Raw genomic sequence first — 72089 nt, forward strand, 5'->3', positions numbered from 1 at the left:
AATTAAAATTGCATGATTAAAGTGCTCATTAATACACTAAATACTATAGTATTAAAGAGATTGAGAAACATTTTTGAAAGGTATACTTAATTTAAAAAAATTGTATGAAGAAAGCTAGTAACTTCAGGCAATTCTCTAAAAATAGTTAAATAGCAACATTTTTAACCAACAAGTTTAAATAGCACAATTTTTTCCCCACAAAGAATAATTTACACACAACTTCTCATTTGGAGTTAATCTGAGAGAAAATATGGTAATATAGATAGAGCAGTGACCTTGAAGTCAGGGATTATAGAGTACAATTTTAAATATCAAAATCTAACTTTATGACCTTGGTCAAAGACTCCAATTTTTCATTGCCTCTTTATCTGCCCATATTGTAATATATTAGGAATAAGTTGCAAATAGTACATTGAAGCTTTAAAAGTGATATAAAAATCCATCTTAAATAAAAGCTTGGAGTTTTTTAATAGCAGTAACAAGAATTGTGATTTTACTTTTTACTGAAATTACTAGATGTATCAATCAAAACAACTACTAATATTTTGAAAAAACTGTGGTATATAAATAATAGATGGCATTTAAATATAAATTGTATTAGGATCCACCAGAGAAATAAAATTAATAGGATCTGGATATTAATGTAAGAAATTTATTTTAAGGCATTAGCTTACAGAATTATGAAGTCTGACAAGTCCAAAATCTACAGTTCAAGTCCCAAAGCCTTCAGGCTGGAGACGAGGAGACAATGCAGTCTGAAGTCTGAGGTGTGATAATTTAGAGAAGAGACAAGGTTGCAGTTGGAGTCCGAAAGCCATCTGCTGGCAGAATTCTTATCCACAGGAGGTCAGTCCTTTGGTCTATTCAGCCCTTCAACTGATCGGATAAAGCCTACTGGTATTAGGGAAAGTAATCCACTTTTCTCAAAGTCCCTTGATTTAAGTGTTAATCTCGTAAAAAAAAATACCCTCACAGGAACATACAGAATAATGTTTGACCATATATCTAGTCACTGTGGATCCGCAAAGTAGAGACATATAGTTAACCATTATATAAACTAAATATGATTATAAATTATGAATCCAATATATTAATTATTCTTTATTTAACTTTACAAAATGGTCTTGGAATTTATGTAAGGCAAGGTAGTTACCAAATAAACGTCAGAAGAATCCCAAAGTTTACACAGTCCTTTGTCCCCATCAGATGGATATTCTATGTACTTATTCTCTTACCCTTTAAAGTTCATATAAAGACTTGTACATAGATAAAACATTGTAGCTTCTCCTGAGTTTTCATTTGAAATACTCCCTTGCTTCTTTCTTGTATTTCCCCACATCTTTTGTTTTTCATGTATGCAGAACTTACATCCAAGTCTACTACTGTGGCCTTTATTATGTTGAGTTAAATTTCTTTACCAAGTTTATTGAATATTTTTATCATAAAAGAGTGTTGAATTTTATCAAATGCTTTTTCTGAATCTATTAAAATGATTATGCTCATCTGATTAGTATACTTTGTTTTCGTTAATGTGTAGTGTATCATATTTGCATATATTGAAATATCCTTGCCGCTCAAGGATAAATCTCACTTGAACATACTGTATGATGTTTTCAATGTTCTGTTGAATTCAACGGCTATTCAATTTGCTATTATTCTGATAATAATTTTAGAACTATGTTTTATCAAGTATATTTCTAGCTTGTAGTTTATTCTCCTTGCAGTACTTTTGCCTAGCTTTGGTATCCAGGTAATGCTGACATCATAAAATAAGTTTGCAAATGTTTCCTTCTCTTTACTTCTTGAGAAGAGAAGGATTGGTATAATTCATTTCAAATGTTTGGTAGAATTCACCTGTGGAGCAAATTGGCCCTGGGCTTTTCTTAATTGGGACATTATCGTTTACTGATTCAATCTCCTTACGTGTTGTAGGTCTGTTCAGTTTTTCTATTTCTTCATAATTCATTCAAAGCAGGTGTATGTTTCTAGAAATTTATCTATTCCACCTAGATTATCCATTGTGTTGGTGTACAGTTGTTCATACGTTCATAGTAGTTTTTATTTATGCAACATCTGTTATAATATCTCTTTTAATTTCTGATTTTGTTTGTTGAGTTTTCTGTCTTCTTTCTTATTCTAAGAAAGTTTTGTCGTCTTATAAAACCCCAATATCTAGTTTTGTTGAATTTTCTATTATCCATTTTGTTTATTTCTGCCTTAATCCTTCTTCTTCTAATTTTGGGCTTAGTTTGTTCTTTTCCTAGTTTCTCTAGGTATATACGTAAGTTGTTTATTGATGCTATTTCTTCCTTGTTAATGTAGGCCATTTATTGCTATAAAATTCCCTCTTAGTACTGCTTTTGCTGCATTCCTTAAGTTTTGGTATGTTTTGTTTTCATTATCATTTTTTACGAAGTATTTTAGAATTTCTTTTTTGACCCATTGGTTGTTCAGGTGTGCATTGTTAAATTTCTACATACACCCTGATGTTGAGTACATATGTTTTGGATTGTTGTAATTCCCTGATGACTTGGATCTTTTATTATTATAGATTAACTTCTTTGTCTTTTTAGATAATTTTTGATTTAAGTCTATTTTGTTTGATATAATTGTAGCCTTGACTCCTTTTTTTTTCCTACTGTTTGCATGGAATACCTTTTTTCAGCCTTTTATGTTCAACGTTTGCATGTTCTTAAATCTAAATTGAGTCCTGATATGGTTTGGCTCTGTTTCCTCTCCAAAATCTTATCTCAAATTGTAATCCCCAAGTGTCAAGGAAGGGACCTGTAATCCCCACATGTAGAGGGAGGGAGGTGATTGAATCATGATATTCTCATGATAGTGAGTGAGTTCTCATGAGATCTGAAGGTTTTATAAGTGTTTGTAAGTTCCTCCTTCACTTCTCTCTTTCCTACTGCCTTGTCAAAAAGGTACTTGCTGCTTCTTCACCTTTCACCATAATTGTAAATTTTCTTAGGCCTTCCCAGCCATGCAGAACTGTGAGTCAATTAAACCTCTGTCCTCTATAAATTACCCAGTCTTGGGCAGTATCTTTATAGCAGTGTGAAAACAGACTAATACAAGTCCCTTATAGATATTTTCTTTGTGGTTATCATAAAGATCTCGTATAAGTTCTTATTCTTATAATAGTCATTTTAAGTTGTAATAATTTGTCATAAATTGCATATATGAAAGCTACCTTTTACTTCTACGAATACACTTTATGCCACTGATGTCACAGTTTACATCTTGTATATTGTGTATCCATCAAAATTTTATGTAATCATAGTTATTCTTAATATTTTTGTCTTTTAACTTATGTACTAAAAATTATAACGTATTTACATGCCCCCATTACTGTATTCTGTATTTGCCCATATATTTGCTTTGCCAGTGAATTATACTTTCATATGCCCTCATGTTTCTATTTAATGCCCTTTTGTCTCAAACTGGAGGACCTCCTTTAGCATTTATTGTAAGAAAGGTTTAGTGGTGATAAACCGCCTCAGCTTTTGTTTATATGGGAAAGTTTTTATTTCTTCGTGTTTGAACAGCATTTTTACCAAATACATATTCTTAGTTGGCAGATTTTTTTTTTTCAGCACTTTGAATCTATCATCCCACTTCTGTCTGTCCTGAAATGTTTCTGTTTAGCAAAGTGCTGATATGGAAGCTCTCTTGCATATGATGAGTCTTGTTTCTCTTGCTGCTTTCAAATTCTGTTTGTCTTGATATTTTGATGATGTGATTGTGATGTGTCTCAGAATAGATTTCTTTGAGTTCCTCTACTTAGAGATCTTTTGGTCTTCATGATCTGAATATACATTTTTCTCCTTAGGTTTGGGGAGTTTTCTTTAAATAATATATCTGACCCTCTCTCTATCTCTTGTCCCTCTGTGACTTCCATAAGGCATTCATTGGTCACTTAATGATGTTTTGTATGTTTCTATTTTTTTTTTTTTGCCCAATTTTTCTTTCTTTTTTTGTTCCTCTGAGTTTACTGATTCTTTTCTCTGCTTGATCAAGTCTGCTTTTGGTACTCTGTATTGATTTCTTTTTGTTTCAGTTATTGTATCTCTAGCTCTATAATTTCTGTTTGGTTGTTTTTATGGCTTCTGTATTTTTACTGATATTCTCATTTGTTCATGCATTATTTTCCTGATTCCATTTAGTTGTGTAATGTGTTCTCTTATAATTTACCAAGCTTCTTTAAGACCTTTATTTTGAATTCCCTTTCAGACAATTCACAGATCTTCATTTCTTGAAGGTCAGTCAGTGGAGATTTGTTTTGTTCATTTGTCATGTTTCCATGATTCTTCATGTTTCTTGTTGTTTTATGTTAGTAGCTATGCATTGAAAGGAACAGCCAATTTTTCCAGTTCTTACAAATTAATATCAATAAAAAAGACCAATAGCAATAAACCTACTTAGATATTCTGGAAGCCTCTAAAATCTTTTCTGTGACATGTATGCTCTACTACTTTTCCTTCCTCCTTTTGGTGATGTCTCAGTATTCTGTGCCTTCTCTGGATCTCATGTAGCCATACTAGCTACAATAAGCCATGTTCTCTCTTTCCCTACAGAAGTGCTCTAAAAGCCTGGGGTGTTGAATACAAGCTTCACTCTTCTCCTTTCCTCCTGGACCAGAAGTCTCAGGGTTGTCCACCTTGTCCCAATCTCACATAGCTGATCTGACAACAGTAAGCCATCTGCCACTTGTCTTTATTCTTAGATCCCCCAAAGGCAACCAAACTACACTTGTTCCATCCATTATGTTCAAAGGAGAATAATATGCAGTACTTATAAACTTGAAGTTACAACTGACATGGCAATATTAGTACTTACCATTCATCACTGAAGTACATGTTCTATGTAAGTAACCCTGCTTTCTTTTTCTCAATATGAATAAAATTTACATATTTGATATGATCCAATAATACAGTTCAAAAATGTCTTTTAAAAAATTAACTATCTGTAAACATAAGCTGAAAAATATGTATTTGGAACATATAGGTGCAGAACAATGAATTCCTTAGCTATGCAGTCTATTTATACAATTCAAAGCAAAAAAATTACAGACCCTATAATGCAGAGTCGGAATAACTATACTTTTAGTCATAATGTGGAAATTAAAATACATTAACATCTTTTATTTTGCCTAATTATTTGATGTTAAATGTGTGTGTGTGTGTGCATGTGTGTGCGTACATGCATGTTTGTAAAAATAGCTAATGACATAACCTTAGTCAGACTCTTTCTACTGGTCCTCTTTGATTAACCTGCCATGTTATTTCTTTTTATTCAAACATTAGGAGTAAACCATAAAATGTGAGTGAAATAAACAGATTTTTCAAAAATGACAGCAGTTTTACCAAAAGATCCAATCCAATCAGAGTAGACTCTTCCTTAACACACACTCTTATGTATATTTTTAATTATTTAAAAATATTTCTACAATTTTTTCTTATTATAACTTTATACCCTTAAATATTTTGTACTTTAATGCCAATTTAGTCTTTGGCTATTTGAATATTCAGATGCAGTGACCTATATGCTATTTATAGTCTTGGCTCTATTCACTAGCTGGAACTAACTTTCGTGACGGAAGAATAGTGGTATCCTTTGAGAATATAAATCACTGCATCTAGCATATTTTCCAATAAACATGGCTATTGATAGAATAAATTTTAGAGCAGAAGTTTATAGATTTTGTTTAATGTAATTCTCTATGTAAATAACTAAATAGAAGCACAGTCAAGTGCCTTTTCCATGATAACAAAAGTTTATTTTGAAAAATCTAGTTAATTTCAAGCTTTCTGACTTTTAATTCAATTTTTTTTAAATGTATCATACTACATAAGACTAAATTTTCTGTCTCTCACTTAATTTTTTTCTCCATCATTTTAACTAGCTTATAGAAGTAAAGAAGCAAAAGTAGTAATTCAACACTTTATTATAAAATAGGCTAATGTAAATATTCTGTGCACATTTAAGTTTGGCTAGGGTAAAGGTATGATGCTCAGTAGGTTAGGTATAGTATTAAATGCATTATCTTTTGCTTTTATTTTTTGGCCAAATAAAGCTTTTTTTTTTCTGTTTTTATTTCTTTTTGGCTCCCAAAAGCTTCTTATTGGCCTCTCTTATGTTTCTTTTTTTTTTTTTTCCAACTTTCATTTCACTGTCATGTGGTACATGTGCAGGCTTGTTACATGGGTAAATTGCGTCACTTGTTTGGTGTACAAGTGATTTCATCACCCAGGTAGTAAGCATACTACTCAATAGGTAGTTTTTGAATCCTCATCCTCCTTTCACCCTCCACCCTTAGGTAAGTTGCAGTGCCTATTGTTCCCCTCTTTGTGTCTATGTGTACTCAGAATTTAGACCCACGTATAAAGGAGAATATGTGGTATTTGTTTTTCTGTTCCTGCATTACTTCACTTAGGATGACAACCTCCAGTTGCATCAATTTTACTGCAAAAGAAAGGGTTTCATTCTTTTTATGGCTGTGCAGTGTTCCACTGTATATATGTACTATATTTTATTTATACAGTCAAATATTGATGAGCATCTAGATTGATTTTATGTCCTTGCTATTGTGAAAAGTGGTACAATGCACATTTGCATTCATGTGTCTGTATGATAGAAATATATACATATACTCGTTTGGATATATACTCAGTAATGGGATTATTGGGTCAAAAGGTACTTCTGTTTTAAATATTTTTGAGAAATCTTCAAACTGCTATTCACAGTGACTGAACTAATTTACATTCCCTTCTGCAGTGTATAAGGGCTCCCTTTTGTCCACAACCTCACCAGCATTTGTTATCTTTTGACTTTTTAATAATAGCCATTCTGACTAGTGTGAGATGGTATCTCATTGTAGTTTTTATTTGCATTAAGTGTATTTTCAACTTGGCAGCATTTTCAATTTAAAGATGAGTTTGTTGGGACATAACCCCATCGTAAGCTGAGGAGCATTTTATGTTACAAAATGTAAACTTACTCTTTCAAATCAAAAGATCTTACAGTTTTCCTTCTTGTTAAAAAAATATAAAACCTTGTTATAGCAATATCTTTTTCACATCACACTTAGATTTTGAAAAAATATTATGAGTAGCTCTTTGTCTAACAAATCAAGTTAAAGGAATTATTTGGAACTCAGTATATTCAGTCACTGAATATCAAATTATTTTATATTTCTCAGTCATGTGAACTTCTCAAAGATTATAGAGACCTATAATAAACTTTCTTCTTTGCATTTTATCTCTCTCATAAATATTCATGTTTTAGAACTAAACTTTATGAAAGAGAAATTAAAGCAAAAATACCACTCAATTATTAACATTCTATAATATTGCGTATTTGTAAAGAAATGCCAGAGAAAACAATTATACTTGATTTTATAGTAATAAGTAAAAAGAAAATTTCTCCACTGTCACTGCATATTTTAACTATTTAAATTCTGTATACGACTTCAAAATATTTAAACTTCTCACACCTGCTTGCATATTCACATGCATATATTCATTTGATTTAGAAAACATTTGGAACAAATGGTAAGACTTTAATTTAATCATAGAGAAGCATGTCATCTAAGCACTTAGAGCCATGGCTTTAAGTCTAAGTTGATAAAACTCATCAGAAATCCTAGCTTATCATTTCTGTTACTATTTCCTAAGTTAAGTCTAATATAAGAATAGACACTTCAAAACATTTGTCAGCTAAGAAATAACAGTGACGGTAGAATTTTAAAAAGGCCTAAATTTGGCCAGGTGTGGTGGCTCATGCCTGTAATCCCAGCACTTTGGGAGGCCGAGGCAGGTGGATCATCTGAGGTCAGGAGTTTGAGACCAGCCTGAACAACGTGGTGAAACTCTGTCTCTGCCAAAAAATACAAAAATTAGCCAGGTGTGGTGGTGTGCGCATGTAGTTCCAGGTACTGGGGAGCCTGAAGTGGGAGGATTGCTTGAACCAGGGATGCGGAGGTTTCAGTGAGCTGAGATCACGCCACTGCACTCCAGTCTGGGTGACAGCGTGAGAACCTGTCTCGAAAACAAAAGTCCTAAATTTTTATAAACTTATCAAAACATCTTCAATAAATATTAATAAATGAATATATGGTCTTATGGTATGTTAAAAAACAGAACTCTTAGAAAAATGTGAAAGCATTTTTTCCTATGTGTAAGTATTTTCATGGTCATAGGAGACTTATTTGGCATAAATTATTGAGTTTGATCCTTCTACTGAACTTAATTCTTTCCTTTCATCTATTTATTCTAATTTTCAAATAAATAGTGATGTTAACATAATTTAACACTGAATGAGTATATAGTACCTACATAGATTCAACCATTACAGTTGTTTTATCACACATTATTCCTCATTTATTCCTCTATTTATCTTGGATTTTAAACTTTTTTAAGCAAACTTTTTATTTTAGAATTGTTTTAAAGTTGCAGATAAATTAAAAATATAGTACTGTGTTCCAATTATGCCACAGCCAGTTTTGTTTTGTGTAATTAACATCTTATTACATTATTATTATGGTATATTTGTCACTATTGATGAATGTAATGATACATTAATATTTACTGAAGTTCATACTTTATTCATATTTTCCTTGTTTTTACACAATGTTCATTATTCTGTTCCAGAATTTCATCCATGATACCACATTGTACTTACTTGTTATATCTTTTTAGGTTCCTAATAGACAGTGGATTTTTTCAATACTTTGTTTTGGATGATGCTAACAGTATTTTTAGAATACCTGTAATATGAATTTGTTTAACATTTTCCCCATGATTATAAGACTGAGGATTTAGGGTTTGGGGAGGAAGACCACAAGGATAAAGTGTCATTCTTTTCATAGCATATCAATATCAATACTAACATGACTTACCCCTGTTGTGAACCTCTATTGCCTGGCTGAGGAAGTCTGTGACAGGTTTTGTCACTGTCAGTTTACTAAAGGTGTCATTCTAGGCAGCCCACACTTAAGAGATAGGGAATTATGCTCCATTTCCCTGGGGGCAGAGTATCTACATAAATGACTTAAAATTATTTTGCGTAGGATATTAATTTTTCTCATTTATTTAGTAATATACTATTTGTAGGGGCTTGGTATATATTTTATACTGTGAGCTATAATACTAATTTATTTATTTTGTTGCTCAGATTGTTCCAGCCTTAGATGTAGATATTACAGTAGGTAGCTTGTCAGGCATGAACCGGGCAGGAGAGGGCTCTCCAACACAAACACACCAGGAATTGTCAGGTGTCCGTAAGGTGATGGGCAGGCAGTCGTTAACTGTGTCGCTAAAATAATAATTGGTCACAGCTGGTGCCAGGGAAAGGTTGTCTCTTAATAGATAGAAACACCTGATACTGGTGATCAGCAGCTTCAGGATAAGATCTCAGGAGGTGGGTGAGTGGGCTCAGGCATGCGCACTAAGAGGAAAACATGGAGGCCTTTAACTGGCATATGACCTTCCTCCAGGAATGCTAGACTAGTAAGGGAAGAACACTTCAAATGAGCAGACATACAACTCCAGTAAACACACTGCACATACTCACCTCCCAAGTGCTATCATGCCACTGCACATGCAGACAGCCTACCCCATGGGAAGAATCAGGGGAGAAGAATGGCAAGACCGCAGAAGTACGCCAACATATAAAGCCCCAAGTCAAAAGGTCAGACCACTCACTTGATCTTTCAAGTAGCTGCTTGGCCCTCTTCCATGCATACTGTACTTCCTTTCATTCCTGTCTTAAAGGTTTTTAATAAACTTTCACTTCTGCCTTGGTCTCTCCTTCTGTCTTATGCCCCTCAGTCCAATTCTTTCTTATGAGGAGGCAAGAATTGAGGTTGCTGCAGACCGTATGGATTCGCCGCTGGTAACAGGCAGATCTTTCAATTGGCTCTTATTTCCTTTTGAGATACCCCTATCAGTGTGTGTGTGCGTGTGTGTGTGTGTGTGTGTGTTTATGTACCTCCTTACTTTCTGCTACTAAAAGATTCTCCATGTTCTTCCTATGTATTTCTTGTCCCAGTGTAAAAACAGCCACAGTATTAGAAACCATAGCTTAGTGCTAGATATGCACATTGTTACTTAGTCCATAGCTTAACTTTTAAAAACAGTGATTCTAAAGGAAAAGCATGGTAAGTGATTTTGCATTATGGACAATTAAATCGACTTCAGTTTTTAAAACATATAAATGGTTTGTCATGAAACTTGCAAAGAAATCTCGCTGGAAAAATATGTAAAAAGCCTTAAACAGCCAGGCGCGGTGGCTCTCGCCTGTACCCAACTCTTTGGGAGGCTGAGGTGGGTGGATCACCTGACTTTGGTAGTTGGAGACCAGCCTGACCAACATGGAGAAACCCCGTCTCTACTAAAAATACAAAATTAAAAAGGCATGGTGGCAGATGCCTGTAATCTCAGCTACTCGGGAGGCTGAAGCAGGAGAATCGCTTGAACCAGTGAGATGGAGATTGCTGTGAGCCGAGATCACGCCATTGCACTCCAGCCTGGGCAACAAGAGCAAAACTTCGTCTCAAAAAAAAAAAAAAAAAGAAAGAAAAAGAAAGAAAAAAGCCTTAAACAACAGCACAATAGTTACTTTAAAACAATAGCTTGATTTAAATGCTTAAAAAATGTGTTTCTTTTAAATATTTTACTTATATTTATACTGAGCAGTTCGCAAACCTTAAGCATACAAGCTGATGTACTGTCACAAGCTAAACCCATCTACACAACTACCAGACAAGTGAGTGCCCAGAATCATGGACACCTTTCTTGCTGCCCCAAGTGTGATTACACATTTGTCCTAAATCTTGTTTCCTCAGCCATTCTTGTGCCTAGCACTGTGTTCCCATTTCCAGCAAAAGCAAGCTGTGGCACTGGTCAAGAACACAACTGCAGGTCACTCTGTATGTCAACATATAAAGCCCCAAGTCAAAAGGTCAAACCATGTACTTGATCTCTCAGGTCACCCACAAGATTAATTCACTTTCTGAGCAGCTGACCACACAAAATTTTATTGTTTTTATTGCCTGAAATTCGTATGCCCAATAGCAAGTTCCCCTTTCCTGACACCATTTAAGTAGTATAGTGGGTGGAATAGTGCCCCCCCCACACACCAAAATAAAGACTGAACCTACGAATATGACCTCATTTGGAAAAAAGATCATTGTAGCTATAATTAAAAATCTTGAGATCATCCTGGATTACTCTGGTGGACCCTAACTCCAATGACAATTATGCTTCTAAAAAAACAGAAAAGGATAAGGCACAAGAAGAGGACAAGGCTGTGCAATGAGAGGATCAGTGATTGGAATCCTAGCCACAAGTCAATGAGTGCCTGAAGCCACTAGAAGCTAGAGAGGCAAGGAAGAAATATTCCTGACAGAGTGACCCTGTTAATACACTGATTTCAGACTTCTGGTCTCCAGAGCTGTGAGAGAATGAATTGCTGCTATTATATGCCATCAGGTTTATGGTAAATTATTATGGCAGGCCTACGACACTAATACATGAGAAAAGGCCCGAGGATTTGCACAGATGTTACAATCAGGGCAATAAAGAAAAATGGCTAAAGTAATGTGCAAAAAAAAAAAAGGGGGAAAATTAATTTTATAATTCTTTCTAGGAAAATAAAGGAAATATAGGAAAACAGAAAAGTAAAGAGGAAGAAGAAGAAGTATAAGTGTACATAAATGAAGGGCCAATAATGTTTTCCCTGTGGTAAAGCAAAAGGTCTTTATTAGGCACGTGTTTAAAAAGAAGTCAGGTGTCTTCCTTAATCTTTATATCTCTTCTGAATTTTAATAAATGTTGGTACATTCAATATAAAGTACGTAAGGTCTTATGTGTGTGTGGATTTAGGATGGATTGTCTCAAAAGAGTTTAAAATGTGGATGAACAAGATGTGGGGCAGTGATAGACTAATGAAAACAGGCTTCCAGAGTTTTAGGGAAATTTGTGGATACAAAATAATAATTCACAGAAATATTAGGGCATTTTTTGGACTTTTATATGGTTCGTAATTACTTCAACTTAACAATCACAATATTACATTCTCCTCCTAGTGGTCTTTATATTACAGCTTTACGATTGGCTAACCACTCTCCCTAAATTAGATCTGGGGTTATCTGTTTCGGCACTTGTTTACCAACTTATTCTGCTAGAATGATGAAATTTAACAAGGAGAAGACATGGCAAATGGTTTATATCTGTCACCTGCAATAATATTCTACTCAACAGAAGGTAACCAAGAACAGGAAAAAAATTCTAGTAATCTTTACATCTGTTTAAATCCATAACTACCCTTGTGGCACTTCTTTTTCTAAGTGAGTAAAACAGTTATCTGTTATAGTAAGACTTCAGTAACCAGGTATCACAAGGAACCACTTAATATCATTCAAATTGATTACTACCGACAGCAACTCTTTTAATATTACCACACAAAACAAGTATAGCACTAATGAAAAAAATTAGTTAAGGGCACTTTCTGGAATGTTAAATATATATTTAGATTTAACAACTAAGTGGAAGAGTAACCACACTTTGAAAAATTGTTTTGGCTAATGTATTTTGAAATGATATTTGGAAAATGTTTGTGTGGAGGCTGCTATAACAAGATACCATAGACTGGATAAATTAAACAACAGAAATTTATTTCTCATAAATCTGAAGGTTGGGATGTTCAAGATCAAGGTGCCAGCAGGTTCTGAGTTTGGTGAGGGCCTGCTTTCTTGTTATGTTCTCCTATGATGGTGAGAGACAGCGGGAGAGAAAGCAAGGTCTATGGCATGTCTCTTAGAAGGGTACTAATCTAATTATGAGTTACATCCTTATGACCTAACTACCTCCCAAACCCCCATGTTACTATCCCACTGGGGGTTAGTGTTTTAACATATGAATTGTGGTACATTCAAGGAATTCATTATGGTCCTACTCAGTTTGGGATGCTATAACAAGGTACCATAAACTGGGTTGCTTATACATAACAGCAATTTATTTCTCAGAGTTCTGGTGGCTGGAAATCTAAGATCAGGGTGCTAGCCTACTTGATATTTGGTGACGACCCCCTTCCAGGTTGCAGACTGCCTCCTTCTTGTTGTATCTTCACATACCAGAAAACGGGTGAGAGAGCTCTGTAGGGTTTCTTTTAAAAGGATACTAATCCCACGCATGAGGGCTCCACTCTCATGACCTAATTTTTTCCCAAAAGCTCTACCTTCTAATACTATTATGTTAAGAGTTGGGATTTCAACGTATGAATTTGGGGGAGGGGGAGACAAAAATATTCACTCCATTGCAAGGACAAAGGTATAATATAAAATATTTGAAGTGTGAAAATTTTGTGATATACTTTACTCAAATTCAGCAAAGGTAACAAATCAGTGTCAGTGTTATATACTAGATATAAAACATGACCAAAATTCTACAGTAAACATAGTACAACTTAATTTATACCTGAAAGTGCACTTTAATTTTGGAGATAAGTGGGGAAAGTTTTAATTGTTAAATAATGATGTAAATTTTTCATTACTCAATGCAAAACCAGGTGTGATGATGAATAATTTATCTACTCAGCTGTTGTATTAAGTACTCTAAGTTTTGACAGGAAAATAAAATATAAAATGTAACAATATAAGCTTAACTTAGACTATTATTTAATAAAATTATCCCAAAATATGTTGTAAATTGAGATACCTTTTCCAATTATTTATATTAGAGGTTTTTCTTTTTACATTCTTTTAAGTATTAAATATCTCCTTTATTACTTTTAAACTGGGTCCTGCCACTCTGGCCAAGAATTAAGAGCTGAACAGTGTTACGTGTTAAATACAGAATTGCATCTGCACATATTAAGAATTAAATGTAAATATTCTGGAGACTTAAGAAGAAGTTTTATTGATATACTTCAGATAATCACTTTATGTGATCATTTAACTAAAATTACAAATTAAGATGCTCAGTATGGTTGCTTTTGAATGATTGGAAACAATTTTTATAACTACAAGGGTATGTTTTGTGTTTTTCATTTTTGAAAACATGATGATAATTATTTTATTCATAGAGAAGTTTTATACACTTCAGTATATAATTTATAAATATATTTATTTGCTTATTCTTCACAATTTAAATCAATTTTAATTTATTCTAATTTATTTTGGTTTCCTACTTAAACTTTTGATTCCTTCTCCGTATGTCTCCTTCAGCTCCTCAGGAGAAAACCAACACTCTGAACACCTTTGAAATTTTTATTGTCCAAATTTTAATATGCAAAATATTTAAATTGCAGCTTGTCATCTGAACTCACAGACATTTTTCTTTCTATCTCAGCTACTCAAATCCATTAACCACCTTTTTTGTCTTTTTTAACTCTCCCAGTCCTTTGAATTCTCAAGTTTCTATTTGTATCTGCTAGTATTTATTTGCCAATTAGATAGAGTCATTGACCATAAGGAAAATCAGTCCTTTGGAAATACTTTAAACTTTGCTCATTTCCTCCATTTCTTTACCTGGCAACATCTGATGGATAGAAACTGGGGTATAATAATTTCTGCTCCTTGAGCTAACTCTGAGTCATGTCCTGTACTATCTGCCAGAGATCCCTAACAAAACAGATAGCCCGTTTCTCCTAGTGCTAACATGCTCATTAAAATACATTGAGTTTCTCTTAATTTCCCTTTTTCATTTCTCCATCCCCTCTCTGGTGATTCTTATAGTTAACTCTCAAATAGATTACTTGCATTTGAATCTTTTGCCTTAGAGTATGTGTTTGGGGAAACCAAGACTAATGCACTTGGTACTTAAAATGCTCCTAAGAAGAGACCCTTAGAATGGGAACAGGCAATGGGTCACTTGCAGGCCAGATGTCAGCAACTTTATTGAGACTAAGTGGAGAATGTTACTGCATAGCCTGGCATATTGTAGCACCAAGATGATTAAATGATGGATTGGTATTGGCTAGAGATGGAAGGGGTTATATTGGCCTAAGCAGTAGCTCATGTGCTTGAAAAATATGAAAGCAATGATGATTTTCATGTTTGTGGATTTAGTTGACTGTTATTAATTGCCAGAGAAGTGCCAAAGTATGAAAATATCAGACTCAATTCAGTTGGCTAAGAATTTGGTATACGAAGTGAATGCCACAAATATTTTAAAGCAGTATTTAAAATAACTTATCTCATGCAGTGAGAGAGCTGACTCTATTGTAAATTAAATGGACCAAGAAATGATTATGAGTATGACAAAGTTATAATTGAAACCAAGTCCACAGTCCCTGCAAGTTTCCTACACTGAAGGAAATAGAAGTAGATCCTGAAGCAATGCACTGAGACATTTTTCTGTATGTATTTGAGAACTTTCATCCCCCAGATGCCCTTGAACCTTTGGGTTGAAAGGAGCTGACCCCTGATAACCTCCAGAAGAGAACATCTTCCCAATATCTAGAGAACATTCAATATTTTACTTGAGAAAGTTACTTTGCAGGATAATAACTTTCTACTGGTTCCCCTCCATTTCCCCACTTATTGCCACTAGAACAATAACTAGTTCAAGTTTCAGAATGATTTCAGTGGCCATAATCCAGAAGAAAAAACATGACATTATCAAAAAATTTATAAGATATAGCTATCATTCCAGGAAGAACCATGAGGACATGCTCGTGAATAAACTTTGAAAATACTACATTACAGAATGTGGACAATAAGGCTGGGTAAGTGAAATTTTGTTGATATCAGGACATTTTTGATTCAGGGAATATGATTTTATATAATTTTTATTTGCCATTATCATGACTGTTTAAAACTTGGAAATAATAATGGCCTTCATTAAAAGAAATGAAGAGAGAACTGTTAGCAGAATGTAACCAGCAGAAACAAGACAAGCAGAATTACTGCAAGGATCAGTAAACTGACATTGCAGTTAGAGATCCTTGACTCGCAAGGATTTATAGTGCTGGCTGATAGACTATGGTGCTCCTAGGAATGAGAGAGATGCACAACCAACTGTTGATTTGGTTTTTTTTTTGTGTGTGTGTGTTTGTTTTCACTTATATAGCCATAAAATATGAAGAATGGGTGAGTCAATGTCTAATATTTATTGCTACAATGAAAAAATCATAATATCTAACTCAGTCTCCTCACCTGAGCCAAATCTCAGATCCAGAGTCAGTTGATTGAATAAAAGACTTATCCACATATCTTTTTGAACAAAGACCCTGAAATTCTGCAGAGTGTATTTGGTGGCTATTCCCCCAAAAGAGTAATGTATATTGGGGACAGCAGATGAAACAGAAACATTTATGAGTAGCCAAGCTGAATGTAATACCAGATGAACCAAAATGAAATCAATGTCTCCCATTAGAATAGGAGTATATGGATACAAGGTGGTAAATGCACACCAGGCCCAGGTCTATCTCAAATGTCCAAAGACTCTGGAGACCCATCTTGCAGTTATTTCTCCAGTTTCTTTGTGAATTATTGGCATGGATTTACTTAACAGATGGTCGAATATTGCATTGGTTCTCTTTCATGTGCAGCAATGAAAGATTATGTTAGGAGAAGTCAAGTGGAAGCCTTTGAAACTTATTTTACAGCCAACATTGTAAATCAGAAACAGTGCCGCATCCCAAGTAGAATGGCATAGATTAATGCCACACCTAAAGGCTTAAGGAATGCAGAGAACCACACTTAATTCAATGGCTTTCATCATATAAATGAGAGGAGATCATGAGAGATGATTGTATAGTCCCAACTGCAGCTGCTTCTCATTTTTCTACTTATCTCCACTACAGAATCTTGCAAGTTGGGGATTTCTATTTGCTTTTTCAACTTTGCTGATAATCCCAGAATTCTGCCTGCCTTATTTCTGGTGGATAGGTGCTGCTAACAGTTCTTTCTTCTTTTATCGCAGGCCATCATTGTTTTACAGTTTCAAGCATGTAAAGTAGAATCTTTTATACATATTCTGACACTGTATTCTTTGATCTAGTCAATATGTTTCTTTTGATTTTCATCAAAATTGAAGATAAAATAGTTTGCAGTCACCCAAGGCCTTTCCCCAGGACAAAGTAAACCCTTTTGCTCTCTATCAACATATAAAAGAAAGGGGATTTAACTATCTTGACATAATAATGAAAAATGCACTGGTCTATTGTAATGATGGAATTTGGTTAACTGGGCTTGAGAGTAAGAAGTAAATACTTTGGATGTCCTCTCCTGATAAGATGCATGTAAACAAGATGGTGAGAGATCATCTGTACAAGTTTTCATAGATCTGCCACATCAAAAGTTTTAAGGGATCAATTTTTCTTGCATATGCTTGGGCATGTCTGTCCTCCAATTTGAATTAAAAGTTAATATACACTGTACCTCTTATCAAAACAAAGGAGCATAGAATTTGATAGGCTGCTTTAGAATGTGGAAACAGCAAATGTCACATTTAAAGTACTGCCTGGATTTTGGAAGACTGGCAGTTTTAAGTGGAACCTATAGAAAGAGAGGATAATGCTCTAGGTTTAGCCTGAAGTTGAGTTAGCTCTAACTTGTGGGTCATGTGACCTGGCCGAAGCCATATAGTGTTATCTGTGTCATAAGGATGATGCATGGAGTCTCTGACAATCCTCAATAAAGAAATCATAGCATAAAACCCTAGGTTATGCTATCTTCAAGATAAAACTTTTTATAATCTAAAAAGCAGCTTCCAGAGTGCTGCTGATACCTCACGGAGATTGAATGCCTGACTGTAGGATGTCAGGTGACTATGATTCTGTTGAAGCTGCTTGACATGAGTTGAGTGTTGTCAGATCCACCAAACCCAAATGTTGGATGAGTATAATTCAAATACTTTATGTGATAGAGATGACATATTCAGGGTTTGTTCTGAGCAGGCCCAGAAAGAGCAAGTAAAAGAAGTAGCAGGAGATGGTGGTGTGGAATTGGCATCCCTAGTGTCAATAGGGACAGTCAATATTGTTGAGTTAATTGTCATTTACCTTCCTTGCTTCAGTTCCTCTCTTCCTGTTTGTTTCAGTAGAATCTGAGTGATTTTCTATGATGAACTGATAGTGAAGGATGTGCTAAATATATTGGTGCCTGTGATGATTAATATTTTGTCAACTTGACAATACAGTGGTGCCCAGATATCTCATCAAACATTATTCTGATGCTTCCATGAAGGTGTTTTCTGAATGAGATTAACACTTAAATTGGTGGACTTTGAGTAAAGTTGATTACCCTCTATAATGAGGGTGAGCCCCATCTGATCAGTTGAAAGTCTTAATAGAACAGACTGACCTCCCCTGAGAAAGAGGAAATTCTGCCAGCAGATTATTTTCAGACTTGAACTGCAACTCTTCCCAGGATCTCCAGCCTGCCAGCCTACCTTGAAAATTTTGGATTTACCAAGCCTCCACAATCGTGTTACTAGTTTCTGAAATAATAATCTCTCTCTCTCTGTCTCTCTGTCTCTCTCCTTTCTCCCTCTGTCTCTGTTCTGTTGCTCTGGAAAACACTGATCAATATAGTACCTTGCTACAGCTCCTCTTAGGGCAGTCCTAAAAGGCATTGATGAAGAGATATATTACCATGAACTGAACTCCATAAATTTAGATATAGGAAGAGTTTTTTCTCATAATAGCACATAATTTGGACTGATGATAAGGGACCTGGAAAATGCGAGACTGGAAAACTGGAAACAGAAAAAGTCTGGAGGAAAGGCAGGTAGATGGACTGTGGGGAACACTCTTCATTCCCAGCTCGCACTCTTTTTTTTTGTTAAGACAGAGTCTTGCTCTGTCACCCAGGCTGGAGTGCAGTGGCGTGATCTTGGCTCACTGCAACCTCCACTTCCCAGGCACAAGTGATTCTCTTGCTTCAGCCACCTAGTAGCTGGGATTACAGGTGCCTGCCACCACGTGCAGCTAATTGTTGTATTTTTAGTAGAGATGGGGTTTCACCATTTTGGCCAGGCAACCTCTGTCTCCTGGAGTCAAGCATTTCTACTGACTCAGCCTCCCAAGTAGCTGGGATTACAGGCACGCACACAATGCCCAGCACATTTTTGTATTTTTAGTAGAGATGGGGTTTCACCATGTCTGCCAGGCTGGTCTTGAACTCCTGACCTCAAGTGATCCTCCTCGACCTCCCAACGTGGTGAGAATACAGGTATGAGCCACCAGGCCCACAGCTTTATTTCTTACATCACTGCCCACTAAGCAGCATCTGTTGCAGAGGAAGCACTGAACCAATAATCACGGACAGAGCCCGGCCGAGTAACCAGTTGTTTAAACATCTTAATTGTGTACATGTAGCTTGAGACACCAGACAAGCAAACTAGATGATCAGAAATCCTGGCCAAATGTAAAGCAAATCTAGAATGAGTGTTGAGGAAGGTGATGATAAGTACCAATTTTTGGTTCGGAGGTGAGCTATGGCAGTGAGAACTGTAGGTTATCTAACTACTCTTCATTTTTTTTCCCTTTTATAAGGTTAGAACACTTTTACACTGTTGGTGGGACTGTAAACTAGTTCAACCATTGTGGAAGTCAGTGTGGCGATTCCTCAGGGATCTAGAACTAGAAATACCATTTGACCCAGCCATCCCATTACTGGGTATATACCCAAAGGACTATAAATCATGCTGCTATAAAGACACATGCACAAATATGTTTATTGCGGCACTATTCACAATAGCAAAGACTTGGAACCAACCCAAATGTCCAGCAACGATAGGCTGGATTAAGAAAATGTGGCACATATACACCATGGAATACTATGCAGCCATAAAATATGATGAGTTCATGTCCTTTGATTTGTAGGGACATGGATGAAACTGGAAAACATCATTCTCAGTAAACTATCGCAAGGACGAAAAACCAAACACCGCATGTTCTCACTCATAGGTGGGAATTGAACAATGAGAACTCATGGACACAGGAAGGGGAACATCACACTCCGGGGACTGTTGTGGGGTGGGGGGAGGGGGGAGGGACAGCATTAGGAGATATACCTAATGCTAAATGACGAGTTAATGGGTGCAGCAAACCAACATGGCACATGGATACATATGAAACAAACCTGCACATTGTGCACATGTACCCTAAAACCTAAAGTATAATAATAAAATAAAATAAAATAAAAAGAAATTATAACCAGCCATCACCTGGAAGAATCAGTGTCCTTAAAGTCAACATGAAGTATCACCAGTAGATCTTAGTGGTTCAAGGGGTAGATTGTAGCAGACACTATCAGTGCCTTATCTACACTACTTTTTACCTATTTTTTTCAACCATATTATGGGCTTCTTATTGCAAACACAAGTGACTATTAGCCGGTGGGCTTTGCTCAGCCCATGCATGAGATAGGTCTGGAGTATCAGAGTATTAATATCCTCAGAAGCAGCCTTCAATGATGAACCCCAGCCTCTTCATGCTTAAGGTGGGGAAACTCACAGGGTTTGTCTAATCAGTCCCAGATGTCCTTGGCATGAGTAAACCTTGCTTAATATAATGATAACTTGCTCTTCCATGCAACCTGCCTTAGTGTTCTTCCCTGCCCTGTCTCTCTTCTAGACTCTACTTTTAGATCTTTCAAAGATCACTTTCAAAGTAAACTACTTTTACTTAAATCTTGTTTTAGGGCACGTTTCTGGGATATCTCCTCTCATAATGGAAATTTTTTGATCGTATCTGTCTGAGAGAATGGGGTAAATTTTGAAAGATAGCTTACACTTTCAGTACTCCATATGTTAATATAAAATTTAAATTTTAAAATTTATCTGTATTTAAATAACAAAATTTCCACGGATTACATTGCAATCAGTACAGCTTCTTTATACAATTAATTATATTCAATGTAAGAAAATGCATTTTGAAAAATATAACCAGTAGATTAATGTCATTTTCTGTCTAAAGATTGTAATTTTTTTTCCAATTTAGTTGAAATCCCACTACCTGGGATTTTCTTAAAAATCTACAACAAGGCCGGGCGCGGTGGCTCACGCTTGTAATCCCAGCACTTTGGGAGGCCGAGGCGGGCGGATCACGAGGTCAGGAGATCGAGACCACGGTGAAACCCCGTCTCTACTAAAAAAATACAAAAAATTAGCCGGGCGCGGTGGCGGGCGCCTGTAGTCCCAGCTACTCGGAGGCTGAGGCAGGAGAATGGCGTGAACCCGGGAGGCGGAGCTTGCAGTGAGCCGAGATTGCGCCACTGCACTCCAGCCCGGGCGACAGAGCGAGACTCTGTCTCAAAAAAAAAACAACAACAACAAAAAAATAAACAACATTTTCTGTGTATTCTATAGGGTATGCATCACCATCTCAATTGTAGCTATGAATATCATAAAAAATCATAAGTAAAACATAATACTAAAAGTATAACTGTTGATCAATGAAATTGATAAGCCTCGAGCCCTGCTAACGAAGAAAAAGAGTAAAGACCCAAATTATTAATATCAGAATTGAAGAAAGGGCTAACTAAACTGATCCTCATGGACATTAAAAGGATAATAAAGAAATATTATGAGCAACTCTCTGCCTTACAATTTGATAGTTTAGATGAAATAAATTTTTGAAAGACAAAATCTGCCAAAACTCACATAACGACATAGAGATCCTCTGAATAAACTAACCTATATATATTTTAAAGAAACTGAATCATTAATTAATAACCTTTTAGAACAGAAAGTACCAGTCCCAGAATTGTTCACTTGGGAATTCTATCAATCATTAATGAAAGAAATGATAATAATTTTCTACAATCTTCTCCATAGAATAGAAGCAAAGACAACACTTCGTAATTATTTCTATAAGGCCAGTATTACTATAATTCCAAACCCAGACAAAGGCATTGCAAGAATAGAAAGCTACAGACCATATTTCTCATGAACATAAGCGCAAAAATCTTCAAAAATTTATTAGCAAATCAAAGTTATCAGTGTATTAAAGATTATACACTAAGACCAAATGAGATTTATTCCAGAGATGCAAAACTTGTTCAACATTTGAAAGTCAATTAATGTAATCCATCATATTCATGGGCTAAGAGGAAAAATCATATGATTTTACCAATAGATGCAGAAAAATCATTTCACTCATCCATGATAAATGCTGTCAGTAAATTAGGACTAGAGGAAGTATTCCTCAAATTGATGAATAATATCATCTACCAAAAAAGTATAGCTAACAGCATACATCTATTCAACATTGTACTGAAGTTCTGCCTAATGCAATAAGAAAAGAGTAAATAAAAGTTAAGTAGTATATACAGTTTAGGAAAGAAAAATAAAGCTGGCTTTGCTTGCAGATGACATGACAGTCTATGTAAAAAATCCCGAAGAATGCACAACAATAAAACTGCTTGAACTAATAAGAAATTATAGCAAGGTTATAGGATGCAAGGTTAATATACAAAGTCAATTGCTTTCTTATATTTTAGTAATGAGCAATTAAAATTTTCTTAAGACATTTTTTTCCAAGTGGTGTTAGACTCGCAGAAAAAATCAGAAGGAAATGCAGAGATTTCCCATATAGCCCTGTCCCCACACATGCATAGCTTATTCTATTGTCATTATCCCCACCAGGATGGTACATCTTCTACAATTGATGTACCTACATTAACACATCATAATCACCCCATGTCCATAGTTGAATTTAGAGTTTACTCTTGGTTTTATACATTCTATAGGTATGTATACCAGCATTTGGTGGTGGTAGTGTTCTATGTTTTGGTACCTACCATTCTAATGGATGTGTAGTGTTATCTCAAAGTTGTTTAAATTTTCATTTTCTGATGACATAGGGTATAAAGCATGTTTTTATAAGCTTACTAATCATCTGTATGTCTTTTTGGGTGAGGTGTCTCTTAAGATCTTTGGCCCAGTTTTAATCAGGTAACTTGTTTTCTTATTTTGAGTTAAGAGTTCATTGTATATGAATATCTTATCAGATGTGTGTTTTGCAAATACTTTCTTCCAGTCTGTGGCTTGTCTTCTTATTCTCATGACATGGTCATTCACAGAGCATAAATTTCAGATGTTTATAATAAAGTGCAGTTTATCCATTTTTTTTTCATAGATTGTGCTTCTGGTGTTGTAGCTAGAAATTTATCACCATACTAAGGGTCATCTAAGTTTTCTCTTATGTTAGCTTCTAGGAGTTTTATAGTTTTGCATTTTACATTTAGTTTGTAATCCATTTTGAGTTAATTTTATAATGAATGTAATGTCTATGTCTAGATTAATTTTGTTTAGCATATGAATTTCCAGTTGCTCCAGCATTATTTGTTGGAAATACTGTATTTGTTTTATTGTACTGCCTTTGCTCTTTTGTTAAAGATCAGTTGGTCTATTTCTGTGCTTTCTATTCTGTTTCGAGAATCTATTTATCTATTAATTTGTCGGTATCACACTATCTTCATGACTGCAGATTTATAATAAGTTTAACGTTGAGTAATGTCAATCCTCCAACTTTGTTCTTCTTCAATGTTGTGTTGGCTATTCTGGGTATTTTGCCCTTCAATAAACTTTAGAATTAGTTTATTGACATCCACTAAATAACTCTTTGGGGTTTTGATTGAGATTACATTGAATCTGTAGATCAAGATAGGAAGAACTGATGTCTTGACAATTTGAGTCTTTTTATCCAAAAACATATAATATATTTTTAAATATTTGGTTTGTCTTTGATTACACTCATCAGAGTTAGTGGTTATCTTCATATATGTTTTATACATGTTTTGTTAGATTTATAGCTAAGTATTTTATTTTGGGGGTTGCTAATTTTAAATAGTATTGTGTGTGTAATTCAAATTCCACTTATATATTGCTAGTATATATAAAAGTGGTTGACTTTTTAATTTTAACCTTTTATCCTGAAATCTTATTATAATTATTATTATTTCTAGGAGAATTTTTTGTTAATTCTTTAGGATTTTCTACATAGACAACTATGTTATCTGTGGACAAAGATGATTTATTTCATCCTTTCTACTCTGTATACCTTATGTTTTTCTTTTCCTGTCTTATTGTGTTAGTTAGAAATTTCAGTGATCTTTTAAAAAAGTGGCTGGGGGGACATTTTTTTCGTACCTGGTCTTAGTGAGAAAACATTTAGTTTCTTACTATCTTTGTCCATTCGGGCTTCTAGAACAAAATGCCATAAAATTCTATAGTAAAATGCCATAAGAGGTAGCTAATGAACAACAGAAATTTATTTCCCACAGTTCTGGAAGTGGTAAGCCTAAGATGAAAACATCAGCAGATTTTGTGTTTGGTGATGGGCCACTTTCTAATTCATAGATGGTACCTTCTCACTGTGTCCTCACATGGTAGAAGGGGCAAGAGGACTCCCTTGGGCTTCTTTTATAAGGGAACTAATCCTATTTATGAAGACTCAGCCCTCATGACCTAATCACTTTCCAAAGGCCCTACCTCCCAATATCGTTACCTCAGGAATTAGGATTTCAACATACAAATTTTTGGAGGTCATGAGTATTTGGTCCATTGTACTCAGCTTTAAGTATGATGTTAGCTGTAGAATTATTTTTGGAGATACTCTTTGTCAAGTTTTCAAACTTCCCCTCTATTTCTAGTTTCCTGAGTGTTTTCACCATAAATGATTGTCAGATTTTGTGAAATACTTTTTCTGCATCTATTGACATGATCAGAATAATGAAAATCTGAAATTTAAACATAACACCATTTACATTAGCACCAACACATAATATAATAGGTATAAGTCTAACAAAATGTGTACCAGTTTTCAATGAGGAAAACTACAAAACTCTGATGAAAGAATCAAAGAATACCTAAATAAATAAAAAGATATTGCATGCACATAGATAGTAAGATTCAATATTGTTAATGTTAGTTTTTCCATCCAGGCCCACGAATTCCAGGAATCCCTACTCATAATTCCAGCACATTGATTTGTAGACATCGATAAACTGATCTTACAATTTATATGGAAACAAAAGTCTAAAAATAGCCAAGATGACAGTGAAGAACAAAGTTTGAGGACTAAAGCTACTGTACTTCAGTTTTGTTATAAAACTATTGTAATTAAGACTGTGTTGTATTGGCAAAAAAAAAAAAAAAAAGTAAACAAGTAGATCAATGGAATAGAACAGATAGCCACAAAATAAACTCAAATAAATATAGTCAACCAATCTTTGACAAAGAAGCAAAAGCGATCAATAACAAAAAACTCATCTTTTCATCAAATGATGCTGAAACAACTGGACATCCACATGCGAAAAAAAAATTAATCTAAACATTGACCTTACAACTTTCATTACAATTAACTCAAAGTAGCCTGGGCATGGTGGCTCACTCCTGTAATCCCAGCACTTTGGGAGGCCAAGGTGGGAGGATCGCCTGAGGTCAGGAGTTCGAGACCAGCCTGGCCAACATGGTGAAACCCGTCTCTACTAAAAATACAAAAATTTGCTGGGCATTGTGGTGCACACCTGTAATTCCAGCTACTCGGGAGGCTGAGGCAGTAGAATTGCTTGAATCTGAGAGGCAGAGGTTGCAGTGAACTGAGATTGTGACATTGCACTCCAGGCTGAGCAACAAGAGCTCCAGCCTGAGCAACAAGAGCAAAACTCCATCTTACATAATAATAATAATAATAAAAATAATGTATCTAATTTGGCTCAATAATTGTAACAAATACACAACACTAAAACTCAAAAATACTATATTAATTTTAAAATATGACAAAAAAATTTTGGGGGCTGATGACTACGCCAATTTTCATGATTGTGTTAATGGCTTTACAGGTGTATACCTCTATCAAAATTTAGTGACAAAAAGAAATGAGCCATCAAGCCACAAAAATACACAAAGTAACCTTAAATTCTTATTAATAAGTGAAAGAAGCCAATCTGAGAAGGTACTTAGTGCACCATTCCAAGGCTGCATAATGTATGACATTCTGGGAAAGGTGAAGTTATAACAATAAAAATATCCGTAGTTGCCAGAGGTTGAGAGGATGAGAGAGAGGGATGAATAGATTAAGTCAGGGAGTTCTAAGAGCAATAACACTCTATGTACTGTGTATAACACTGTAATAAAAATTTGAATTTTTAATGATACTGTTATGGTGGCTATGTGATATTATGCATTTGGCAAAACCCATAGATGTGTTACAACACAGAGAGTGAACCATAATTGAAACTATAGATATTAGTTATAATATCTGTAGTGTCAGTATTGTTTTGTATTGTTTTGTTTTGTTTTTGCTGGAGTCTCGCTCTGTCGCCCAGGCTGGAGTGCAGTGACATGATCTTGGCTCACTGCAACTTCCGCCTCCCAGTTCAAGCAATTCTCCTGCCTCAGCCTCCTGAGTAGCTGGGGTTACAGGTGGCCACCACCACACCCGGCTAATTTTTGTATTTTTAGTAGAGACAGGGTTTCACCATGTTGGTCAGGCTGGTCTCAAACTCCTGACCTCAGGTGATCCGCCCACCTCAGCCTCCCAAAGTGCTGGGATTACAGGCATGAACTACTGCGCCGGTCCACTATTGTTTCAATTGTAACAAATCTGTCACACCAATGCAAGATATCGATGATAGGGAAAACTAAGGGCAGTAGGACAGAAAGTATACAGAACTCTTTCTACTTTCTGCTCAATTTTTCTTTAACCCTGAAACTGATCCAAAAAAAAAAACTTTATTGGCTTTTTTAAAGAAAAGTAGATATGAAAGAGTAATCAAAACTAACCTTAGTTTTGTTTGTTTTTTCTTGTTGTTCTTTTTTGAAGGAGTCAAAAACAGGCATTTTGTTTTATCATTATAAGCCACAAAATTTATTATTTCCATAACTTATTTTGTCAAGTTAGTCATAGAACACTTCATTTCAAACATTGGAGAAAAAAATAAACTTTGTTCATAAATACTGTTTATTATTTCATTTTTAAGTTAGTAAAGTGAAATACGTTAGGCTGTGCTCTTGGCAAATTGCTGCAATGGACAGATGGTTTTTTATTATCTATTACACAGAACTACAAGGACGCTGACAGTGTGTTTGGTAGGGATGCTTATTCACCTGTGATAGAGAAATTTTTGAGCTGCTTGGCCAGAGCACATCCTAAATCTTCCTCTCTTCCCCTGCCTCTGCAAAAACGTCTGCCTAAAACAGCGTGTGTGTGTGTGTGTGTGTGTGTGTGTGTGTGTGTGTGTGTGTGTGTGTGTGTAGTTAGGAAGATACTTTCCATCTTGTGTCTTCCTAAAGGCAAAATCATATGAGTGAAAAGTTGGCTATTTAAAATAACTTTGAGGGTTATTTTTAAAGTGTATTCCTCTTTTTGCTTAAAAATGTAAAATCTTATTTGGCACTTATTTTGCTTTGCTAGCATATGTTTCTAATGATTAACTTAGAAAAAGTAATTTCTCTTTGAAACAGCTTGTAACTGGTAACAACTGGTGTACTAGCATGGTTATTTATCTACATAGTATATTTTATAGACAGAAGAAACCTTCAGTAAATAATACAATTTCATACTACATACTTTAAAAAGATAAACTTATCTTGTGCTTATTCTAAAGTAAAACATAATTTTTATGTTTAATAAATGCTGTTTTTGAGAAATATTAATTTGCACAATTTTAACAACTCAGTAAATTAATTTCATTTAAAAATATACTGAGAATCTTATTTTGTTATGCAAAAGTGTGCTCCTTTAAGTTGAATATTATTTGTACCTTCAATTTGTTCTGTTTTAATTTTCTTTCTGCATTAATCTTTCTTAAGTAGTAATTACTGAAGCAGTAGACATAAACATATAATCTGGTATTTGGAATACATGTAGTAGCTTGATAAGTGATAACTACAAGAGTTATTTATGGTGTTTTTTCTCTTTTCCTCATGAATCTAGTTTTATTTTTCTTTTATCTGGTGCTTTCCCTGACAGATTTTCAAGGTTACAAAATTGGCTGCTTGAAGTCAGATGTATAGCAAAGGCCATTCGTCATGTTCACTTTCACATTAATAGGCCCTATCAAAGAAGAAAATCTGCTCAAACCTCTTAGAAAATTTCAAATGAATTCATTATGTAAGAATAGCTGGAAATCAGATTAAGCATGGGAAATTACCCTGCAAAAAGTTCTGACTCAAGTTGTTTAAATTGTTTTTCTAATCTTCTAACTTGCCTACCTCTGTTTTTTGCATATAATCTGATCATATCCAAATAATATAATTACATGAACATCAAAGAGAGACAAACATGCTAGCAGAATGATGTTTTAATTAACTTTTTATCAGAGAAGAGTTAAGTGCTTTCCAACAGTGGCATCCTTAGTTTATCAGATAATTTCCCAAATTCATTTCCATGAAATTAATGACAATAGGTATGTTTAATGCTCTCCAACTATCTAAACATGCCCAGATGATAATTTTAAAAATATTGGAAGTTAATTTCACCAAAATATTATATTTTTGAGTCATCAAAAAGAGTAACCTATAGCACCTAGGGATGTTTGTCTTGGATCAAGGAAAATCAGGGGAAATCAGGAGTTGATTCAAACAGCTACCAGATGTAGGAAACCTCTCCTGGTAATGAATATCAAGGCAAATTTTAATTCATATTTAAAGTCAGTACTGAAGATAGTTCATATCTTGAGCCATAATGAAATTAATTTAATTCTCTAGAACTTATCATAAGAATGGTGGAGAGTGACAGAAAATAAAAATCCGAAGAGTGAGAAAAAATATTATCTGTTAATCACATATAATCAGATTATATTGTCAGATAATATATTATGATATATTGTCAGATAATATATTATGATATATTATCTGTATGAAGTTTATTTTACTTCTCTCTATTAAAATGCAAATCTGGATTAACAGGGAAATGACTTCTTACAAATTTTAGTGTCTTTATTAAATCTGATAGACATTGATTACAAGTCGAATCCCAAGATTTTTGTTTCACTTTTACATCAGTGGTATCAATTTTTGTATTAATTCAAGAATATGTATCCTTAAAAGGCAGATACTTGTGTCTTAATAGGATTGCACTGAGCATGAGTTTCTGTGGTTAATGCAATTTACTTAAAACTTTAAAAATTAGGTTTTTGTCATCATTTTGAACTAGTAAAATTCAAATCTTGAATTTTCCACTAAATCTTTTCTTCATTTCTTATCTCTGTTGCACCATTATCCTCCATTCTGTATACAGCCATAACATTTCAAGTTATCATTGACATTCTTTGCTATACAGTCAATTACAAAGTCCCATACATTTAAGTTTTTCTATCTTTCAAGCTTATTTTTTATTTCCAAGCCAATATTTATCTTCCTTCAACTGTCCAAAATCCCTTGTCAAATGTTGTGAAAACTTAGAGAAAACTTTTGATATTGAACTGTGTGTGGTTAAAATGTTAATATTCAAGATAAATATCTTTGATAATACTAAGTAAATACTATGTAATAAAGAATAAAGTTGGTATTTTCCTTAAGTTTTGGTGTATTTTATGTGGATAAAATAAAAATGCACACATTGATGCTAAATATATATTATTTTCACACAATGATCCAAATGCTTTCTACAAATTAGTTTAACTTACAAGAAATCCTATGAAATTTAAATGATTATTATCATAATTTTATAAAGAATCTGAAATATAAATAAGCATAATATTAAATTTCTAGATCCTATATAAAATATTCTGTATTTTCATAAACAAATATATTGCTGTAGTTAACGTTGTTTCTATTACTCATAGCCACACATCATCAAGTAAAGTTTTCAATCTGTAGCAGCATGTAATAGCTTTCATATTTTGCTGTGATGAACAACGTATTTTCTCATAGATACAATTATAACATATAGCCACCAATGTGGCTGAATAATTTTATGATCAGTATATATGTATGTGTGTGTAAAAAAATAGTGAAATGAACAGAATATCTGTAACTTTAGTAAAGTCTATAAATATATTTGAGATTATACTAAAATCTCTAAAGTCTAAGTACATACTTTTGTGATATAAATTGCTGAATATTATATTGATACATTAAAAATTTCAGGCACAACTAAATTAACTATCTCATTATTAAATATTTCAGGAAGAATTATATTGAACTTTGCTTTTCTTTGAAATAAGGTAAATAATACCTCATAACATATTTAAAGCATTTGGACCATCATGTGGAAACAGTAAATATTAAAGGTATAACAGTTCCCATTTATTCACTCATTCTTTTCTCAGAAAGATTGACCTTCCTTTCTTTTGTCGTGTGATACAGCCTTCTCCAGTGGGAAGAGTATGCCTCCTTCCAGAATTAGTGCTGGGCTTCACCATGTAACTTGATTTAGCCAACGGCATGTGAGCAGAAGTGATAACTACAACAGCTTTTAGAGCCATAGCTGGTTTTTGCCTGCTGTCTTGCTTTTTCATCTTGTTACACCTGTAACCACTGATCCTTCAGTTAGGGCCTAAGAGAGAAGACACATAGATAAGCTAAATAAACATAGAAGCAAAGAACTGCAGCTTACTCTTAGCTGCCAAAAGGTGACATAAGTGAAAAATATCATTATTATTGTAGAGCCACTGAGAAATTTTGGAAGTTTTGTTATTCACCCTTGCCTGGGGAAGATTACAAATGCTCTTGGCTATTTTATGTGTTGTCTCAAAATTGTTGGGGCATTTCTCATGTGGCAGCGTGCTGTAATCCATTAAGAGTGAAATAATCCTGTAAATTTGATTACCTAAATAATTAAACTAAAATCATAGCAATATGCAATCTGGAAGAGAGGCCATGCTGTAAGGAAACTTTGGACAAGGGCCAAAGGTATGGCTGCTTAGAAAGGGGTAAGATAGAAGGCCTGAGGTTGCTGTCCTTATAAAGACCTGCTGGCGAAGTTGCCTTTTGTCTGGCATGTGGGAACCTGGATTTTGGGAAAGTTCCCACTCTTCTCAGAACTAAAAAGAGTGGCTCACCCTGCCTGAAATACTTGTAAAAACAATATGGCTTATGCTGAACATCTAATTTCTTTCTGCAAGTCTGATATTTCATATGTGCTAGGAATAGGGTTCTTACATGACTAGACCCTAATAAAACTGTGGACATTGAGTCTCTACAACACATGGTGTCACAACATTTGTTGGAGGAATTAAGCATGCATTGTGTAACTCCAATAGGAGAATACTCTTTGTAAGCTGCACCTGTTTTCCTCCAGACTCTATCCTGCATCTATTCATGTTGCTGATTTTGCTTTGTATCTTTTTACCGTAATTAGTAATAGCCATGAGTATGACTATATTCTCAGTCCTATGAATCCTCTTTGTGAATTATCAAACCTGGGTGTGGTCTTAACAGTCCCCGCCACAACAATCATATTAATTATATTGAAATACATTAATTAAATATAACAATTGAAGAACTGAGACTGGATAATTTTTAAAAAAACAAAATACATGCTTCCTACATAAGATATACGTAACATTTAACAACAAATTAAGAGATAATTAATTTTATTAAGATGGAGTGATACTCCATCTTAATAAAAATGTATTTTAAAAATTGTTTAAGAAAATAATTAAAAACCAAGTAAATAAAATAAACATGTAACTCAGAAAATAGGAGAGTTTTCAAAAATAAAGAGGTTTTTATTTATGTAAAAGAGGCATAACTTACCTAAAAGAAAGGTATTACTTACACTAAAGATACTAATAAATTAAGACGAAAAAAATGAATGCTTTGAGAAATAAATGCTACAGTATGTCCTTTGGAAGTAAAATAAAGTCTAAATTGTTCATCTATTATTGAACAAGAAAACAATATATAATTCATCAAATACAAATTGAAAGTATAAAGCACACAATTAAACATGTTATATACACTTTACAAAATGCAACATATTTCACATTTTATGTGTGTTTCTTAAGAGAGCTATTTTATTTTTCCATATATATCATTTATTCAATTATTACACAATTAATAGATATGAAGGTTATAATAGCAAATAAACTATTATATAAACTTTATATATAAACATACATTTATATATAGTTTATTTTGCTATTATTTTAAAAATTATGTGCAAATATATCTACAAAATCTGTTCCCAGAAGTGACATTGCTGAGTCATAGGCTGTGAACATTTAAAGAACTGGTTGCTGGTGACTAGCTAACCCATTATCATCAATGGGTATATGGGTATATCCCCAAGCAAAATGTGTGGAGTACCTACTTATCTCATCTTTCTTTTCATCACTTTCTATGTCTTTGCCTATCTCACTGGGAAAATGTGTTACTTCATTAAATATTTACTTTGCAATAATTCAAATATCCTTTTTTACTTATTCTTTCTTAATTGGTGAGGTAATCTTCCATTCTACACTGTAATAATTCACTAAGCTGCATACTTATGACTTGTGTACATTTCCATCTGAACATTTGTGAAATTTATCCATGTCGTGAAAATAGCTATAGTTTATATATTGCATTGCCCCCTGGCATTACACAATCTACTTCTCCATTCTGCTATTTAACAACAGTTTTAATCTTCACTAAAATGCATTACTATGGGCGTATTCTTTCTTCTCATATTTCTTCTTAAATATTTCAAAGAGTGCAATTAAATATCTAAAAAAAAATTATGTTAACTGCAATGGCCTGAATAATTGTGTCACCTTGGAATTTATATATTGAAATCCAAACCCCCAATGTGATCATTTTAGAAGATGAAGTCTTTGGAAAGAAATTACTTGGTATGGTGGTGCCCTCATGAACGGCACTAGTGTCTCTATTAAAAAAAATAAATCCAGAGAATTCTTGAGCCCTCTTTCTGCCACAAGAGGATACAATAAATATACAATGAGAAGTCTGCAATCTGTAGTCCAGAAGAGGACCCTCAACAGAACCTGACCATGCTGGTGCCCTGATCTCAGACTTCTAGCCTCTAGAACTCAGAAATAAATTCCTGTTGTTTATAAGCCATGTAGTCTGTGATGCTTTGTTATGGCAGCCAAAATTAAATGAGACAAAAACAGTTATTAAAATAACATACTTTTATTTATTACATGTTTATTCTCTCAATTATTGACACAATTGAGTATCTCTTTTTTATATTGGGGGTTTGCCATGATCACTATGCTAATATTTTATGGGTGTGGGATAGGAGAAACAGTACCAGCCAGTGGATAAATAGTCTTCTCCTAGTTTTTACAAAGGTGACTAACTTCAGGCTACACAGTAATGACAACAGAAGAACTTTTCCTGACTCCAAATGGAAGATTTCAACAAACATTCTGTAGACATGGAATAATAATTATGATAAATAAGAATAATAGCACTTTGGTTGTAGCTTCAGGATAGTGCTTCCCTGAGTACTATTAGATGATGGATATATAGTCTGTCACTCAGTCAACTACAAAACAGGCAGGTGAGTTGGTGAGACAGATTTCCTCCCTATTTCAAAGAGATTGACAGGATATATATTACTTCTCATCCAATAAAAATAAAAATGTCATCAGATCATCCACATCCTGTCTTATTAATTTGCAGTATTCCACAGTGCACCCTGGTACACTGCTATGTTCGTGTGTGTGTGTGTGTGTGTATACACACACATATACATATAGTTATCAATAAATGTTTCACTTCCAAAATTATTTAAAACATTTAGCTACTGACTGAATTCATCTGTTTTTCAAGATTACTTACTCCAGTATTCTACTCCAGATATTATTCCAACACTTTGCATCATCTAATTTACTGACACTACCAGTTTTTAAACTTCACCACGCCTATCATTTTCTTCCTTTCTTCTTTACTCAACATGTAGACAGGGCTTCATCATTTTCTTTCCCTGCTCTACATTTCTTATACTTGCTGGGAAAATCTCTCATCTCAAATTTTAATGATTAAAACCAATTAATTTCCTCTTCAGTGATTGTATGCAAGAAGTATACAATTGGAAAAAATTGAAACAGCTATGCTCACTCTTTTGATTTTATGTAAATGGAGATACTTATATATCTCATGCAATTTATAATTTCTACTAAGCAATCCTCCTATTTTTCCCCTAGGTTATGAATTCTCAAATACTTCCAATATGAACGTTTTCTCTCATCAAACCTCTAACATCTCCTTGCCTCTTGCATCAAGCTGATACTCTGCCATCTATTTTACAGAAAAGGGAGTAACAGAAGAAAATACTCACCTTTCTTCAAGAAATATTCCAACTGCTCTGCATCTGTGAACGTGCTCTGCCTTCACTCCTGTCACTGAAGATCCTTCACTGCACAGCTCTTTATCTCTACTCAACGTGAGTCTTAATGTCTCTTTAGTTAATTGTATAATGGCCATAATCCTCCCAGAAATTTCTGTTGATACTTCATCACAATGTTAAAATAAATCACGGGTCTTGGTCATAACTTCAAGATAGTACTTGCCCAAGTTACTTATTAATTAGAAATGGAAAGATAGTAATATCAAAGAGCAGAAGTCACACACTACCTGAACTCAGCAAAACAAGTTAAGCTCATCAGTAATGGGACAAATAGAAATCATGTGCTTCCTATCATTATGCTCAGAGAAGGATGAAATATTTCATCTGGTAACCCTGCCAAAAATGTTTAACTTGAATTTAATCATAAAGAAACATCATACAAATATGTAAATAGAGGAACATCCCACAAATATCAAGGACATCAAAGACAACAAAAATCCAGGGAATTGTTCCAGATTATGGGAGATTAAAGAAATTTAACAACTCAATGCAAGTTAAAATCCTGCCTTGGATCTAGGACCAGATTTTTGTCACTTACAGCAATGGAACAATAGGAAAAATTTAAGTAAGGTCATTAAATAAGATACTGGTACTGTATCAATGCTGATACTACAGTTTTTATACTTGCACTATAGTTAAATATAATCTTCATCTTTTTTCTTTACTTAAGAAAAAATATTGAACATAACAGGAAAGACTTAAAACACTGTAAGATGGTAACAGAAAATTCAACAGGTTTTTGACATGTTTGCTACAGTATGTGGAGGTACTGACCTGAAAAATACAGAAATTCACCATTCTGAATTATCTTGTATTTTATTTCAAATCCGTTTAATTAACCTTTCAATCATATGGTTTTAAATATCCATGTCTTATATAGAAAACTGCTTGAAACATTTCTGTGTTACTTGAATAATCATTATGTGTATATGCATAAACCAGGAAAGGTCTAATTGCTATTTGCACGGATTATTTACAGCTAAGTGGCCCATGAAAAAAATGAGTCCATAAAAATACTATTGTATGCTAAAACCAACCTGTCTTGCTCATTTTAATTGTGAATGAGAATATCAGTTTATAGATTTTAGAAGCATAGGCTTATAAATGTTTCTCACAAACAAGAACAAAGGTTATAGAAGCAATCTGTCAACTAAATGCTTTAATAAACTTTCATACATAATGCTTTATTTCCCCCAGAAAACTGGGTTTTCTGTTTCCAAAAGGCAGGTCACTAAGATGCCTCTTTTATTCTGTGTAACTAACTTATTATTATTTTAATTAATATAGTTGTAGTATGTATGTATGTATTTATGTATGTATGTATGCATGTATTGAGACAGAGTCTTGCTCTGTCACCCAGGCTGGAGTTCAGTGGCACGATTTCAGCTGACTGCAACTTCCACCACCTGGGTTTAAATGATTCTCCTGCCTCAGCCTCATGAGTAGCTGGGACTACAGGAGCGCGCCACCACGCCTGGCTAATTTTTGTATTTTTAGTGGAGACGGGGATTCCCGATGTTTGACAGACTGATCTGGAACACCTGACGTCAGGTGATCCGCCCGCCTCGGCCTCCCAAAGTGCTGGGATTACAGGCCTGAGCCACCGTGCCTGGCCTGTTGTAGCATTTCAACAGATCTAACATGGTGACCGCCATGGAGTTGATTTGTTGTTGTTGTTGTTGTTGTTGTTGTTGTTGTTTTCAATCATTTGTATGGCATATATATTCAGGTCATTTAAAAATAGAAGTTTCTAGGTTGGTGAGCACTTGAAGGTTCTGGAAGGGTGGCATGCCCTGAGAGGGCGTGAAAGCTCTATGCCCCTTCCCGCATACCGTGCCCTGTGCATCTCTCCTATTTGACTGTTCCTGAGTTGTGTCCTTTATAGTAAGTCATGACAAATCAAGTGTCTTAACTCGTTTTCATAATGCTTTGGAACTTGCAATACGTCTGAGAGAAATTCAACATGTCTGTCTATATGAAATTGGTTGGTGCCAAATGATAAAGCTGGATAAATAAAGCAAGGATAAATTTGATTCCTTAGAGAGGCTGAAAAAAATAAAGGGTTCAGAGGGTCCCAGTGCTATCTGCCTGTTTAACTGCAGTTTGTCAGGAATCCACTGGTAATGTGGGAGGCACAGTTTGTCTTTAAAGAAGCTCACAAACTCTTCAAAAGGAAAAACAACCAAATTGAACAGTTCTCTGTGAAAAAGTTAGAGGGAGTTTGGAAACAAACCTTAACCAAACTGCCCTGTGTGCTGGCATCTACCGAAGTGTTATACTTAAGAAAGCCCTTCCAAACTGTTCTGTTCCCAGCCTATAGAGGAATTAGTCAAATTTCACCAGTGAGTGGATAATTCATCTGTTGGATTAAAGTATTTGCTTCTTGGTGCCATACATAAATCTCTAGGAAACTCAGAAGATGTTGTTCAGTTATTTCAGCAAGCAATTAAAGATGAGTTGTGTCATCAGTATAACTTATATGTTCAACTGTATGCTTGCTGTGAACTTGTCTATTTTCTGTTAGTGAAAGCAGAGACTAGAGAGAAGCAGAACTCTACTTTTTTTTTTTATTTTTATTATACTTTAAGTTTTAGGGTACATGTGCACAATGTGCAGGTTTGTTACATATGTATCCATGTGCCATGTTGGTGTGCTGCACCCATTAACTGGTCATTTAGCATTAGGTATATCTCCTAATGCTGTCCCTCCCCCCTCCCCCCAGCCCACAACAGTCCCCGGAGTGTGATGTTCCCCTTCCTGTGTCCATGTGTTCTCATTGTTCAATTCCCACCTGTGAGTGAGAACATGTGGTGTTTGGTTTTTTGTCCTTGCGATAGTTTACTGAGAATGATGATTTCCAGTTTCTTCCATGTCCCTACAAAGGACATGAACTCATCATTTTTATGGCTGCATAGTATTCCATTGTGTATATGTGCCACATTTTCTTAATCCAGTCTATCGTTGTTGGACATTTGGGTAAGAACTCTACTTCTTAAGAAAAGTAGGATTGCTCTGGCTCCAACTTTGAAAACGGATTGCATTTTTACATCGATTCCAGTCTTTCTCAGAAAATTGGTTTCTCAGTGACAGATCTGATATTTCTGCTCTGTCACTCTCCACCCAGGTTCTGTTTTTTAAGATCAAAGCAGAGGACAAAGCTCTTGTAAAGATGAGCTTTTGTTCTGAAAATCACCTATGCCAAAGACACATTTTTCCAGTTAGGCTGACATATTAAATATCTCCTCTTTTAAACATATAACTAAAACGTAATAATAATAATAATAATAACTACCTGGGAAGACAGTTAAATGAATTCGTTCATTTTAATTTTGTGATTTATTAATTTTAAAACAAAATTAAACTAAGTATTCAAAAATAAAATACAGAAGCGACTAATCTCAGTCATTATTGATCTCAGCATATTCACACTTAAAGAGAAGGGGGGCAAAATAGCCATACATTCTTCGTTTTTATTTTTGTGTTTGTTTGTTTCAATGATAAAAACAGATGAGTCTATTCTTCTAGATACCAGAAATTGTCATAGCACCATAAACTGTAAGTTATTAAAGTTCTTAATTAAACAGCTTTTACCTGTAACACACTCTAGTTGAGTCTCATTTTAATTTTCTTTATACTACCTTTCCTTTGAAATAGAAAGTAAATAATGTTCTCTTGGCAGCTGTTTTCCCTTATTAACTAATTATGATTATATTTATCCAATATTTATTGGACTTTTACCACACATAGAGTACTGTGGTAGGCTCTGACAATACAATAGTGAATGAAATATGTCCCCATCTCCATAAATGAATATATGGATTTCTAGAAATGGTAACTAAGTAAGCAGGATATCAGAATAAGAGACAAACAGGATAAAGTGAAAAGATAATTCTGAGAATACTTTCGAACTCTGCATTGTAGTTTTGTCCTTGTTTCATACAATATCCAGATATCCATGTTTATTTACTATTAAATGATGAAAAGAATAAAAAATATGTGACTCATGTGAAGACAGATGTCAAGGGCAAAAAACCAACCAAACCAAACAAACCTGGACTTATTTTATTATTTTTTTTAAATTTCTGCTTTCACTGATTTTTTAATATAATTACAATGAAGGTAATCTTTGCTTATGCAGAGAAGAATATTCAAGAGAAAAAAGATGATAAATTTGAAATCAAGAGCCAACTTATTAGAAAGTTCAGTGCATTTGTTTTGATATTCAATTAAATGTCTAATTTGAATATTAGATTTTTTAAAAAAGCATGCCCATCATTGAAAGCTCAATCGAAATTAGCCAAATTCTTTAGAATCTTTAGAGATGCTTAACATAATATAATATTCCTATACTCAATGAGAATATTTCATAATTTTTGGCTTAAAAATTGAGCATAATCTATAGTCTAAAAATGTAATGAAAAGAAAGTAGGTAGAAGCTACCCACATTTGCAGTCTTGGCTGTGTCCTAGGCTCCTCTTGATGGGCATTGCTCATATCTGTAGCATACAAATACCTTTACAATAGGTAGATCTGCTTCAGTAAGAATGTTATAATTTACGTAGTTTTTTTCTTCTCTGAGAATATTAATTTAAAGTTTTTTTATTTGCAGAGGTCAAACCTCATGTAGTAAATTTTTCTTTTCACAATATTTCTCCAGCTATCCTCCTTTTTTCATTATCTTCAGATACATAGCTTTTCACCTAATCTAATTCAGAAATTGCAGTGTGTGGTCATTTCATATTTTCTGTCTTTCTTCTCTAATCCATGAAAACTAGCATCCAATTTAAATTCTTAAAACTTAAACCTGACACAAACACTTTCCTTATTTGAAATTATATAAAAGCAAACAAAAATCTCAAATTACCCCATTCCTTCCATAATTAAATGCGTTTTTCTCACATTGACAGTTCATGCTTCACCCACCAATTCTTATTTTGCATTCACTATCTGCTCCCAATACCTTTTCTGATAACCAAAATGTTTCACTGAACACCCTTAGTATTATTTAGCTTCAGTAATGGTATCAATAATGGCTAACATTGTCTCTTGGAGCTTTATATATACCAGGCATCTTCCAGAGTATAAAGTAAAATAAGGGTAACTTTCATAATATTAAGGTTCTGCAAATAGTAAGAGACAGTGCCTGGCTTTGAATCATTCTTCTCCATTACTATATCTTACCTTATTTTATAATTATTTATTCAGGTGAATTAATTTTCCTGTTCCTACTCCCCCATCTGATTGTTAGTTGTAACAAGTAGAGACTGGCTAACCATCTTCAAATCCCATGTCATCAATATTTGAATATTTATTGACTCAATAAGACTAACACAGCTGTATAAATATATAGAACACAGGTGAAATAAAACCACATGTGTAAATGTTTACACCAATACTAATAATTAGAATTAATTATGTTAATTAAATACTTCTTTGTGATGCAAAAGAGTAATTCTACCAGTGTCACTTAATTATCTTGATATTATTCTTTACAGTAAATTATCAAAATCTGAAGTTCCTAAATGTGTTTATTTATATTACAACAGATATGAATTAGTCTGATCAACCATAATTATAGTGAAAATTTGAGCATGCCAAAGAATATATGCAATAGTGTATTGAATGATTATTACAATAATGAGCAAACTAAACTCTATTCAACCAATTTTAAAAGTCACATTAGAACCTTAACAAATAATGCTTCTCTTGTTGAGAATTATAAGGAATAATGCTTTCATTTATTTAAACTAGTCATTTTTGAGGAAAGTATTAAAAATAGCTATTACCTATGGACTTATAATGATTATAGTGTACAATTCTGAGTCCAAGAAATCAGACTAACGTATTGTGTTTTCTTAGAAGTTGTGAATTAAATAAATTGTGCGGAAGTGCTCAGAGAGTGATGAGGTTGTAACACTGGGGCTAATACCAAAGAGTATGCCAGACAATTTTTTAAAAATTATTATTATTATTATTTTAAGTTCTGGGGTACATGTGCAGGATGTGCAGATTTGTTACATAGGTAAACCTGTGCCATGGTGGTTTGCTGCACCTGTCAACCCATCACCTAGGTATTAACCCCAGCATGCATAAGCTATTTTCCCTAATGCTCCCCCCGCCATCACCAGCCGTCCCTCGACAGGCCCCAGTGTGTTGTTACCCTCCCGGTCTCCATGCGTTCTCATTGTTCAGCTCCCACTTATAAGTGAGAATATGCAGTGTTTGGTTTTCTGTTCCTGCTTTAGTTTGCTGAGGATAATGGCTTTCAGCTTCACCCATGTCCTTGCAACATTCTAAGAAAAAATTTGAGGTAATCTTTTACATTTTCTTTTCAAATGCTCTAAGAATTCCAGTACAAAGCATCCAAACCTGAAGATACTTCAAGAAGTCTTTCATCTACTATCAGTTACAAAACCCGAATTTCCAAGATTTTTTTTAAAATTTGTCTTGACAAAAACACCATCCCTGGCATTCAACAAGGATGGTAGACGGTTAAATATACATACAGTATTTTATCGGAACAACGTAGATACCTTATTGCCTGTAGTTCTTTACTATAGTTCATTTTGATCTCTTACACTACCTGAGCTCTACCTTGCTCATTTTATTACTTTTTTTTTATGCATTTAAAATGAGATTTCTCCAATTACTAGGGATTTCTAATCTTTTTACATTATAAAATAATACTTATCTATTGACTTCAATAGGAAATACAAAGTTTGTCAATCTTAAGTGACTCTACCTCACCAATAAAACAGTTTTTGGGGAATCATTATATATATCAATTTCCTTTTGGAAAATTAAGTTAGCATATTACACATGATGGTAACTTATACAGTAAGCAAAGTATGTACTTTTGAATAAACCAATATTTAAGGCATTTTACTATGCAACGACTTTTTTCTTGCAGTATATATAATAACATCTTATAAACCACTGCTTTATTAAATAAAATATGGGAGAGGCAGAGACAGAAGGTTATTCCCAAGGAACTATTCTCTACTTGTTTTAAAAAATTGGCATTTTCCTTTTGTCCATACTTATCAGCATGAAATTAAAAAAAAAGAGTATAATTCGAAGCTTCAATTACGTGGGAATGTGGCTATGATCTAATATCTCTCTGCTGCTGGTAAAAAAGAAGTGGCTAAAATTGATTTGTATGTTTGTGTGATTAGCTTATAATAAGACAAATTTGCTAAATTATTACAAATATTAACAAAATCTTAAAAGACAATGGTATGTATAATTCTTTGTTCTTTACAAAATATTTTTGGAAATTTGATTCTACTCATATCGAATATTTATTATCGTTGTAAAGTTTTCAATTCATAGGGAATATTTGCATCATTTATGGAAGTAAGTTTTGTGTTTTTCTGCATTTTAACCATTAAGTATCATAGGGAAATTTTTATTTTTTTGATATGAAATTTTTTTCAAGTGATATGTTTTATTAAACTTCAAACATTTTTCTCAAATTTTAATTTTGAAATGCCTACTGGTCTTATTTCCCAGAGTGCTAATAATCTGAATAGTGAGCTCTTATTATTTGAAAAAATTGTGGCCTTTCAACCTCTAACTTTATCTTTATTTTATTTTAATTTTATTTATTTTTAAACTTTTATTTTAGGTTCAAGGGTACATATGCTGGATTTTATATAGGTAAAATTGTGTCATGGGAGTTTGTTGTACAGATCATTTAATTACCCAGATACCAAGCCTAGTACTCAATAGCTATTCTTTCTACTTCTCTCCCACTCCCACCCTCCAACCTGGGTAGGCCCCAGTGTTTGTTGTTGCCCTCTTTGTGTCGATGTGTTTCATCATTGAGCTCCCACTTACAAATGAGAATATGCAGTATTTGGTTTCCTGTTCCTGTGTTACTTTGCTACGGATAATGTCCTCTAGCTCCATGCATGTTCTTGCAAAAGACATGATCTTGTTTGTTATTATGGCTTCATAGTATTCAATGGTGTATATGTACCACATTTTCTTTGATCAGTCTGCCATTTATGGGCATTTATGTTGATTCCATGTCTTTGCTATTGTGAACAGTGATGCAGTGAACACACCCATGCATGTTTCTCTATGACAGAATAATTGATGTTATATGAGAGAATAATTGATATTCCTTATTGGGTATTACCCAGTAATTGGATAGCTGGCTTGAATGGTAGTTCTGTTTTAAGCTCTTTGAGGAATCACCACATTGCCTTCCACAATGGTTGAGCTAATTTATACTCCCACCAACATTGTATAAGTGTTACCTTTCTCTGCAATCTCACTAACATCTGTTTGTTTGTTTGTTTTGACTTTTCAGTAATAACTATTCTAAATGGTGTGAGAGGGCATCTTACTGTGGTTTACATTTGCATTCCTCTAACAATTAGTAATATTGAGCTTTGTTTCATATGCCTGTTGGCCACATGTATGTCTTCTTTTGAAAAGTGTCCTGTTGTTTTCATTTGCCCACTTTTTAATGTTTTTTTTTTTCTTGTAAATTCATTTAAATTCCTTATGGATACTGGATATTGAACCTTTGTAAAATCTATAATTTGGAAATATATTCTCCCATCCTGTATGTTGTCTGTTTACTTCATTGATAGTTTCTTTTGCTGTGCAGAAGGGCTTTAGTGTAATTAGATACCATTTGTCAATTTTTGTTTTGTTCAGTCTTCTTCCAGTCTTTTCCCTCTATTATTTTCTTGAAATAAAATCATACTAAACATTATATTTCATATGTTGTTTTAGTTTATTTTGCATTTTATTTTATTATACAGGCAATATCAGAACTGTAAAAAAGTGTGTAGTCTTTTTTTCCTTACAAACCAAATACTCACAAAGCCAATACCCAGATCAAGAAAAAGAATATTCACAGAATTCCAGATATCTCTTTGTTTCTCTCCTTCTAGACATTAATCCCCTACAAAAGTAAACACTAGCCAAACTCACTGTGCCGTAAATTAGATTTTCCTCTTTCTGACATTTATATAAACTGAATCACAAATTTTAATTTTGTGTAGTGGTTTCATCGATTCAACATTATGTTTGTGCAGTTTAACCTGGTGGTTGAAAGTAACCATGATGCATTTGTTTTTGCTGCAATTTATCCATTCTGTTTTTCACAGACCTTCAGGTTCTTTCCCTTTCTGAGTTATTACGACTAATACTGCTATTGATGGCCTATGTAGGGATTGTCATTGTATACATACGTAGAAATAGAAGAGCAGAGTCTGCAGGTTGTAGTGAAATGTATCCAGTATACATTTAATAGTATTCAATTCTATCATTAAAAATAACTAGAACATATATATGAAACAAAAAAGAAACAAAACATAAGACTGTTGGATGAATCTAACTATACAGACAAGTAGCTTGTGAGATAAGTTACACATAAATTATGAAATAAATTTTAGTTGTCAACATAAAAAAGAAGGATGGAAGGACTAAGAAGGCATAGGGATATTCATTAAGTATATGAGGAACTTTGATACCCCAAATTCTGCACATAAAACATTAAAATTCATGATACAGTAAATATGCAAGCCACATGAGTCATTCAATATTCACAGAGCTTTTAACCAGCCACCCATTAGTGACGCCCATCGTCATTCATTTGTCCTCTGCCATACAGTACCCGTAACTGTTTATCTGGCCAATTCGTAAGGCTCAGCTACAGGCATGCACCTTCCTGAGTGCCTTCAAAAGAACAAGAATGTTATAGTTACAGGCCCCTCTATCTGCTGACTTCCTTTTTTTATACCTTAACTCTGCTTCTTGTATCCCTGCCATCAGTAGGAAAACCTGATGAAGCATAAAGAGATAGGATACATGTACATTGCATAAAACAAGACTCAGGTAGCTTGGTCATTCTACTCTGCTTGCATGCTATCCTAAGTGTATAACCCTACCTTCTTCTCTTTCCCCTTGGTTCTTACAGTGTATTTGAAATAAATTCGATAAACCATGAGATTCATTTATTTCAATTTTCTCAGTGAGTCTGTTCTGTGACTTTAGTAATACACTTGTATCAATTTTTCACACTTCCACAAGGATAGAATGCAATTATATAGGCATTCCAATTAAATTAATAAGAGGATGAATTCGTGCCCTAAAAAATATTCTCTAAAATGAAAGCAATATCCAAGATGAAGAAATCTAATTTAGAAGGACTATCAAACAACACACCCACAGTTTATATTAAGAAGTTGAATATTCAGACCCAAACTCAATTTAGATTTAATAAGCCTCCCAAAAAAGGTCTTGAAATCTAAAAGAAAAAGCCCAAGTCTAAAAAAGATAACTTTGATATTGTTGGAAACTTTAACAAATGACAAATAACAGAATATGACAGAAAAAAGATAAAATATCAAATACCCAAGTATGAGGAAATGACCCCAGAAATTATTTTCAATAGAAAGCAACTCAAAGCCAAGGCAGATAGCTTAGACATTATATAATGATATCTTATGAAAGAATAGGGCAAAACATTAAGATACAATAGCCCAGCTCTAGAAAACAGAATACATAAATTTGTATTTGCTTCTCCCTTCTCAGTCTCTACTCAGAGGATAACAAAGTGAACATTATGATCTGCTGATGTTTATTTACAAATCCTGAGAAATTGCTGGTGACCACTGAACTTTAAATTCAGGAACTAGGAACTACACCAGATCAAAATTTCTATAAATGAATTAGAGTGTGTAACTAAAACTTAGGAAAAAGTAATGAATGGATAGAGCAAATTAGGAAACGCTCTATTCAGAGCCGCTCTTCTACAGGCTGCAGGCAGTAAACGTTGGTGGTAACTGCACCATGCCATCTCCACTAGTGCACAGAGTGCACAGCTGTGGGTGCATGGCTGCCTCCACTTAGATTTCAAAAAATGTCCCAGACACCCTCAGGGCCCAGGCAGAGAGCTGCCACAGGGGCAGGGCCACTTTAGAGACCTCTCACTAGGGAAATGTCTAGTGGAGGTTTGGGAACAGGTCTACCCTCAAGACCCCCACCTATGTTAAACTCCAGCCAAGGAGAGCCATAGACTTCGTGTCACCACTGTGCCTGGGACCACTGGAACCACACCTGGGACAGTTGCGTATTGGTGTGCCAGAAAGCAGGGAGCAGAGATTTGTGGTGTTACAGGAAAGGGAGGAGAGTGTGGAGGCCAGTAGGGGCCTCGGGTCTCTCCTGATATTTTTCTGTCCCCCAGGCCTTGGAACTCTAGATCTATGATAGAAGTGACAGACCTGATGATCTCCAAAATGAGTTTAAGGTCATTCCTCCATTGTCTTGATGAATAGCACCTAGCTGTCTTCATCCATAGGAAGGACTGCTTGTCCATGCCCTTGGTGTAATCTTGTAAACGGCTTTCTCATTCTTTGCAACATGGGGAGACTGTGGTTTTTCCAAATCTTTCAGTTCTGCTTCCTTTTTATCAATTTCATATTTACATTTTTTTCTCTTATCTAGTATTTTATTTTAAGTAGTCAAGTGAAGCCAAGCTGCTCCTTCAACATTTTGCTTAGAAATTCTTTTGTCAAATACCCCATTTCATCTCTCACAAGTTTCACCTTCCACAAAACACTAGGACATGAACACAATTCAGCCTAGTTCTTTGCCACTTTATAACAAGGATTACCTTTCCTCCAATTTTCAATAACTTGCTACTTACTTTTTATCTGAGCTTCATCAGAATGGAAACACTGTTCATATTTCTATCAACATTCTCTTCAAACTATCTTAGAAAACATCTTCTAAGAAGACTGAGGCTTTCTCTCTAACTTTTGTCTTCTTCTGAGCCCTCAACAGAATTACTCCTAATGCTCCCCCATTTATGGCAATGTGGGCTTTTTCCTAGCGTGTACTTCCAAAGTCTATCCATTATGCAGTTTCAAAGTCTCTTCCATATTTTTAGGTATTTGTTCCAGCATCAGCCTCACTTCTGGTAGCAATTTCTTTCTTAGATTATTCAGGCTGCTTTAACAAAATACCTTGGATTGGATAATTTATAAACTACAGAGATTAATTGTTCATGGTTCTGGAGGCTGGAAAGGCAAAGATCAAGGTGCCAGCAGATTCAATGTCTGGTGAAGGCTCACTCTCTTCCTCACAAATGGTACCTTCTTGCTGTGTCTTCACATAGTAGAAGGGGCAAACAAGTTCCCTTGGGTGGGCCTCTTTTATAAGGCACTTATCCCATCTACCTCATGACCGATCACCTCCCAAAGGTCTCACACTATTCCACTGAGGATTAGACATCACATATGAATTTTGGGAGAATGAAAACATTCAGAGCACAGCAAATAGTGTATCAAATTAGTATTCCCAAAACCTGAATCAAATATTACATAAAAGAGGTAGCAGTGAAATAGATACTTTAATAAAATGTGGTTATACATTTAAAATATATAACCCTAATATCCTTTCCATAATATATAAATAATTTTAATCACTCTAATTTCTAATTTCACAATGCATGCAATCTCAAGAGCTAATTCCTTTAAAAATCAAGTGAATTATTTTAGATTAACACATAAATAAAGCTTAGATCCACATATCTGTTGGCAAATGAATAAAACATCTTAAGACATTTTAATATGCCAATTACCAGGCTTTACAGTACTGCATGTCTACTCTCAAGTAGCATTCAAGCTATAATTTTTTTTCTGGTTTTGGTTAATATTTTTCATCTACATTTCTCTAACTTTTACAATACATATTTTAAAAAGTTAAGCAGAGTGAAGAATAATGTCAATAATAATAATTATAGTGTCTAGTACTTTTCATAACTTGGCTATAAAAGCATTTTCATATGCATCATCTCATTGGATTATCACCAGAAATAAATATTATTATCATAGATATACAAAGAAGTGAGGCAAATACAATTTTATGATTACATGAAACTAATAAAGCCATTAAATTGCAGAGCTGGAAATTTCTTCAAGATATTTTAACTTCAATTGAAAAGCTATTTTCCACAGTTCACCTACTTCATAGAGAAAAATGAGAAGAATCCCACTCATAGTAATATTTGTCACTGTAGTGATATAAAATTTGTTATCGAATTAAAAGTTGTTAGAACTTTTATATTATTTATTGCTTTCTGAAATATTTTTATTCATATACCCTGTGAACTTGTTCCTTCTAAGTTACAATAGTTTATAATTCTTTTCAAAATCACTTTTTATTTATAGAATTCCCTGTTTCTTCAAGTACATTATCTTTTCAGAACTAAATCATGTAATCAATATTATAATAACTAATCCATACAGTAAATTATTAACGTTATTATTTTTGTTAATTTGTACTTATGCTTCATTCCTTGTAGGCTTTCTTCCTTCATTTTTTGAAGGAATATGTAGTGAAAAATTTCCGCTTATTGTCCCAATAATTTAATTCTCCTTCCTTCATTCCTTCCTTATTTCCTTCCTTCCTTCCTTCCCTCCTTCCCTCCCTCCTTCCCTCCTTCCTTCCTTCCTTCCTTCCCTCCTTCCTTTTATAACTTATTTCTCTAACAGATGCATACCTGACTGGTATTTTTTTTTCATTCTCTATTCCTTATAAATCATTCTCCAGTTTCTTACTTACTAAAATTCTAAAGCCCCCACTTCATCTTAGAACTTGGGTAACTACTTGTTAAAACTTTCCCTAGACTGACATTCAGAATCTGCAAAACTCTGAACGAGCCTTTACTATTTAAGCTTATCTGCACACCATAATACTTCTGTTTAAGTCTTAAGGCACCATATGTTCACTTAACCCTACATGTGTTATGCTTAAGCTCCACAGCAGGTGTTTATACATTACTGTCCTCTTAACTAAGCACATCACATCCATATTTCGGATAAAGTTGGTGAAACTTTCAATAATTGTCCCAGCCATCTTTTATTTTGCCTACTCTCAACCCCTGAAACAATTATTTTGAAACGTAAATCACCCGATCCCTTCATGGTTACCTAGCTTCTGTGTGTGGATTTTATATAATTCAAAATTGCATTACGACAACAGTAATATGTCTTATGAGTCTTGTTTATATGAGATGTGTCATTTAATTTAAAAAGAGATCATCTGCACCAGTCAACTAGGATTTGTTTTAAAAATAAGTATGCCTAGCTTTTTCCTACTTTCAATCTACTGATTTAGAGTTTTTGGGTTATCTTGACTGACTAGAAATCTACATTTTTAACATGTGTACTCAGGTGATTTTTACACACATTGAGTTGTGAGGACTACTGGTATTATGGAGAATGATGTTGGAATTAACAGTTGTGAAGACTTTACTTCTCTGTAAGCTTGAGTTTTTTCTACTGTGTAAAACATATATAATAGCTATTGCACTGGTTGGGTGTGATAAATGTGTGTAGGCTAACATAAAGTTCCTACACACAACAAGTTCTCAAAAGGTATTTTTTTTTTTTTTTTTTGAGATGGAGTCTCACTCTGTCGCCAGGCTGGAGTGCAGTGGCGCAATCTCGGCTCACTGCAACCTCCACCTGCTGGGTTCAAGTGATTCTCATGCCTCAGCCTCCCGAGTAGCTGGGATTACAGGCATGTGCCACCACACCTAGCTAATTTTTGTATTTTTAGTATAGACGGGGTTTCACCATGTTGGGCAGGATGGTCTCATTCTCCTGACCTCGTGATGCGCCCACCTCGGCCTCCCAAAATGCTGGGATTACAGGCTTGAGCCACCGCACCCAGTCGGCATTTGGTCATTTGTATATTTAACTAGGAGAATACTGCCAAAATTCATTCGCTACTTATATAAACTTTTCATACAAAAAGACCAACCATTTTATTTGAAAAGTCTTGATGGAAATACATAATTTTTATTACATTTATATCCAAGTGTTATAGATTGAACTGTGCCCTGCAAAATGATACACTGAAGTCAGGACTCACAGTAACCCAGAACATGACCTTGATAAAAAATTGTGTCATTATAGGTATAGCTAGTTAAAATGAAGTCATATTGAGCTAGGTTAGATCTTTAAATTAGTATATCTGATGTCCTTATAAGAGAGGAGAAAGTCCAGTGAAAAGCCAGATACAAGAGAGATATGAGGGCACACAGGGAGAAAATAGTTATGTAACAATTGTGGCAGAGGTTGGAACATTGTTGCCATAGCCAAGGAATGCCTGGAGCTCGCAGAAGCTGGATAAGCTAAAAAAGAATCTTCCTTTACAGGTTTCTGAGGGAAAATGGCTCTGCCAAAATTTTGGTTCTTCTAGAATCAAGACTTTTAACCTCTAGAACTGTAGAGAACTAATCTCTGTAGTTTTAGTCCACCCAGTTTATAGTACTTTGTTATGGAAGCCCAAGGAAAATAATACACTAGGAATAGGGAGATAGGTTTTATTCAAGTGATTTTTTTCATTCTTCCTTATTTTTTGTATTTAATTTTTTAAAATTTGTGTCAATATATTAAATACTTAACATTTTAAATTTTAATTTTTATTACTGTGCATTGTTTTCATAATAATCATTCTAATTTTATACTTCAAAATTTTATCAATGAGATATATTTGGACCATATCTTAGAACATATTATCATTCATCTATGACACAACAGAATGTGAAGTCAAGAGAAAATTTGGTCTTACAATTGAAAAAAAAATCGTCATTTTCCAGTTCGAAATTCAATAGAAAAATCATGTTTCTGTTATAAAAGATTCTCCAATTTACTCTCTTAAAAACTTTATTTTCCCCTTTTAAGCTATGTCCTGCAATTTTCCTTTGAATCATCGTGAAGCACATAATGTAATATTGGTTTGTTCTTTGTCACTTTAAAAAAATGTATTTGTGTTAAATGAGTTTTATTGGCAGTGATAGATGGGAGGATTTTGATCAGGAAAACATCATTGAGAAAGCAAAATTTTCTGAGCCATTTTTTATTTTTTGTAGAAAACATTATAACACTGGCCTAATTCAATACATGTTGAATGAAGACATGTAACAATTAATTAACTAACAGATTAACTGGTTAACATGTGAAAGGGAATAGGAAGGGAAATGCATCAAGGACAAGGTTGGTTTAAGAGTTTAGAACGATAGGAAGGAGGATGCATATTGTGAAAGCTATGAGGAGACCATTTTAATTATAGAGACTATATTGAAGGTAAGAATGATTACACAAATTCAAGTATTAAGAGAAAGTTAGCATCCGGACATGAATAAAAAATGATTTAAAACTATAAGCAGCATGTTTAATTTATTAAGCCTTACTGGTTGCAAATGTTATATTGCAATTCTATTGGCCTTACAAAAACAATTGTAAGATAATGCCTCCAAATTAGTTACAATTTCAAGAATAATATGGCCAACTGAAAAAATAAGCAAATGAAGGAAGTAATATAACCCTTGCAATACTGCACAGTGAAATAGAAAAGGTGAACTGTCTGCCAGAGTCAAATGGGGAGCTAAAATAACAGAGGAATGTTCTACAGAAAAGGCACAGGATTTGGTAAAAGATTGCTTAAGGACTGTTTTAAGCCATGGGCTATCTGTCTCCAGAATCCTGGTAACATAAAATACTTGACTATAGAATGTAAACAGTTTACTGTTTGGAGCTTGAGAAGAGCAAATGACTGTAACTCTTTGGGAGGAGGGAGACAGGAAAAGCAAGCAATAATATCTATTCATATTCCTAGGCAGTCTTGCTGTTTCTGAAATACTGAGAAAAATGTAGAAGGGGTACAATATGTTCATAAAATATATCTTTATTAATTATACCACCACAAAAGAGAAAGTAGTGATGCATCTTTTACCCCAATCATGAAAAAACAAAACAAAAAACAAGAATATATGTTGCAAGGGCACCATCTGCTGGAAGATCAGTAAACAAACATAAACCAGCTCAGAGGACAGTCATCTGTTCACAAAATTATAATGTCAATGTCCTCCATCTAATCAAAACTGCAGCCTATTAAAATATATATGTAAATGTTTAATGATCCTCTGAGGAAGAAATAATAACAAGACAGCTCATTGCATGATGAGAAAGTATAATAAAATCTATGAAGTAATTAGATTGAGTCTCTTGTTAGATACTTTAGTTGCAATTTGCTTTCCGAAGAATGATATTTTTACACAAAATAAACATACATACTAATACAACTGACTATAATATTGTATCTAGTTGTATCTCAACAAATATGTTTGACAGTCTATACAAACTTTGGTAATTAAATTTCTATTTTGTGGTACGAAATGGGATGTATACTCTTTCATAACAGATTTTACACGTATTTTCTTTGATTATATACATACATATAGAGATAGAGAGAAGAGCGATTTTTAAAAAAATGTAATCAGACACAGGATTATATTTCTAGATTTTCATAATTTTATCTCATAAGGTTTTGCAAGCTCTCATTTTTTATTTCTTTCACAGCCTTGCTGAAACCCATACATCTAAATTTTGTTTCCTCCTTATATCCAGAATTGAACTATTCAAGGATAATTTTTCCCATAATATTGGCTTTTCAGTGTTTAGATATGCTTCTCCCACCTGTAGTTAAAATAATGGTTCCACTTCCTGTTTTCAACCCTCTGAAATCTTCACTTTTTATTTCCAGACGTGGGTAGTCTTTCCTCCCATGCAAGCCCCTATGTGTCCCTCCTATCACACTCTCTTTCATCTACCACACACTTTACATTCTGACCTACAAAAAAGGAAGGAAATCGTTCATCAGAATTTCCCTTGAGTATAAGAAATATTGTATTTATTTATTTGTTTAATTTATTTATTTTTGAGACAGGATTTTGCTCTGTTGCCCAGGCTGTGCAATCCAGGTTGTGCAGTGGCATGATCACAGCTCATTGCAGCCTCAGCACAGCTCATTGCAGCCTTGGCCTCATGGGATCAAACGATCCTCCACCACAGCCTCCCAAGTGGCTGGGACCAAATGCATGTGCTACATGATTAGATATGTTTTTTTTTCTTTTTCTTTTTCTTTTTTTTAAAGAGACAAATTCTCCCTATGTTGCACAGGCTACTTTTGAACTGCTGAGCTCAAGGAATCCTCCTGCCTCAGCTTCCTAAATTGCTGGGATTACAGGTGTGAGCCACCACACCTAGCCATTTTGTGTTTAGAACAAATATTCAATAAGTTCAGTATTTTGGAGGTGAAGACACAGATAATATGCACCACTAAACATTATTAAAAATGTGCTTTCTAAAGCAGGTGGACACTGTTGTCTATATGATTATTTGTTTTTGCTAACCAACAATATGAGACTTTGGATATGCATTATAAGAAACAATAGCAGAGTTAAACTTATTTTTTTAAATTATTTCTTTTTAGAGGTAGGATCTCACTCTGTTGCCCAGGCTGGAGTACAGTGGCATAATCACAGCTCACTGCAGCTTCAAACGCCTGGGCTCAAGCAGTCCTCCCACCTCAGCCTCCCAAGTGGCTGTGACTACAGGCATGTTCCACAATGCCCAGTTGAGCTCAACTTATTTTTAACATACAGCAGAGCAAAGCCTGTCCTAGACGCTCTATGACCATGAAGGGATTTTGGAAAAGATAAATAGCTACTACTAATTTTGGAATTTATCTGCTGTAGAGAGGACTATATTAAAACAAACAAAGAAACAAAAAACACCTCCTTTGTCTTTGCTATGTAATCTTTTTTTTTTTTTTTTTTTTTTTTTTTTTTTTGAGACGGAGTCTGCTCTGTTGCCCAGGCTGGAATGCAGTGGCGCAATCTCAGCTCACTGCAAGCTCCACCTCCCGGGTTATGCCATTCTCCTGCCTCAGCCTCCCGAGTAGCTGGGACTACAGGCACCTGCCACCTCGTCCGGCTAATTTTTTTTTTTTTGTATTTTTAGTAGCGACGGGGTTTCACTATGTTAGCCAGGATGGTCTCGATCTCCTGACCTCGTGAACTGCCCACCTCGGCCTCCCAAAGTGCTGGGATTACAGTCGTTTGCTATGTAGTCTTATGATGAAAAATCTAAATTGCTCAGTAAACATTTTATATGATGTTATTATATGGAGGACTCAAAAAAGTGCTATTTCTACACCAAGGTTAGTATAGGTCATAAAGATAGAAAATAATATGCTCTAATAGGCCTTGTCCTGATTGCTAAAGAGTAAACACTTGGCGAGTTCACAATATAAAGTGAGAGTCTCAAAGACACATTCCCTAACCTACATCAAATAGTTTAATTTTATTTAATCCTCTTTTCTGAATACAGCCTTTTCTGAAGTTAATGAATTGGTTTTACTTCATGAAAATAGAATTGTGTAACCAACACCATGTTGAAAATGTAAAAATCTACTTATCATCCACACACACCTACAAAAACACACATTTTATGCTTAATTATTAATTTTCATTACTTTAAAAAGTGTTCAGTTTTTGTTCCACTAAAGACTGACATGCCTCACCCATTGGTAGAATTCAATCATTCATTCATTTAAAAAAATATTGAGCATTGCCAGCTCAGTAGACACTGAGTTGACTTGATTATACTGGATGAGCATTAATACATACACAAGTTCTAAAAAATTTGCTGATAAATGTAATTATAATTAATGCCAGAAAGGAAAACAATAAAAGGTTCTCTGAGAGTAGAAAGTCACACAAAACTTATGGATGGGATGAGTAGGTTCTTCCTAAATTTCATCTTAAAGAAGAGAAACTTGAAGGGAGGCTAAAAGATTGATATGGAAGATCATTTGCAAAAAAGGCTGCAATGACTTCTCTAATCCCTTTGTATACATCTTTTTTGTGCTATGACTTTGCCACTACTTCTATTGATGAGTGAGGTTGATTTCCATATCTTCCAAGTCTGGATTGGCATATGACTTGCTTTTGCCAATGGGGCAATAACAAAAATGGCCACAAGCAGAGATTTGAAAAGTGCTTACAGGAGAAATGCCAGACACTTACAAAACCATCTCATGAAAACTCACTCACTATCATGAGAACAGCATGTGGAAAACTGCTCCCAGGATCCAGTCACCTCCCTCCCTTGACGTGTGGAGATTACAATTCGAAATGAGATTTGGATGGAGTCACAGAGCCAAACCATATCACCCAGATATGCAAGTGAGTTAGTGGGAGATCATTCAGGCCCAGCTAAGACAATGCAAAACAAAACAACCTCTTAGCCCTTCCACAGAATCACAGAAACATGAGAAACAAAAATTTGTAGTTTTGTACTACTACGTTTGGGGCCATTTATTTAATAGTATCAGCTAACTGAAAAAATTGTGCAGAAGCAAGAAAAACAGCACTAAATATTCTGAGCTGAAGAACTAGCATGCAGCAACTCTAAAGTCTAACTGGGGGTTTTCAATAATATAAAAAGTGCTGCATATAGCAATGGGGAAAGGATTCCCTATTTGATAAATGGTGCTCGGAGAATTGGCTAGCCATATGCAGAAAATTGAAATTGGACCTTTACCTTACACTTTATATAAAAATTAGCTCAAGATCAATTAAAGACTTAAATGTAAACCCAAAACTATAAAAACCCTAGAAGAAAATCTAGGCAATACCATTCAGGACATAGGCATGGGCAAAGATTTCATGACGAAACAAGGACCAATAAGGTTTGAGAGTTAAACAGAATTCTAGGTAATATTACTCCCAACTAGCCATTTATAAAAAAAATTAAGCTTATAGAAACTGGAATGAGAAATTTTTGCAATCTTAAATTGGGATGTGATAAGATTTGTCAGCTTTGCAGAATCAATTGACATGGAGAGGTCAAGATTAAAATGAAGGACAAAGGATGCTCTTGTATCAGTACAGGTGAAGCATAATTGCAGTTTGAAGGATGATAGCAGTGGCATGAGTGTATATACACTTTAAATCTCTTTCTTTCTTTCCCTTTGCTGAAGATATGAATATTTTTGAATAATCTTCAAAGTTGAAGAACATAACTAATCTGTTGTCACTGAAATACTATGGTATTTTCTATTGAACTAGTGGTGTTAAATTTTAGAATGATAGCATTCTGCCTTATTCCAGTAGTTTTAGAGTTGTTTGCAAGTAACCTGACAGTTTTCAATTATTTTACTTTAATGTACATATTTGTCAAAACTCTCCCCTATAATAGATCTGCTTCCCTCTGCACAAGGTGTGAAATGGTCTGGAGATCAGAATGTACAACCAAGTAAAAAGCCTGCTGACAAAAGAGCATAGTGCTAGGGAATGAGATAAACTTTTTGAGATCTCTGCACTTTTAGTCTCACAGAAAAAGAGTGAACCTACTCATACACCCAATACATTGCTGCTACAATCAGCATTTGAGAAAGCTATTGCACAAAAGCCATCTATAATCAAGGAACTCATACAGACCCAAGGCCCCTTGAAAAGATCTAGAATCAAACCCAAGCAATAATACACAACATACATTACAGTCACACCGTGAAAAGGAAAAAATATAATCCTATTGAAATGAGAGCAAAATCAAAAATAAGAAGTGACAGCTTCTCCAGATGAGAAGGAATCAGTACAAGAACTATATCAGCACTCACACACGCACACAAAACAGTGTTTTGACATCCTACAGGATCACAATAGCTCCTTAGCAATAGATCCTAACCAAAGTGAAAATTCTGAAATGATAGATAAATAATTCAAAATACAGATTGTAAGGAAGTTCAACGAGATCCAAGAGAAAGTTGAAAACAAACACGCACACAAAACAAAACAAAACTCATAGTATGAATACAATATTTACTAAATAGATATTTTTTTAAAAAACCACAACTTCTGGGAAAGAAAAATTCGTTGAGTAAATTAACAAAAAACAGTTGCAAACTTTAACAATACCAAGGAGAAGAAAGAATATCAGAGCTTGAAGACTGGTCCTTTGAATTAACCCAGTCAGATTATATATATATATATATATGTATGTATATATATATATATATATATATATATGAATTAAGAAATGAACACAAACTTCAAGAAGTATAGAATTGTGTAAAGTGACCAAACCTAAAAGTTATAATCGCTTCTAATGGAGAAAAAGAAAAATTAAAAAGCTTTGAAAATGTATTTGATGGAACAATTCAGGAAAATATCCCAGGTCTAGATAGAGAATTAGACAGAGAGAGAAAAGCAGCACAGAGAATGCCTGACAGGTACTCTGAAGAGAAAACTCAGCAAGGCATATAGTCAGACTATCCAAAGTAAACATAAAGGAAAAAATCTTTAAGCAGCAAAAGAGAACTATCTAATTACTTATAAAGGAAATCTCCTCAGACTAAAAGTGGACTTCTCAGCAGAAACCTTACAAACCATTAGAAAATGAGGGCCTATTTTCAGTCTACTTAAAGAAAAAAATAAATGCCAACTGAGAATTTTATATCTTGCTAAACTAAGCCTAATAAATAAATGAGAAATAAAGTATCTCCCAGACAAGCCAAAACTAAGGGAATTCACCACCAAGAAATGATCAAAGGAGTTCTAAACATGAAAATGAAAGGAAGATACTTGTCATCATAAAAGCGCATGAAAGTACAAAGCTCCTATAAATAAATTACACAATTAAGACTACAAAGCAACAGGTAATAATTAACATTATGACAGAAACAAAAGCTTCACATATCAATATTAACCTTGAACATAAATAGCCTAAGTAGTCCACTTAAATGATATAAATTGCCAAATTGGATTTTAAACACAAGATCCAACCATTTGTGGCCTACAAGAAACTTTACTAATTAGTAAAGATTCTTAAGATAAAGAGGTAGAAAAAGATATACCACACAAATTTTTTTTAAAAAGCAGGATTAGCTATACATATATCAGATAAATCATACTTTAAATCATCAGTGAAAAAAGACAAAGAAGCTCACTGTAAAATAATAGAGGATTCAAGTCAAGAAGATACAATAACCATAAGTATATATGTAACCAACACTAGCACACAAAGATTCATAAAATAATACTACTAGACCTAAGAAAAGAGACAGACAACAGTAAAATAATATTGGGGAACTTCAACACCCCACTGACAGCACTAGAAAGATCATCATCACTGAAAATCAACAAAGAAACCCTGGAATTAAATTGGACTCTAAGACAAATGGACCTAAGAGGCATTTACATCATATAATGTATATTCTGTGATTGTTTTTCTACCCAACAATCATACAATATACGTTTTTCTCATCTGTGCATGGAGCATTCTTTGAAATAGACCATATTCTTGGAGATAAAGCATGCCTTATTATATTTAAAACAATTGAAATTATACCAAGCATCTTCTCTAACCACAGTGGAATAAAGTTAGAAATTAATACCCAGAGGAACTCTCAAACAAATATATGGAAATCAAACAACTTACTCTTGAATGACCTTTGGGTAAACAATAAAATTAAGGCAGTAATAATTTTTAAAAAAGAATCAAATGAGAATAGAGACACAACATAAAAAAAATCCTCTGGGATAAAAAAAAAAGTAGTGTTAATAGAAAAGTTTGTAATATTAAATGCCTCTATCAGAAAGCTAGAAAAATCTATAATTAAAAAACAAATGTTGCACCACAAGGAACTGGAAAAACAAGAATAAACCAAACCATTAAAAACAAAAACTTATGACCAACTCAATAGATGCAGAAAAAGCATTTAACAAATCCATCATACTTTCATTATCAAAACCCTCAACAAATTAAGCATCAAGGTACATCCCTCAAAATAATAAGAACCATATGAAACAAACCCACAGCCAACATTATCCTGCATGGGGAAAAGTTGAAAGCATTTCTCATAAGAACTTGAACAAGACAAGAATACCCACTCTCACCCTTCCTATGCAACACAGTACTAGAAGTCCTAGCCAGAGTAATCAAACAGAAGAAAGAATTAAAAAGCATCCAAATTGGAAAAGAGGAAGTCAGACTATATCTGCTCACTGATGGTGTGATCTTATACCTAGAAAACCCTAAAGACTATTCCAAAAGACTCTTAGACTTGATAACTTACTTAAGTAAAGTTTCAGGTTATAAAATCAATGTAAAAAAGCTAATAGCATTTCTCTATACCAATAATGTTCAAGCTGAAAACCAAATCAAGAACTCAATCCTATTTACACTAACCAAAAAAAAAAAAAAAACTTATGAATATATTTAACCAAGAATGTGGAAAATCTCTACAAGGATAACTATAAAACACTGATTAAAGAAATCATAGATGACACAAACAAATCATAGATGGGTACACTAGAAAAACATTCCATGCTCTTGAATTGGAAAAATCAATATCATTAAAATGGCAATATTACCCAAAGCAATATAGAGATTTAACACAATTCCTTTAAAATTATTGTCATTTTTCCAGAATTAGAAATAAGAAACCTAAAATTTACATTAAAATTTTTAAAAAGCCCCTATAGCCAAAGTAATCCTAAGCAAAAGGAACAAAGTTAGAGGCATTACGTTACCTGACTTCAAATGATACTACAAGGCAATGGTAACCAAAACAGCATGGTGCTGTTACAAAAATAGACAGATTAATCAAAGGAACAGAATATAAAACCCAGATATAAAGCCATATACCTATAAACAACTGATCTGTTGCTTATAGGTTGCAAAGTCAACAAAAATATGCAATGGAGAAATGATATTTTATTCAGTAAAGGTGTTGAGAAAATTGGATAGCCACACACAAAAAAATGAGTCTGAACCCATATCTTCCACCATATATAAAAATTAACTGAAGGTACATTAGAGACTTCAGTGTAAGACCTGAAACTACAAAAATACTAGAAGAAAGGCTAGGAAAAACTCATCTGGACATTCGCCTCAGAAAAGAATTTATGATTAAAATCTCAAAACCAAATGCAACAAAAGCAAAAATAGACAAATAGGACTTAATTAAACTAAAAAACTTTTGCACAACAAAAGAAATAATCAATAGACTAAACTGACAATTTACAGAATGAGAGAAAATACTTGCAAACTATTCATCTGATAAAGGACTAATATCTCAAATGTACAAGGAACTCTAGTTAATGACAATTTAAGGACCTCAAATGAACCCATTAAAAAGTGGGCACCCAGGCACGGTGGCTTATGCCTGTAATCCCAGCACTTTGGGAGGCTGAGGTGGGTGGATCACCTGAGGTCAGGAGTTTGAGACCAGCCTGGTCAACATGGTGAAACGTCATCTCTACTTAAAATACAAAAATTAGCCTTGCGTGGTGTCAGGTGCCTATAATCCCAGCTACTAGGGAGGCTGAGGCAGGAGAATCTCTTGAACCTAGGAGGCTGAGGTTGTGGAGAGCCAAGATCACACCATTGCACTCCAGCCTGGGCGACAGAGTGAGACTCCATTTAAAAAAAAAAAAAAAGTGGGCAAAGGACACGAAAAGATATTTCTCAAAAGAAGACATACATATGGGCAATAATCATGAAAGAAAATTCTCAACATCACTAATAATTAGGGAAATGCAAATTACAACCTAAAGTAGATAACAGCTCACATCAATCAGAATGGCTACTATTAAAAGGACAAAAAATAATAGAAGTTTGGGGAGGATGTAGAGAAGACAGAATACTTATACACTCTTAGTGGAAATGTAAATTAGAACAACCCCTATGAAAAAAAGTATGGGGTTTTTTCTCAAAGAACTTAAAATAGAACTACTATTTGATCTGACAGTCCCACTACTGTGTATGTATCCAAAGGAAAGTAAAACATTATATCAAAAAGACACCTGCACTGGTATGTTTATTGCAGCAGTATTAATAAGAGCAAAGTCATGCAATCAACCTAAGTGTACACCAACAGCTGATCTGATAAAGAAAATGTGGTATATATACACCACAGAATACTATGCAGCCATAACAAATAATGAAATAGTCTTTTATTGCAGCAACATGGATGAGGCTGGAGGCCATTATCGTAAGTAAAATGACTCATAAAAAAGGGAAAATCAAATGCTGCATGTTCTCACTTATATGTGAGAGTTAAACAATGGGTACACACCAACATACAGAAGGGAGTAATAGACACTGGGGACACCAAACTGTGTGAAGGTATAAGGATGATGAGTGTTGAAAAATTACCCATTGGGTACAGTGTTTACTATTCAGGAAATAGGTACACTAGGAGCCCAAATCTCACCACTACAAAATATGTCCATTTAACAAACAAGCACATGTATCCCCTGACTCTCTAAACATATTAATAAATAATAAATTAATAAATAAGTTCATTGCCTGTCAAAGATTTCACCCCATTTGTCAACCTCTAAAATAAGAAAAAAAGTAGCCGTTAAAAACTTATTGGATACTTTTGTTTCTGTTCCAATGCATAAAAAGCTTGAAAGTTATCACTTTTGATCCCAAAACAAAACAGCAACAACTAAACCTAAAGAAACTAAAAATCACTGACTTTTCCTAGGTCCATCAGAAAGTTGAGGTCACAGAGAAAAGTCCACTCTGAAAAATGGGTAGACAGGCAAATACATATAATCACAGCTGAGATCAGTTTATCCTGAGCAGAAGTCACTGGAGCGAGTACCTGGTAGAAACACTGAAATTTAAACAGTACTGACGAGTTGCTGGAGACTGTGGACTGCTTTAGAATTAAAAGCTTCTGGGGTCCCAGTCTTAAGGGAATCCCCCCACATTTTCATGAGTTTTACCTTCAGGAGCTTCACAAGATTCTTGTGGTTGGATGGAGAAAAATTCCCTTGTGATTCAAGCAGGGGAAGCACGAAAGTAAGTCATCATTTAAAAATATAACAAGATCTTTCTCCAACAAAATCCTGCCCCTAAGAGAAGCTACCTTACCAGAGCCTTATTTGCAGCTGCAGCAAATATTAAATGTAGTCCCATTCCTAGCCAGATCAGAATAAAACTTCAAATGAAATTATAGCTCTAATTACTTCAGTTTCTATTACCAGATAAATTAGTTTAAGTGTTTTTTTCCCAACAATTTCAACTTTTATTTTAGATTCAAGGAGAACATGTGCAGGTGTGTAATATGGATGTGATGCTGAGATTTGTGATATCAATGATCGTGTCACCCAGGTAACGAGCTAGGACCCAACAGTTTCTAGGTATGTTAAAAACCAAGAAAAAAGTTTGGAGAAACAAAGCATACATCAGACCTGATTCAGATATATCACCAATTTGAAATTACTACATAAGGGCTTTCAAATGAAAATTATTATTATGCTAAGGTCTCTAATAGGAAAAGTAAACAAAATGTAAGAATATATGGGTAATGTGAGCAGATAGATGGAAAATCTAAGATAAATCAAAAGAAAACACTAGAAATAAAAAATACTGACAGAAATAAAGAACACCTTTGGTGGGATCTTCAGGTGACCAGACACAGTTGAGGAAGGAGTCAATGAGCCTGATGGTATAACAATTGTCATTTTCAAACAAAGAAGTAAAAAATAATAATTGAAAAAAATGAAAGAGAATGGCCAAAAACTATAGGACAGTCACCAAAGGTGTGACATATGCCTAACAGAAATAACCATAGGAGAAGAAAGAGAAAGGAACAGAAGAAATACATGAAGTAATAATGCCAGAAGACTTTCCAAAATTAAAATTAATGACAGACACCAAACCACAGAACCAGGAAGCCCAGAAAACTCCAAGCAGAATAAATAACAACAAAAAAAGTAACAAAAATCTACATCTGTCCATGTCATACTCACACTATAAAAACAAACTCAGAGAAAATATTGGCAGAAGCTTAGGATGGGAAGGCGGGGGAGCACAAACAGACCTTACTTATGGAGGAGCAAGGATGAACTTATATTGCCTTTCTGTTCCAAAACCAGGAAAGCAAGAAGAGAGTCAGTGAAATATTTAAAGTGTTGACTGAAAACAAAACAAAACAAAACCAAAAAAATGACCAATCTAAAATTCCATTTCCAGTGAAATTCTCCTCAAACGTGAAAACTATTAAGGCTTACTTAGACAAATTAAAAAATAATATTTTTCCAAACAGATTCTTTGTAAGAAATGTTAAATGATATAGGTCAGAAACTCTAGCATACATGCAGAAAAGGGCATATGAGAAAGAATAAATGAAGGTGATATGGTTTGGCTCTGTATCCTCACCCCAATTTCATGTAGAATTTTAATCCCCTCATGTCAAGGGTAGGACATGGTGGGAGGTGACTGTATTATAAGGGCAGATTTCTCCCATGCTGTTCTCATGACAGTGTGTGAGTTCTCACAAGATCTGATGGTTTGAAAGTGTGGCACTTCCTCCTTCACTCACTCTCTCCTGCTGCTATGAGAAGAAATGCCTTGCCTCTCCTTTGCCTTCTGCCATGATTTTAGGTTTCCTGAGACCCGCAAGTCATGCTTTCTGTTAAGCCTACAGTACTGTGAGCCAATTAAACATCTTTTCTTCATAAATTACCCAGTCTCAGGTAGTTATTTTTAGCAGTGTGAGAATGGACTAATACAGAAGGTAAAATAAAATCATGCATTATTTTTAATCTTCATTGAACTAGTAAGTGGTTCTGTGTTCAAAGAAATAACAGCAATAATGTATTTGGTGATTGTACCTTATAGATAAGTGAAGTGAGTGACAGCATTATTATGAGGGATAAGAGGGAAGAATTGGGACTATTCTATTTTAAAGTACCTGTGTTATCTATGAAGTGGTATAGTGTTATTTGAAAGTAAAATTACAGCATTTTTAATTGTATGCTGCAAACTCTAGGGTAACTACTAATATGTATTTTAAGATATGTATAATAAGCCTTCACTTAATATCATCAATAAGTTCTTAGAAATAGTGACTTTAAGTAAAATGGAATACAACAGTTTCTGGAATAGTATCATCTTGTTCAGTTTTTTTTCTTATAACATTGATGAGAAAAAAATTGCTTCAATTAAAATCACTGTTTCCAACAGCCTATCAGTGACATTGAGGACTTAATATGCTAAGAGGAGAAACTATGAAATTGAATAAAATACTCAATTAAAACCAGAGAAGGCAGAAAAAGAAGGCATGTTTAAAAAAAGAAAAAAAAGAACAAGTATTGTGACTAGAAAAGTTAAGAACACTTAGATATTAATACAGCTATACCAGTAATCACTTTACATGTAAATGATCAAAATATGCTAATTAAAACATTTTCAGAGAATTTTTTTAAACCCAACTGTTTATTGTTTTAGAACCTACTTTAAATATCAAGATACAGCTTAAAAGTAAAGCAATGGTAAAGGTTATATCATGCTAACACAAATCAAAAGAAAGCTAGCATAGGTGTATTAATTTCAGACAAAGCCGTCTTAAGAACAAGGAAAATTATCAGGAATGAAAGAGGGCATTACATAATTATTAAGAAATCAATTCTGCACAAAGATATAATAATTGTTAATGTACAGGTAGCTAAGAACGAAGCATCAAAACATTTGAAGCAAAAGTGATTGAAAGGCAAGAAGAGACAGGCAAATGCATGATCACAGCTGAAGACATTAACACCCTTCTATTAGTAATTAATAGATCCATTAAGCACAAATTAGCAAAAGTATAGTTGAACTGAACAACATCATCAATCAATTGTATGTAATTGACATTTATAGGATACTCCTTCCCAAAACAGCAGAATTCACATTCTTCTTAAGCTCACATGGAACATTGCCCAAAATAGAATACATTCTGGGTCATAAAATAAACTTTAACTAGTTTAAAAAAATAGAGCTTACATAGGGATTCAGGCCAAGGTGGCTGAACTAGAAGCAGCTATGGTGTGTGGCTCTCACAGACAGGAATGAAAGGGGCAAGTAAATACATCACCTTCAACTGAAATATCCAGGTAGTCGCACTGGGACTAATCAAGGAAACAACTCGACCCATGAAGAACAAACAAAAGCAAGACAGGATCAAAGCTCACTCAGGAGCAACACAGAGCCAGGTGAACCTCCTCCACCCAGGGAAGCAGTAAGTGAATGTGCAACTCAGAGAAACCAAGCCTCTCCCACGGATGTTTTCAACCCTCTGGTAAGGAGATTCCATCATGAACCCACTCCATCAGGGCCTTCAGTCTGACACACAGAGCTGCCTGGAGTCTTGGCAGAGTAGCCACTCAGGCACACGCAGAGACCCAGGAGCTTAACATACTCCAGCGCCTGGCTTCCAGGCAAAAGTGACTGCAACTCTGGCAAGGTGGAAGGTTGGAACTTTGTACATACCCGTAGGAAGGGAGCTGAATCCAATGGGCTGGTCAGCGACAGTCTGGAGCCCCTCTTCCACAGTGCCTCATAGGATTAGACCCACTGGTGTGAAATTCCAGTCAAACACCAGCAACAGTGTCATTCCTACCTGGGACAGAGTTCCTGTGGGGAGGGACAGGCCACCATCTTTGTTATGTGGATGACATTCCAACCTGTGGGCTTTGGAGAGTCCCAACTGAAATGGGGCAGAAGGGATCCGCCACCACAGTTCTACCAAAATGTGGTCAGACTGCTTCCTTAAGCAGGTCCCTGATCCATTTCTCCTCACTGGGTGGGACCACCCAACTGGAACCTCCAGAGGTTTGAAAACTTCCAGGAATAGAGCTCCCGGAGGGAGGGGAATAGGCTCAAAATAAAGGGATGGGGGAAATAAAAGGAATCCCCAAATAGACCAAAAACAAGTTTTGAAATTGAGGCAGTAATACATAGCCTACCAACCAACCAAAGTCCAAGACCAGACAGATTCACACCTGAATTCTACCAGATGTATAGAGAGCTGGTACTTTTCCTGCTGAACTATTCCAAAAAATTGAAAAGGAGGGACTCCTCCCTAACTCATTCTGTGAGGCCAGCATCATCCTGATACCAAAACCTGGCAGAGACACAACAAAAAAGAAAACTTCAGGCCAATATCCTTGATGAACATCAATGCGAAAATCCTCAAGAAATTACTGGCAAACTGAATCCAGCAGCACATCAAAAAGCTTAGTCACCATGATCAAGTAAGCATCATCCCCAGGATACAAGGTTGGTTCAACATCTGCAAATCAATAAATGTGATTCATCACATAAACAGAACTAGAGGCAAAAACCACATGAATATTTCAATAGTTGCAGAAAATGCTTTTGATAAAATTCAACATCCGTTCATGTTAAAAACTCTCAATAAACTAGATATTGAAGGAACATACCACAGAATAATAAAAGCCATTTATGACAAACCCACAGCCAACATCATACTGAAGAGGTAAAAGCTGGAAACATTCCCTTTGAAAATCAGCACAAGGCAAGAAGACCCTCTCTCACCACTCCTGTTTAACATAGGACTGGAAGTCCTGGCCAAGACATTCAGGCAATAGAGAAATAAAGGGCATTTAAATTGGGAGAGAGAAATCAAACTATTGCTGTTTGCAGACAACATGATCCTATGTCTAAAAACCCCACTGTCTCAGCCCCAAAGCTTCTTAAGGTGATAGACAACTTCAGCAAACACTCAGGATACAAAATTAATGTGCAAAAATTCTAGCATTCCTATACACAAACAGCAGTCAAGCTAGAGGCAGATCATGAACAACCTCCAATTCACAATTGCCACAAAAATAATAAAATACCTGGGAATACAGCTAACTAATAAGGTAAAATATCTATAAGGAGAATTACAAACCACTGCTCACAGAAATCAGAGATGACACAAACGGAAAAACACTGTGTGACCATGGATAGGAAGAATCAATATGATTCAAGTGGCCATACTGCTCAAAGCAATTTATAAATTCAGTGTTATTCTCATTAAACTACTATTGACATTCTTCACAGAGCTAGAAAAACACTATTTTAAAATTCATATGGAACCAAAAACGAGTCCAGGTAGTCAAGGCAATCCTAAGCAAAAAGAACAAAGCTGGAAGCAGCATGCTACCTAACTTCAAGCTACGCGGTTACATTAATCAAAACAGCCTAGTATTGGTACAAGAGCAGACATGTAGACCAGTGGAACAGAATAGAGAACCTGCACACCTACAACCATCTGATCTTTGATAAACCTGACAAAAACAAGCAATGGGGAAAGCATTCTTCTCTAATAACGGCGCTGGAATAACTGACTCTTCTATAAATGGTGCTGGAATAACTGGCTAGACATATGCAGAACATTGAAACTGCCCCTCTTCCTTACACCTTATACAAAAATTAACTCAAGATCAATTAAAGACTTAAATGTAAAACCCTAAACTATCAAAACCCTGGAAGACAACCTAGGCAATACAATTCAGGACATGGGCACAAGAAAAGGTTTCATGACAAACACACCAAAAACAATTGCAACAAAAGCAAAAAGTGATAAATGAGATCTGATTAAACAAGAGCTTCCGCACAGCAAAAGAAACTATTAACAAAGTAAATAGACAACCTACAGAATGGGAGAAAATTTTTGCAAACTATCATCTGACAAAAATCTAATATCCAGCATCTATTAGGAAATTAAAGTACAAGAAGAAAACAAACAAAAAAATTTATGGTAGGCAAAAGACATGAACAGACACTTCTCAAAAGAAGCCATACATGTGACCAACAGGCATATGAAAAAAAGAGCTCAACATCACTGATTATTAGAGAAATGCAAATAAAAACCACAATTACATATCATCTCACACCAGTCAGACTGACTGTTATTAAAAACTTAAAAAATAACAGATGCTCGTAAGGTTGTGGAGAAAAAAAAATGCTAATACACTGTTGGTGGGGGTGTAAATTAGTTCAGCCATTGTAGAAGACAGTGTGGTAATTCCTCAAAGACATAAAGACAGAAATACCATTCGAGCCAGCAATCCCATTACTGGCTATATCCCCAAAGAAATATAAATTGTTCTATTATTAAGATGCATGCACATGTATGTATGTTGCAGCACTATTCACAATAGCAAAGACATGGAATTAACCTAAATGTTCACTAATGATAAACTGAATAGAGAAAAATGTGCTTCATATATACTGTGGAATTCTATGCGGTCATAAAAAGGAATAAGATCATGTCCTTTGAAGGAACATGGGTAGAGCTAGAGGCCATTATCTTTAGCAAACTAATGCAGGAACAGAAAACCAAATACTGGAAGTTCTCACTTATAAGTGGTAGCTAAATGATGAGAACACATGGACACATTGGGGAACAACACCCATTGGGGCATATCGGAGGGTGGAGAGTAGAAGGAGGGAGAAGATTAGGAAGAATAACTAATGGGTACTAAGCTTAATACCTGGGTGATAAAATAATCTGCACAATAAACCTCCATGACATATGTTTACCTGTTTAACAAACCTGAATATATACCCATGAACTTAAAAGTTTTTAAAAAATGAACTTACGTAATATATGCCCTCAGACTACAATGCAATTAAACTAGAACTCAGTAACAGAAGATAGCTGAGAAATACTAAATATTTGGAGATGAAATGACAGTTTTCTAAATGACACATTGGACAAACAAGTCTCGAGAGAAATTGTAAATATTTTGAACTGAATGAAAATGAATATACAACTGATCAAATTTCTGGGATGCAGAAAAATCAATAGTTAAAGGCAAATGTATATAATATTGCATGCATGTATAAAAAACACTTAAAATCAATAATGTTAAGAAAAAGGAAAGAGCAAGTTCAATGCAAATAAAATAGAAGAAAACATGAATATTAAAGCAAAATTAGTGAAACTGAAAAAATAATTGTAAAGAAATTCAACAAAACCAAAGCTGATTCTTTGAAAATATCAATAAGTGTAGTGGACCTCTGGCCATGCAAACCAATAAAAAAGGAGAATAAGCACATTTTTTAATACTAGAAGCAAAAAGGAGACTTCACTATTGATCTCATGCATATTAAAAGGATAATGAAGGAATGCTGAAGAGGAAAAATCATAGGAAAATATCAACAACACAGAGAAAAGTATTTGATAAAATCCAATACCTATTTATGATCAGAGCTTTCAGCAAACTGAGAAATAAATGGAAATTCTTTAACTCAAAAAAAAAAAATCTCTAAAGACAAAAAGACAGAAAAATACAGCTAACCTCAAATTAATGGTGAGAAACTAGAAGGTTTCTTCTTATGATTTAGAACAAAGAAAGATCCGTACTCACTACTCTTATTCAACATGATAGCAGAAGTCCTAGCTGAGGCAATAAGACCAGAAAATAAAATAAAAGTTATATAGAAGGGAGGAAATAAAAGTATTGTCCTTCTCAGATGTGTCTATAATTCCAGAAAATCAACAAAAATATTCCCTTATTCTCCTAATCTCTTATTATTTCTCCTGGAACTAATAAGGAATTATAACAAACTTGCAAAATATAAGGTTAATATACAAATCAAAATTCCTTTTTTATAACCTAGCAATGAACAATTGGAATTTGAAGTTAAAATGCAATGTCATTTACAAATGAAATATTTAAGTATGGATCTAACAGTATCTTTATGAGGACAACTGCAAAACTCTGATAAAATAAATCGGAGATGATCTAAATAAATGAGATGTTCTATGTTCCTGGACAGAAAGACTCAGTAGTTTTAAGATGTCATTTTTTTCCCGAATTGATGAATAGATTCAACTCAATGTGATTTGAAATTTCAGGAGATTGTTTTGTGGATAACAACAGACTGATTATGACTTATAAATGAAACAGCAAAAGGCACACAATACCCAACACAAAACTAAATAAGAACAAAGTCAGATGACTGGTATTATCCCACTCAGGACTTACTATAAATATCACAATGGTGTGATGTTGACAAAAGGATAGACAAGCTGATTACTAGCACAGAAAAAAGATCCTAGAAAGAAGCCCACACAAATGTAGTCCACTGATCTTTGACAAAGGAGCAAAGGTAACTCCATGGAGAAAGGGTAGCCTTCTCAACAAAGGGTGTTTGAATAATTTGACATGTATATGCAAAACAAAAGAATCCAGATATATATCTTATATTTTTCACAAAAAATACTTCAAAATGTGTCATCAACCTGTATGTAAAATATAAAATTATGAAGCTTCTAAAAGATATCATAGAAAAAATCTAAATAACCTGAGATTTGTTGAGAAGTTGTTAGTAATTAATACCAAAAAATGAGATCCATTAAAGAAACAGTTGATAAGTTGAACTTTACTAAGATTAAAGACTTCTGAGAAATACACTATTGGAAGAAGGAAAGTAATACCCATAGTGTGGAAGAACATATTTTCAATACATATATCTGATACAAGTATGATGTCTAAAATATACAAATAACTTGTTAATCTCAATTTTCAATAAGAAAACAAACAATCCAACCAAAAAATGAGCAAAGGATCTGAACAAACAGTTCATCAAAAAAGGTATACAGGTTACATGCATATGAAACGATGCTTAATATCATATGCTATTATGAAATTGCAGTTTAAAAAAATAATGCGATACGAGTATACACACTCTAGAACTGGTAAAATCTAAAACACTGCTAATTCCAAATGCCAAGGAGGATGTGGAGCAACAGAAATTCTCATTCATTGTTGGTAGTAATGCAAAATGTTGTAACCACTTTGGAAGACAATTTGACAGTGTTTTACAAAGCTAAATATACACTTCTCCTGTTATCCAGCAATCACATTTTTAGGCACTTGCCCAAAAAGTTAAACATTTATTTTATAAAATTGCCTGCACACAAATGTTTATAGCAGCTTTATTCAGAAGTGCTCCAAACTTGAAGCAACCAAATGTCCAATAGGTTGTTTCAATAGGAGAATAGTTAAACAAAGTGTTAGAGTTTTGTTTCGATCTACAGTCAAATTACTCAGTGATAAAAAGAAATGAGCTCTCAAGGCATGAAATACACAATACAAAATGCCTATTACTAAGAGAAAGAAGATCACCTGAAATGACTATAACCTGTATGATTCCAACTATATGACATTCTGGATAAAGCAAAACTATGGAGACAGTAATTTGTGTAGATCTATAGTTTTCCAGGGTTTGGGACAGGGGAATGATAAATGTGTAAAGCATTGAAGATATTTATAGTGGTGAAACCATACTGTGTGATACCGTAGTGGCGTACAGATGACACTATGCATTTCTCAAAACACACAGTACGGAACTGTATAACACAAAGAGTTAACTTTTATGTAAACAATGGAATTTCATTAATAATAATTTATCAGTGGTGATTCATAAATAGTAACAGATGCAACACGCTGATATAAGATATTAATAACAGGGAAAACTCTGTGGGAGAGTGGGATATGTGGGTAAACTCTACAGTATTTGATGAATTTCTTTATAAATCTAAAATTTTTCTAGAAAATTTTTAAATTACAGAATAGCATTAAGCATTAACAAGATTTCCGTTTTTTCTCTATTTAGTTGATAATCTATTTTCCTAGAAGCTAGAAATAATCTGGAAATTATACTCATTATTGTTTAATATTTTACCATTCAGACTAAAACTGAGCAAAAGTTTGACAATTATGTCTACATATAGTTTGTCTGTTCTCTCTTGTGCACTCGTGCACGCGTGCGCGCGCGCACACACACACACATACACACACCCCATTGAGAATCTAAGGAGCTATAAGATTCCTTTGGAAGAGTTTTTATTTGCCAGCTCAGAACTCCTGCAAGTGCTCAAATGGTCGTGAAATTTATACTCTATTAGGCTACTTAGTATGTATTTTTTCCCCTTTCATTCTAAATTCTTTAGAAAATTTTTACTTTTTACACTGAAAGAATATAAACAAGTTATGACTGTTGCCTGGGAATATTAGAAAAAAATAACAAAATGTACAGCTGTAGAACTAGGATGGCAGTTCATTAATATAGGCCTATTAAATAGTAGAAATATTTACTGGTTGTATTCTAAAAGCTATTAAATATTTTTCAGTTTCTAATAAAGGGGTAATATTAAAATATTCATAAAAATACTTTGATTCTGAGATATGTGTGTATACAGATCTCTAATAATATCATTTGTAACAGTTTAGTAGTGATAACTAGCTTTTTCTAATTTAATTTTTATTACATTTATGGGATCCTTATTCAATATAATCAGATGCCTAACACAGTGAGTTGTTCTGTTTATACTGCAGCGATGATGGCCCTGAACTGTTATGACACTCAGTCTGATGTACTGAGTTCAGCCTCACATTGATTTTAGAATTCCCACTGGGCTTTTCAAATTTAGGTTCTTCCAGTCTCCGGATACATAGATTTAGTTGGATGCCACCTGTGAATGTTATCCATCTGTTTTTTCATGATTCTGAGATGTAATGCCATCTGTGATAGAAGGATGATACTTGGTGGTTTTATTACACTTGATACTAGCAAAAGTGACCCTAGGGTCATCTGATTGAATGCTCAGCTCCAAAATAGAAGCCTTTAGGCTTAAGTGGTTTGGTGAGTATGTACTTCGGTAGCAATAGTAGTTTCTTTGTGACATGCAAAAATCTCTGTAGGAGAGGCAGAACTGTAAAATCGATTGGGGATGTCTTCTTATATATCACCACACTTATAAAAAATTATGTAAGTATCAATCTCTGTATTCACTTGAACAAATTTGTCCGGACTCTAGGAAGAGTAACAACTGACAGGACTTCGTAGGTAACTCAGTAAAGGAACAGTTTTTTATGACAACTAAGCAAAATTTCTGATAGCCAAAAAAACACAAAAGAGAAGCTCCAAAAATTAAATATTTTCTAAGATTATACTTAATTATCTTACCATGTAAACAAGAAAAGCCAATGTGACTGAAACATTTCAAAAAAATTCCCATCTCAACTTGGTAAATCTGATTGCATGTAAGTAAATAAACGTTCAAGAAAAATCGAGTCATTAATTTTACTGTGAAAATAATATTATTAAAAATGCTGTATGCTCTAGTGCATAAACTTTAAG

General features: G+C 34.3%; 1 pseudogene; it reads left to right on the top strand.

Moving 5' to 3' along the window:
• The first annotated feature begins 35010 nt into the window (after positions 1-35010).
• On the top strand, positions 35011-45495 carry LOC129480079 (tetratricopeptide repeat protein 39C-like; annotated as a pseudogene).
• The last annotated feature ends 26594 nt before the right edge of the window (positions 45496-72089 follow it).

This window comes from Symphalangus syndactylus, chromosome 4 (assembly GCF_028878055.3).
Source record: "Symphalangus syndactylus isolate Jambi chromosome 4, NHGRI_mSymSyn1-v2.1_pri, whole genome shotgun sequence".
Classification (NCBI taxonomy): Eukaryota; Metazoa; Chordata; class Mammalia; order Primates; family Hylobatidae; genus Symphalangus; species Symphalangus syndactylus.